Below are 72,089 nucleotides of genomic sequence, written 5' to 3'. Positions count from 1 at the left end.
ATGATATATAAGTTATTATATCAGTTATATCCACCAATATAAATAGGTGTTATATGTCGTACTCATTTATTTAAGTGGATATGTAGGGATATGGAACCTCACTTTTTAAATGGGTAATCATGTTGAGCGCTGCTATTTGAACGGGTTTGTATGTAGGGCTCGTCTATATTTAAGTATATTTAAGTATATTAATTTATTTAACTTCCATAAAAAATAAAAACTGAAAAACTATACTGTCAAATTTACTTGTATTATTTATGCAAAATAATATTTACATTTTAAAATTTTAGTAAAAAGAATTTTCTTATGCAACCAGTAGAAACATAATAACATAAAAACCCAATAAATAAATTAAATAATTATAAAATTAATAATAATAATTACGATAATGTTATGAGTTAATTTAATTTACTTCTAGTCGTTGAAGTGATATAAATATTGTCGTATTGACATAATTTTGCCATTTCTATGTGATGCATTAATGACTCTCGTACCAATAAATCAACAATTTTTCCACACAATTTATTTGCATTAATTAAACAATTAAAAAATTAAAAAAAAAATAAAAAATAATTATTTTGTTAAACAATTTTTTTCACAAATGAATCACGCACTTTTATTGAAACACTTCAGCGCAGAGTCACAGTCACTATTGACCAAAAAAAAGACAAGCAAATAAAATTTTATTTGTTTTGCAGAGAAAATTTTTTTAAAATTTTACTAAAATTATTTTTTAAACAAATAAATCGAAAATGCATTATAGAAATTGTTTGTTGACAATTTGTTTGTTGTTGACAAAAATGCATAAAAATTATTTAACACACGCCGCAAACACTCTGTCAATGACGTATGCAGTACCAGCAAATAAAGGCAATCGCTTCATCATTTACGATCCAAAATCGGGACGGCAAATCGATCCATTGCAGTATCTACCGATTGTATTGGGCAATAAACGAAAACCATCTCAAGCCACTGGAAACATAATAGAACTGCCTCAACTCTGGAATCCCTGTTCCTGCACTGACTTCGTGTGCATGTGCTGTTTGGGTATGCAATTCACTACTGCCTTCAACAATCGCGGTGAGTATGGATTTTGTAGATATTCACATTGAACGATAGAATTATTTTCAATTTCTTCGCAAGTTGCAGTTTGTGTTTCCTTGGAATATAACTCCGCACAACTTGCACTGGAGTTACGCATCAATTATAACAGACGTAACATTGCAACATTTGGTTTCTCAGCACGTAATCCGCCGCCTATGTGTATTCCAGTACTCTTGCCCTTTCCGATTTACACCTGCTTGCGTTTGTACGATATACGTGCCTATGCCGGTAATGTACATGTGTGTCTGTCTTTAGTGCTCAACGCTTTTTGGAACCAACTCTTCGAATTTCATTTCGATTGTGTGCGATTCGGTTTGAATGGCATTGAATTCGTTACGAGTACATCAAATGGAAATATTGATCGGAAAGATATCACCACCACTGTTAATACTCTAAGCTTGGATTTCACTGAAGCAGATTCAGATAGTATTATTTTTACAGATAAGTACAGAGAACCCACAAAAGCTGAGAAACAAAAGCAAGAAGAAGTGTTAGTTCAGAAAGGAGTGAAAAGACGCAGGTTTGGGTGATCGGAGAAGGAAATTTTAGATTTAAGTATATTAATTTTAAGATATTTTTAATTATTTCATACATTAATCATTTAAGAAAATTAAAGTAAAAGTGAAATGAATATAAAATGAAGTTGAGTAACTACTGTTCAATCAACTGAAAGTTTCTGAAATGAAATGCAACTCACATCTAAAAACACAAATTTTAATGCCGTTAACGTAGATATAAAATATGTTGTTTTATTTCATACATGGCACATTCGAAACTTATATGTCGAATACATAAAATAATTTAATTATATAAAGATATAACTTTTGAAATGAAATCGATATTTAAAAACAATTTCCGAATACCAAAGAAATCATCAAATTATAATTAAATGATTTTTATTATCTGAAAGACTTCGACACCATAAATTGTCAAGTATAGTAAGCGATAAAATTATTATCACGTATTTGATTAATAATATTTTAAAAAAAATTACTCAATAGAGATTTGAAGCCTAAATATATATCAGGCAGATATTAGTATAAATTATAATCAATAGGCTAAGTCCTTCATAAACTGTTGCACTTATATTGATGATGATGAATGTTAATAGAATAGTACAAGTAAATACAGATTAAATGTATTTATTTTACTTTATTTGGCTTTAGTTTAGTTAATCATCATCATCAACATCATTAGTGGCGTAACGATCCTAGTTGAATCATGGCCTTCCTTTGAAAATTCCTTCACGTATCTCTGTCGTTTGCTATCATTCTCCAGTTTCTTCTTTCAAGTTTTTGCGCTGTTTGATCCACCTTGTCAATACCGCATAAACTCGGACGCCCTCTTGTCCTTCTTCCTTCTGATGCATATTGAAATATTTTTTTTTGTTGGGTTATCTATGCTCATTTTTTAAGTATATCTAGCCCATTGTAATTGCTTTAGTTTTACTCTCTTGCTTATTGCTCGTTCTCCTAGCTCTTTTTAACAAACGTCATTAAATCTCAGCCGAAAAGTGCTGTCTTCTTCTTTAATTGAACCAAGTATGCGATATCGTTCGAAGATATCTATTATCTTATTTTTATCAGGTTTTTTCGTAGTCCAAGTCTCTGCACCATACATTGAATTTGGAGATATCAACGTTTTACATATGTATTCTTAATTTTGACTTTTTAGTAAGCATATTTAAGTTCAGTTAATTATATTATGCAAATTTTTATCATTCGATTAGGTTAGAAATTGTAAAGTGTGGTTTACCAGCAAACAAATAGACTGATAAGAGGACTATGTAACATAAATGGATATAAAATAAATACCACCGACACTGAAAAATTCAGATAATACAAGAAACACCAATGAGAGAGGGAGAATTTCTGAAACTTTTTCCCTACTCAACTTAGCTCAACTTCATTAAACTGATATAAAAGCCGTTAAAATTATTTGTATCTATCGATTTTAAAGGATTAATCTTCTTAACTGATATTGAAGTAGACTATCTCCTAAAATTTTTAAAAGGACACATACGTCTAAAATAATTTATAGGATTATTAACTACCATTTTGGACTCTAAACTGCTATTGCTGTGGATATTTTAAGTCTATGTGTGGTTTTAGTCAATCAGTTCTACTTATCTATCCACCTACTTTACATTCCAACAACTGTTTGTCCCATTAACCTCATGAAGAATACTAGATATAATCAAAACGTATTGAGACGTTTCAGTGCTTTAGAAATATTTATAAGTATTCAGTGAGTATTCCATTTCTATTAAAATAGAAATAAATTTCTCCCTAAATACCATTTTTACATCACTTTAAAATCATTATCAATTCTTTATTAGTAAAAAAATTACAAGGTGGCATATCTGTACGGTATCCAGACTATAGTCCCATAATACCCTGTATTTCTATTATCTATATTAACCTAAAGATAGTAGTATTTTCACGGTATACAGTCTATAATCCTAAAGTATCCTATAGTCCTATGATCTATAGTACCATGAAGATAACTACAGACTATAGTCATGATATTTCAACTTTATAACATTAAAATATACTTTTTAAAACTAATTTTTTATTATTTTATATTGACCAGTTAGCCCGTTTAAAACTATATAAACAAAATATGATAATTAAAACAAAAAATTTTCATAACTTTACTATATCATATGTAAAAACTATCGAGAGCCGATATCTGAAGCACCACAAAACTCTCAAATAAAATTAATTAAGACCGTGTGCGAGTTCGTGTAAATTGAGTTAAAGTAAACTGAAATTCCCTAGGGTTTTTTTGCACTGCACTTATGCAAATATTTATTTATTGCACTTATTTATTATTTTTGATTAAAAGTTTTTAAATATATTTATTTATTTATAACACATCTTATAAAATTTTCACAATGATAATACCTAATTTACCTAATTTTTATCTAATTTACCCTACTCGAAATTTTGGTAAATACCAACAGTCGCTGCCATACCGACATAATTTACTATTTCCCTCAATTTTATCATCAATTTACTCGAACTCATGTAAATATTTATTTATTTATTGCACTTATTTATTATTTTTGATTGAAAATTTTCAAATAAATTTATTTATTTATTAAACATTTTATAAAATTTTCACAATGGTAACACCTACTTTACCTAATTTTTATCTAATTTACCCTACTTGAATTTCTGGTAAATACTAACATTCGCTGCCATACCGACATAATTCACTATTTCCTTCAATTTACTATCAATTTACTCGAATTCATGTAAATATTTATTTATTTATTGCACTTATTTATTATTTTTGGTTAAAAGTTTCCAAATAAATTTATTTATTTATTAAACATTTTATAAAGCTTTTACAACGGTAACACCTAGTTTACCTTATTTTTATCTAATTTACCCTACTTGAAATTCTGGTAAATACCAACAATCACTGCCATATCGACATAATTCACTATATCCTTCAATTTACTCGAACTATTAGGACAGAAAGATTTAATGATAAGAGCCCTCAGCTATCGCAACAGCTCCATACACAGTCTGCGTTAAGGTTGACATGCAGATTTACCCTTAAACCTGACCTAAGTTATTTATTTGAAGAAATGAATGAAGAAAATTTAAGTTTCACTGCCTCGCTTTGATATTTCAATAATATTTATCTGCATAGTTCGAAAGATCATCATAATTATCTTTAAACAAATATTAATTTGTAAAAACTCTGCGTCTGCATACGAATACTTACCAGACCCTATTTAATTGCAATAGGAAGTCAAAGGCCTCTCAGTGAAAGGAGTGTACTTAAATGTTTTTGGCACATTACGGGCGAAGCCCAAAGCTTTGAACTCACACTTTGCGAACGGCGTGCAATTATGTATTTCGCTCATGACTATTAAACGAAACTTGCGAACTTCGCAAAAGTATCTCAGCTCAGTTTGAGCGCAGCGTCTGTGTTGCTATTATCACAGCTGCTAATTTCGCTGTCGCTGCAAAACTCTGAAGTTTTGCAATTGCGCAATACTGAGTGAACATTGTATTTTCATAGCCCATTTGCCAGATACTCTCGTATCTGAGCTCAGTGCGCTTGTGTACCAGTTTTGCATGTGTACAAGTATTTTTTATAAAAATTTTTGATTTTCGTCTGCGTTTAGCATTTAAATTTGAAGAAAAAAATAAAAAAAATATTTATTGTTTTTTTTTATTTACTTTTGTTGTCGTCGACAAATTTTAAATTCGTTTTGTATCTTGTATCTGCGATCGCCTTGGAGTATATCAACAATTGTTGGTATTACTTTTGTCGTTGCCGCTGCTGCTGCCGTTACCGCTCTTACTGCTGTTACCGCTGTTACTGCCGCTGCTGTTGATGTTGTTGTTGATGTTGCCACTTTAATTGTTTGAATTGCTCATCGCCGCTGCGATTGTTACTGACGTGCCTTTAGTTTGTGTTGTTGTTGTTGTTGTGTTCATTTCATATCGTATCGGTTACGGTCTTAGCCATACATTTTTTTACTGATTTTTTAATTTTGAGTTGTCTTACTTGCAAGCAAAAATTTTTTAATTTTGTTCAGTTGCTTTTCGGTACGTGAACTGATCTGGCGCATTTCAAATAAGCAAAAAATATTTCCAACCAAAACATAAAATCAATTTAAGTCCAGACAAAATTCGAATTTCCTTTTTTCGAACGTGTATCCTTTTTCGAACGTGAAGTCTCTTTCGAACGTGAAGCCTTTTTCGCCGAAATAAAAGTGAGTTGCTGTGTTTCAAAGAATCAAAGACTGTGTTGCATTTTGTGGGATTGAATAATTAATTTTTTTTTTTTTCACTTAAACATAATTTCATGCTTTGGACTGGTAAATGTTGTTAATGACTAATGTTTTTTTCAACAATTATTTTAAAATATTTCGAAAATTGTTACATTACTTTTTAAGTGTTGTACGAGTGTAAAGAAAACGTAATTTTTACTTAACAAAATTAGTAACCTTCAATGTGACCCCGATCTTATCTTTAAATCTTTTGTAACAAATACTCTATTCCGTGTGATAAATTATTTCACAGTCTTTCGGCTTGTGGTCTATAGCAATTGCATAATTAGTGTTGAGTATTTTAAATTAAGTACTATTTTCTTTTAAGTAAATTGAAATTTAGTAATACTTTTAAAAAAATTATTAAAAATTTTTGTTGTTGTTTAGACAAACAATATAGATGTTCCTATAGAGTATATAATATTTAAGTATTTTATATGCTTAACATAATTACAATTTAAGGGTAGTCTTTCTTTATAAAACAAAAATAAATAGGACTATATAACAGATATATATAGTTATACATCAAACGTAATTACAACTTTAAACTAATCTTAATGAAAGAACAATTAATAAGTATCAGAACACAAGGTATTTTTATAAAAAAAAAAATAGTAGTATTATAATAGTAGTAGTAAAATAGTAGTAGTATTTTTAATTCGATGTACAATAAGGAGTAAAACATTGATTCCAATAAGGAATAAAATAAGAATAAAAATAAAACTAAGGAATAGAAAACTGTTCCCTAAGGAATAAAAATAAGTATAAGAATAAGGAATAAGAGAATTGATTCCAAATTAAACATCGGTACTTGAAAAAACAAGAAATTGTTTATAATATTTTTCAAAAATAGTTACCTGTTCTCTTTATTACCGAATGTTTTAGTGCCGAATTTATTATAATATTTTTAATTATTCTAATTATTAATTATTCACATGATTCATAAGCCATTTGAGTTAAAAGAAACTTTAATATAAATCTACTAAATATAAAATGTAAATTAACACGTACTGGTTCCTAAAATAGGTGACCACTATTACTTATTAAAAAATCTTTTAATTGAACAAAAATTTTCTAGTTGAAAACTAGAATATGAGTAATGAGATCATTACCTAAATCTTATATACATGATCTGTCTACAATCAAATTTGACCAAAGCAACTAAGTAATCTTAATCACTTCTTACTGTCCAACAGGACACTATCTAATAGGTGCTAAGAGAATCCAGCAATGACAAGTGCCATACTTGAAAATAACAAAAAGAAAAAATTGTTATCCTATCTGATTAGATAAAAAAGTTTTTTATACCCTTAAATATCTATCGGACATTCCTTATGTAATAGTTTTCATATACAAAAATTCTTACAGTCATTTAGTGCCTTAAAACTTTTTGCCCACAAAGGGCCACTTCAAAGCACCTATGTAAGCCCATTTTCCATAAAATGAGCACCCACTGGCACCTATCTATCTATGAATATTTGAAGTTGAGGATCCGAGTAAAAACAAATTAAAAAGAATAGAGAAAAATTGCAATCCTATCTGATCAGATCAAAGGGTTTAGTATATTGTTGAATATCTATCGGACATTCGTACTGTGTACATTAAAAACAATAGTTTCCGAGTACAGAAATTCCTACAGCCCATAAAGTGTTTTTGTGATATCACAACGTATTTATTTTCACCAAAGATGTTGGTAACAGATATATAAATCACGAAGTGCTTCACTCTTTTGATAAAAATTAAAAACTATTCATCATTCAAAAATTATTTTTTCATTAATAGATACTTAACAAAGTGATTAATTAATTATCATTATTTATACATAAATTGATTAACAGTTTTGCGTTCATGACAAAGTATGTATTTCGAATAGAAAAATTATTTTTTTTTAACTATAAAAATAAATTTAAAATGAAAATAATCCATTGAGCAAAGCATGCCATAGTTTCAGATATATCAAATTCCTATAATCAATTATCTCTATAAATATTTATTAGTTTTAATATAGTAAATTGATTGAACTAAGCATGCAGCAGTATCCATCCATGATCTTTGTATATATCGTAAGCATATAAGTTATATATAAATATTTTAGCCCACATCTCCCAGGTATCGACCCATGCCATATTTCAAAAATAGACTCATATGTTACACTATTTAGCAACTACTAAACTTGCATTTAAACAACTTAAAGTTTTCTCAATATTCGAATAATTCGAACTTTTTGACGTAAATTCGAACCTTTGTATTCATTAAGCGTTCAAGTTATTTGAATAATACCAAGAGCACTGTCAGTTTCATACATATTCATTGAACAGATCATGCGGAATAATATTTTTAAAGAAACTCCTTCAATGAATTACTTTGTTAATTTTTGAATTTGAAATATTATTTTATTATATATATATTATATATTTCCATTATTATAAAATATTATATTATTATTATTATAATAAAAATAATTATATATTTTTATATATATAAATATATATTATATATATTTTTAAATTTTTTTATAATCGTATATAGTCAAAAAAAAAAATGTTAAAAATGCTATTAAAAAATTAAAGAATGCGATCAAACAGATATATTATACATATATGTATATAAATATTTTTATATGCAATAAATAAAAGCATTTGTTATGTTAAATGTAATTATTATATGTATGTTATATGTATATGTATCATATATAAGTATGATATTTAATGATATATTAAATGCTATATATTAAAACAAATATTGTGTTTGAAACTTACCAAGATATTATTAAGCCATTTTAAAAAACGCGTATTATTAAATAAATTCATTACACACATACCCGTTAACCGATTTATAACCGATATATAATCGATATATAACTTATAAAAAACTTATTCGAAATTTAAAATTTAAGAATTTAACACCGGACAACAATTTTTTTATTGCTCTTTTAAATAATAAATTACTTAAATATAACAGAACCGTATATTAATATATTCAATATATATAAGATTAGATATATGCACCAAAAGACATGTTATTACATGTATAATATAAAATATATAACACAATTTAATATAATAAAATAAAGAATATTTAAATTTTATTTTTAAAGAAGAAAAAAACCAGAAAATTCGCCGTTCTGATCCAATAGTTCTACGTGGCTCTTTAGGATCACAATAAGAAAAATCACTATAGCATAAAAAATTATAAATAATTGAAATTTTACTAAATCTACTCAACTTATTAACAATTTAGCCAATAATTTCGTAACTTAATAAAATAACTTTTAAATTTAAAATTTAATTTAATAACTTTCACTTGCATTTTTAATATATAACTATTAACTTTATTTAATGCATTAGACACAATCATTATTAAACGATCACAATTATTAAAAACTAATTATTTTTCAAGAACGCCGAACTTCATAATTTAATACAAACTGAAGACCCGTTGGACCGGCACAAATAATTTTAAATAAATCTTTTCCGATTAGCGCGTAACTTTTGACTAAATTTCTTTATTCTTAATAAATATTCTGCACTTTTTATTAAAATAATATCAACAATAACGGTTTCCAAAGATTACTCCTCACCGAAGCCTTACAGTGGGTCTTCATGGTTGCACATACGCATGATTGTTCGAATTTATTAAGAACTTCATGGCAAATATCAAAACAAAAGCAATCCTTTATTCTTATTTAACATAAAGCTTTCTTTGTTGCTGTTCTAATGAACTTTGCGTAGAGTGCTTTGCCTACAGTGAGAGTAAATTTGTTTTTGATTAATAAAAAAAATGTATGTGTGCATATTGCATGCTAGTTCTATGTGTGCAAAAACAAAATACAAGAACTTATTAAATCGCATTCACTAAGAATGGAACCGTGTTTACAAGCTTTTCCATTGAACTTTTCTTCACCAACCGAAAAATAAATAAAGCTTTTGACACATGTTTTGTTGCACTGCACTGTGGGAAATTTATTTGGTTTAAAAGGATTTTATTGTTGTTGTTTTTTGATAAACAATACTTTAGAATTTATAATTCAATGTTTATTTCACAGTTGACAGAATGAAGTTTGTCAGCTAAATGTCGAACTCCATGCACATATGGAAAGCGATTTGTTAGTAAAGTGATAACATTTTTTTAATCGTTTCAATCAAGACTTTGAATTCAAAGTGTAACAAAGCCATTTTATACACATACGTATATATATATATATTTGTATTTCTCTATGATAGATGTATTAAATATTTTTAAAAATTAATTATTTTTAAATATTATTAATCAAAATAATTTTCTTTTTTTAAAAAATAATTTAATATATACATATAAAGTCTCAAAAAAAAATAACACACCCCATTTGCCACGTCTCTTTTTCAATATTGTTTTCTTTTAAATCGGAAAATGTTTTTTATTAAAACATAAAATTAAACAAATTATTATAAAATTATTAAAAAATTATTAAATTTTAATCAAATCAGAATAAAATCAGAATAAAATTGTTCATTTCGTATATTAACTTTTAGCAAGTTTGAGTATAAGACAGATATTTTTAAATTATACTTTGTCTAATTTTAACACAATATTTGTCTAAATTACTATACATTCTGCACAAGCAAACAACTTAATTATAATAAAATTAGTAAATTTGAATTTAACAGTCAACAATTCACTACTGTCTTAATTCAAAGTTAATCATTATTTCGGTTAATTATTTCTAGTTTAATTTATCATTTAACCGTTATTGATGCTGACTTAATAGGCAGTCAGGAATGCTAAAAAATTATGCATATAAGGAAACATATCATTTCTTCAATCAACTGGTGATACTGAAGATCAACTAACTTGAAAATCTTAAATCGGTTTAAAATTAAAAAACATAGATACATATTCCCAAGAATGCCTTACAGAAACCTACCTAAACTACTACGATAGTATTAATATTAATTGCAATTATATGATAAGTGACATAGTACTTTGCGAAACCCTTTAAATTTAAATAAATTAAGCTTAATTTGATGTTCTTTATTTAGAAAACTTTTTTCTGTGCAAATATTAATTAATTTTTTTAAAACTAATAATAATAATTTTTCAAAAAAGAAACAAAAAACTAAAACTAAAGGGTTAAACAATTAATAATGACAAAATCGCGCTGTCTGAATGGTTATTACTTCAAAAAAAACTTTTTTCTTTTTTATTTCCTCATTTCAATTATTTTTGAAAATGTGGTTTCCTGAAATAATATTTGTCAATCACCGATTTTCGGAATTACTGCCAACGACCCATAAAATATTATATATTTTTTATAGTACTTTTAAATAACTAAAAATAAACATTACAATGCTTTAAGTGCTATTACATCAATTATTTAAATTTTTTTACAACTATGCACTCCATTAAATAATAATATACAAAATAATAAAAAATAAATAAATTATAAAACTTTTTGCAAAAATATTAGTACCGGAAAACAAATTGTATTATTTGTTTTCTTAGCTCTATAATGGGTTTCAGATTGGGACACATTAGACTGTAACGCTGTGTTGGATCTTTACTCGTTTTGCAATAATAATAAAGCAAATTATATGGTCTTTGAATGTTATAAGTTATTGTTTTTTTTTCTTTTAATAAAATATTTTTCCATTTATTGCTAAATTTTATTTATATAAGTTACTTTATACTGTATTTAGACTATTTTACTTAACTTGACTAATATGCAGTAATATTGGCATTTTTTAAATAAAATCTACACAATGATAAAATAAATTTAAAGACAATTAAATTGCTTTAAATTATTGTTTTTTTATTTTTGATTTCATCAAATGTTTTTCAATTTATTTCTTAATTTTTATTTATACAAATTACTTTATACTGTGTTTAGACTATTGTACTTAACTTGACTAAATATGCAGCAATATTTGCCACTCTTCATTTAAAGTCCATAAAATTAGAACATAAATTGAGTTGTGTTTATTTGTTATGTTTTTAAATTCTTTGATAAAATATTTTTAAAGTAATTTACATATTTTATGTTTGGACTGTTATGCTTAACTTGGCAAATATGCAGCATTGCAATTTTTCCAATAAAATCCTTATAAAGATATGCTAAAGTTCGATAAGTCTAAGTGTAAACATAATTTATTTTACTTCTAAAAGATAATTTGCTTTAGCATGAAAATTAATTAATTCAATATCTTTTTAATTTAAACCTATTTTTTAAAAATAATTAATATAAATTAATGTTTGTGATTTTTAGCAGCAAAGCAAACATAATAATTGGTGTAATAATTGATTTTATTTTTTAAATATATTATTTCAAAATTATATAATTATGCATTGGAAATAAAAAACTTTCGAAGTCATAGCTTCCGTTTGCAAAAATTTAATATTTTATCTCATAAAAATCTTTGCGATCTCATAGTTTAATTTAATATTTTATCTCATAAAAGTTTTTACGATATCTCAGTGTCAATGGTTTCCGAAAGTAGAAATTGCATACTTTTTTATACATACATATTTCTTTTTTTGCACATGTAATACATAATTTTTTTATTTAATGATGTATAAAAAAAACATTTAACAAACGTTTAATAACTATTTTAACCCTTTTTGTACTACAAGCAAATTATGAGAAGAATTTATTAATTCGAAAAGAAAAAAATGTATAAATTTCACTTTCAATTGCAACATACGAGACACCTCAAGCGTAATTAAAATTACACCGCAGAGTAAAACGAAAGCATAATTTTAATTAAAATCTTAAAAATATCAGTAATACAAAATTATTTATACATATATATATTTGTATGTATGTATGTGCATATATATTTAAATATTTAACATCACAACAGATAGTTAATGTTAAAAAATTTACATCTCATTGCATCTGTAAGAGTTTTGTGAGAAAATTACTGAGAAAAAAAATATTAAAAAAAAAATATATAAAAAAATACTAAAAAAAAATGCTGAAAAATGGGAAAAAAAATTTTTTAATAAAGAAAATATATTAAGTAAAAGTGAAAATATTGTTAAAACAATAAAAAAATTGTTTATAGTTATAACCACATTAGCAGCTCAGATAACATGATGTATACATAAATTTATATATGGTATTTTTCTTCATATAGAAAAGGTGAACATTTTTAATATTTTTGAACAAGACAACAGATTGTCAAATATGAGCATGGATAGCCACCATAGATGAGTATATTAGACATCAAACAACCACGTATGAGCTGTCAACATTGACATATTTTGGGCATTCACCATTGTAATATGACAGATTAAAAACACATTTTTACTAAATTTCTAAATATTTATAGTTTCTTTTTTTTAGGTTTTTTTTTACATATTTTTTTTATATTTTTTTTATTTTTTTAAAATAAAAATTCCATATGAGAACTCAGTGCAATGGAGCATCATGCAACAATCGCCGCCTGCATTAAGAATGTGACAAATTTAACACAATTTTTACTGCATTTCACACTTCAGTTGTGAGATTTTAACTATGTTCAAGATAGTAGAAAATGATATTATATATATATGAATATATTTATATATCAACGCTACAATCACTTAAACACTTTCAGCCTTGTTTGGCTTTTGAACTCGCTTTTAAAATCGTTCAGAAAAAAAAACTACGTACAGAAATTAATTTTCCAAAAAAACTGAATGACACTTGAGTTGGCGTGATTGACAACCTAGGACAGTTACACTGCTACCTTCTTTTGAAGATTTTTTTTAGTTTAATGTAAAAGTAGAAAATCTTATCATCTCTCTCTAAAAACAAAAAACAAAAACAATTATTTACTATTTATAATTTAATCAATAGATAATTAAAAAACTAAAAAAAATACTGTTTTGGAACGAAAAATATTATGAAATACCGCTAACAAAAGTGCAACGGCATTCGAAATTCGACAAATTCGAAATCGAAGTTAAATTTTAAATATCGATGCTGTTATTGTTGGAATCATTATGAGTAATTTTTATTATTATTAAATTTTTTTTTTTTTTGATAATTTCCATTTTAGCTGTTAGTTTCCGTTAAGAAAAATGCGCGTGGTTGCAATTAAATGTGATGTAATTCTCACACAATCCCAAAAAAAGTAACACGGAATAGTGTAAAAACGGTCAAACCGGCTGCAAAAAAGCGGTTAAAGCACAATAATACAAACAGCACAAACGCCACAAGAGCAAAAGAGCATAAAAGCACAACAACTCGTGCAATCGTGCAACAAAAGTTACGCTTCAGCCATGACATTGAGCCACAAGTTAACCAACGGTTAGCGGCCTAAAAACAAATACAATACAAATCAAACAAAACAAAAAGTAAATAAAACTATACCAATATAAAAAATAAATAAAATAGTTGCAAAACCAGTGAAGCTAATAAAAAAAAAAGCGGTAGCAAAAGTTTTAATAGACTTAAAGCTTTTTTATTGTTGCAGCTGCAAAATCAAAAAAAAAAAAACAAAACAATGGAATCACCATTGTTCGAAATTTTAACTATGGTACATTTCCAACTGCAACACATATGCTCAGCAAGCCAGTATGCATTAGTCCCAATCATGTCCGCATGCGCTACGAACCAACTCATCAACTCCCCAACAATAACAACAATAACAACGTTGCTACTCTTGCTTTCAAACGTCTTCAAGCTCGTTTTTAAATGTTTCTTTAATGTTTTTTTATTGTTAGTTTATTGTTTTTATTGTTTAACTGACGCTCTGACTAGCCAAGCGTCTCACTTTGACTTTATGCCCACAATTTCGTAATATCGTACAATGGCTGGCGCAAAGCGACAAGCGCCCAAACCAACTCAGTTCAGACGAAAGTGAAAGTTTCTTAGTTCGTTTTGGTTTTGATTTTCTTAAAACTTTTTTCCGGCTCGTATAGTCACTTGAAGAGCAAACCAAATGCGCACCAAAAGCACACCAATAGCACACCAAGAGCATATCATCAGGGCAGTGCAGTAATAATGCTCGACTGCACAGAGTTTTGTATGCGAACAGTTTTTAGATATTAAAATTTTAATGCAAAATAGATCGCATATGCATACGTAAAGATAATGTAAACAAAGTGAATATTAAATCAATCGGTCACACCTATCAACAATAGTCATAATAGATAATTTTGCAAGACGTGATTTATGTTTTGATTATATATTTTTTCATTTTTTACTAATTACTATACATGTAAAATGCACACAGACCACTTGAGAGTGCAGTCAGAGGCATTAACATGAATTAAAGATGCAAAGTTTTGTAAGACAATAAAAAGTCTTTGTAATATTGTAATATTGTATTATAAATTTAACATAGTTCGAAATCATGCATTGCCAATTAAGTGGGAAACTCATGTCAATAGACTTTCGAACGAAAAATTCATATAAAGTAGATTTCAGATCATAGTCCATCAACAAGAAAATAAATTTTTTAAATGAATAAACTAATAATTATTGATTTAAGTCAGAGTTATAAGAAATTGTTATTGTATAAAGAGAAAATCACAATACGACCAGGATTACAACTAATATGAACACTGCCTGCCTCCCCTTCATAGATAGAAAGAGGAATTTAATTCAAACCATTTTGAAATATTTTTAAACATTTTGAACTAGATGTAGTGGATTTTTTCAATTTAATATCTTGATATAAAAATATTGAAACCGTTTTTAAAAACACCATTTAATAAGTCTCATCATACATCCCTGACTAAATATACATACATACATTTTTCTAATTTTCAATCAATAAAAAATTGAAGTACCTATATTAAATATAGCGAAATTAATCTCTTCTTCTTATTTGGCACTATAGTCCAGTATGAACGATCTGCCTCCATCTGTCCCTATCTTCTGCTACTCTCTTCTAGTTCAGTACTCCAATCGTTCTTGCATCACCATACACGTTCTCATCCCATGTTGTTCTTAACCTCCCTCTGTGCCTGGTTTTCATCGACTTTGCATTGAATCTGCTGTTCCGACCCCATTCTTATTACATGAGCAGCCCATTGCAACCTTTGCGACTTAATGTATCTCACTATATTTTCGTTTCTAAGCAGTTCTTCAATTTCATTGTTTGTTCGTCTTAAATTAAGTTAAGTTAAGTTAAATTAAATTAAATAAAGAGAAATTAATCATAGAGTATATTAAGTGTAGAGAAAACTCAAAACCTTTTGATTGGAACTGCATTTAGTATGCAAATAGTTTTCTACTTATCAGTCAAGAATGATTAATAGTAATAATGAATAATTTATAAGCTATTAATGCTTGTGAATGTTAGAATTCCAAGCACTTCGTTTAAAATTACATATAAGTTAAATGCAATTTTCTACTTTGAACACTATAAAAAATATTTAATTTTAAATATTTATGCAGTGTCTTCAAAATCGTGTCTCGATAATATTCCAATTAAACTGGCGTCTCAATAAAGCAGAGGTGGCGAACATTTTTATAAAGAAGTACATTTATATTAGAACACGTTTATATATTCAATTTTGGAAAACTATTCTAAAAAGCAGCAACAATCCTTATCTATTTACCCATATATAGATTACGGTATCATTTAATTAACTAATTAGAATAGCGTTCATACCACTGTAATTTTCATATGTGTTACTTATGGCATGAGTGCCATAGTTTAGCCATCGCTAATCTAGATCAACAAAAATCATTTTATCCCAGTTCAATATACATTTAAAGCTACATACTAAGCAATTATTTATTACTCATTTCATTCTCAGTTCATTTACTCGACCAAATGCGCAGCGAGTTTAGTTATATCATCGCAGAATTAACTTCAAACCCGGTTTGATTTATAATTATATCCCACAAATAGTACTCATATTATAAACTTTGTTACAAGATAAATATAGTCTCTACATTCGTTACTTTCGATTTCCTCCCAATCTCTTGCTCTTGCTCCATCCCCTCATAATTATTCCGAATGGCAAAATCCATCTAATAGAATTTTTTCCTTTACATAAGAATTCTTCAATATTTCAAAAACATAGCAGTAAGTTGAGCGACGTTATGGTCGCGAACTGATTATTTTCACAGTGTTAGAACTGTTCGATAGTCTATAGGAAATAAAAATATCAGTTCCAGTTCGGTACTAATTAGGTGAAACTCACTCACTACCATTAAAACTCCAAACAGTTTCAAGTGGTGCCTACTGAATTTTAGTCGCCACTTATGGCAAGCAAGCTCTGCCTCGAATATACTGTAACCCCTTTCATATGGGGATAAACAAGGCATAAGAATCGTCATCGATTTAAAAGGTGCTTCGCACTATTTTGTCGCCCGTTAATATTACCGGAAAGCTACGAAAGCCATTATCTCCAATCAGGTATATGACGATACATCATGAGTGAGTTTATTGTTACGTTCTTATCGTGCTGTCATCCTGGCATTTTCTTGATAGACAGAAAAATCAAGCAGACTAGTTTTACTTAAATATATCTATACTATTGGAATATTACTTAAATAAAATTGTTTACTCTTTCTTTCGAAAAAAGTTTATTGTATATTTTTGGATTTAAAGAGTTTACTAAAATTATTCCAAAGTCGAAAAGAAAATTCTTCTTTCAATTGATGTTTAATAAAAAAAAGCTTTGGTTCCTGAAGAGAAAATAAAACTAATTATAGAAAGAACAGCACTATTTTATCATTTATAGTGCTGTTCTTTCTATAATTATTTTTATTTTCAAATAAATATCAAATTTTTATTTATTATTTATTTAGATATTAATTACAATTGAAGTCCGGATTAAATTTTGTTGCATTGCTGAATTAAAAAAAAATATAACATAGAACTGTTTTAAAAAAATATTTTTTAAATTATATTATATTATAAATTTGTTAATTATTTTTTAATGAAACACAATCGTTAGTGTTTTTATAAAGAAAAATTTTTAAATTCAAATTAACACTAAATGCAATAAATTATTCAAGAAATGTATTCGAATCAACTGTTGCGATACTAATTTTAAAACACTCGAAAAATTTTAATTATTATTATTATTTACATTTTAATGCATATAACTTTTTCTCCATTATCAACTGATGATTTGAATTTTAGTGCAAAAAAAACTTAATCGTATCGTTTATACTTTTGCAACAAAAGTATCTGTATCTTTTCAGCTGCTTTTGCAGCAAAAGTATCTTTTTAGCTGCTTTTGCAGCAAAAGTATCTTTTCAGTTGCTTTTGCTCACTTGGCGGGTCCTCATTTACATTGAATGAATGCAATGAATACGAAAATCTGTGATTCGAGTCGAAACTTTTGAGATTACTTAACCGAAAACTGAATGGAATAAATCAGGCAGTTTAAACCATAACCTATGCCACTAAGTAACGCTTTCGCAATAAATTAACAAGTCTTCGGGGCCTTTTGATTAGCACTTGAATCTTTTTTTTGTGTTTTTTGGTTTCTTTGGGTACTTCAAGTATCTAAATTCGCCGTAAAATATGCTGATTTGCGTAAATTAATTGGCTGCCATTTCACTTTTATTTTCATTTCAACTGTTTATTTTTTTATATTTTCTTATTTTATATCTTTTTCAAATCGTAAATAAAACTAAGACTAACTGATGTAATCGTCTCATTCACTTAAAAAGTTAAAGTTAATGACTTATGAAGATTAATTTTGCTGTAAATGACTTAGGCTTCCCTTTTGCCTTTGGGCGCTTTTGCCTCTACAATCGTATCTCATTTTAATATATGAGATTTATTAATAAATATTAAAGAATAAATTTGTGAGCACTACTGTAAGGTCTTAATTAGCCAATAAAGCCTCATTTATGAAGCTCATAAGCAAAAAACTGTTATGTAATCAAAAAGAAATGGAAATGGAGATAGCTGTTCATCAATGGAGTGTTAAATTTATTTCACTGGTGATATTATAATGGAATCTGGCATTTTATTCAATAAAAATAATAATGCATTTTTGTGAATTTCACTTATTAATAATGGCATTAAATGCTTAATGATGGCATTATTTAATTAATAAATAATATAAATTATTAAAATTATATAAAAGTTTATCTCAGATTAGATTAGATATTCACAATGTATATGTTTTACAAGTTTTTTGACGCTTCTTCAACAATATTGACTCCTTTCTAAACAGAGACTTTATAAAAAAACAGCGATATCAAGCTTGGTCAGCGACAAGCTTGAGCTATTGTGCGTCCCTTTGTATTTAGACATTTAGTATCTCGAAAAATCCAACCAGCTCTTTCGGAAGAAGTTTTCGAAGGTCTTCATCATCTAGTTGGTATACACCAAAAATTTTGTTTCTGCTATGGCCTAGCGTATCACAATTGATGATCAGATTACATATGATGATTACATAAACTCTTCCTCATCACAGCAGAATCTGCAAATATTTGTGTCGGATATACCTATTTTGTGTAGGTGCTTATTAGTGCACTAGGCGGCGTGGCCTATTAGTGTACTAGAGAGTGACTTCAGATGCTTCTTGTTTAGGTTGAGAGCGGTGTTTGCTCTTTTGGCATTAAAATTCAAGAATTTTTATGTATGATATAGGCCTCCTATTCCATTTCAATATTCATTGATACTTTGTTGGAACCATTTTTTGGTCTTCTGTTTTATGTTCATTTTATTGAAGCCAGAGAAGGGAGTTGAGTCCATGAATGGTTCTTTTGCCCCTGTTTTGGCATAAAGAGCCGCCTTTTCGTTACCTTCATGTACGGGTACCGAAATCAGCAATAACACTACAACAAATAATTTGAGCACGGAAAAATGCATCTTTTAAATTCTAATAATTCAAATTAATTCATTTAATTATTTTAGAAAAGCATCATAAATTCTTAAAATTAATATACTAATCATCAATCAATAGATCACACGATACTTTTTTTACGATTTAAATGTACAAGATATCCATTAACAGTGAATACTCATAACTAACTATGACTTGTACATACTAATAGCTACTTCTGACTAATTGCTCTCAAACGAGTCAATACTTTCAAAGTTAATGACTTTGAACTGTAAGATTAGTGGATATCACACGCTGACGTCGTCTTTCTAAGCCACTTATATCAAGCAATTATATCAAGCTTCCACGTAATTTTTTGTTAGCTCTTGAAATTCTTACATTTTGTTTCATGTATGTCAAACTTTGATAATATAATGCACGAAAATACCTTATATTGATTCTTAACTCCATTAACGACCTAAATCAAATAAACTGCTTTAATGAAGGCTGTTCCCATTGCCTGTTCCCATCTGTAAAAATATCATCTATATTGTGTTTGAATACTCCTAACATACCACAAAAAATTTTAATAACGTTAGAGTGTTAAAATATTTCTATTAATAGAATCTAACATTCAAAACTAAAATATTATGGAACTCTAATAGATTTTATATAGATAATAATCTTCTTTATATAATTATACTTTCTGCATTAATAATATATATTTATCTCCAATTACTTGATTCATAATTTTTTTAGGTTATTGTCTAAAAAAAAATTAAAAAAAGTTTGATTATAAATATATATTATTATATATAATTAAAAATTGAATTTATTATATTCAACATTGACTGCTAAATATTTTTATTGCATCCACTTCATTTAACGTCATGCAATTTTTATCGTAAACAATCTGAATAAAATTTTGCAAAACAACACGATAAGTAAGTCTAATTGCCCAAAAATTTTGCTTTTCAAAACCTAATTGCCAAATAGAAAATATTTAACAACTCAAACAACGCTTAAAAACATATAAAACCAAATTTGTTTCGGTTGGTAAACACACCAAGATTTTCCACAAAATGTTTGTTAATGACAATGCCTGCCCAGAAACCAATTAAATTCATATTAAATGTAACCAAGCATTTCTTAATAATTTCCATTTATTAAATTTTCAGTTCAAGCACGCACGCAAGATGTTGACTTTGTGCAAAGTCGCGACGACACTCCTAATGCTACTTCTCCTCAGCACCATCCAAATTCCATATATCACCGCACAATCGAGCTCAGAAACAGTGCAAGGCAAGGGAAAAGCGATTATTTACAAGCCAGCAATTATACGTACCGAATTACGTTTTGGACGCAATTTGGATCCGGAAAAAGTACGCTCAGTTAATGTCAAATCAAATACCGGAGAAGATGTTGAAATACTCGTTGGTAAGGATAGCCAACGCGGGCGTGCTGGAGGTAGTAGCAGTTTCTTTGTTAAAAGTGCAGATGTACGACCATCATCAACTACCGAACGCACACCTCGCAGCCTCAATGATACCGCCAACTTCGAGAAGCAAGCATCTCTGGAAAAATTGCTAAATCTTTCGCATACATCAACGCTGCTGAAGCAGAGTGAATTGGTGCGTCAAGCGAAAGCTTATAATCAGCGCAAAGCAGAAGTTGAACTGCGTCAGCAACAGAAAGCAGAAAGTGCATTGCAAGAAAGTGCAGTCGTTGTCAATAGCGGTAGGGGACGGCACGGAAGAAAATTGAAATACACTACAAATGATTTCCCTGTACAACAACCAATAAATCAAATGTACTTATCACAACCACAATATACGAATGAAATGCAATTTGTACCACAACAAAGTACTGCCACAACACCAGAACTGCAATATCAACCATATTATATACCATTGGAACGCACCAATAACTTTTCATTCCCAAGCGATAGTAAAACTACCGATCTCAGTCAAACACAACAACAGGCACAAGTACCACAAAAACGGAATTGGCAGCCTGCTGATGTTCACGACTTACGCACCCGTCAACTACGTCAAACAGCGGCAGATATGGTGCCATTCCGTTTCCCAGTTGAATATGATTTTCAACCATTATACACTGATGAATCACAAGGTATAGATGATCTTTACAGTTCCAGACAATCTCGTTACTATATTAATACCGGCGAACGCAATAGTAGGCCGCACAATCTCATTACGAAAAATAATTATTTGCCTTCTAAAGCAAAACAAACAAATTATTCACATATCCGCCTACCAGCTGCTGTAGTTGTCAGTACTTCAACAGCTATCGGTAATTCCAATCCACCAGTTCCAAGTCAAACAAATCATAACATTATCACAGCTGCTTCATCGCCTGCTTATGCACAAATAAATAAACATACACAGTATCACGACGAACCAATAACACAATCACATCCATCAAAAAAATGGCAACCACTAAAGCAAACACAATCAACCAGATTGGGTCAACTTTCTAAACCAGTACAATCCACACAGCCATTACGACAAACACAACAAGCTACACGACCCGTCCAATCTGCCATTGTCGATGGTCCTGCAATTACTCTCATTGAAGGTGTACGCGTACCAGATACACCCGAAGATAGAGTGAAAACATGGCGCAATGCCAGAGTGCTAAATAATCAACTGGTGCCATATCCTGACGGCTATACACCACCCAAAGTACAAATTCAAACTTTCGATAGTTGAGTTAAGACTGTGAACAAAACTACATGAGCTGCTAGCCGTTCGACTTCTTCGCCCATTTATAATTTATTATTATATTTTATATTTAGTAACTAACAAGTGAAAAACATTTTTGTTTTTTTGTTATTTATTATTTAATTTATTATTAAATTAAATTTAATTTATTTTTTAAGCATATATATACTAATAATTAAATTATTTAAAAAAACAATTGAGAAAGAAAATTTTTTTCAATAAAAAAAATTGTCAAAAATAATTACGAAATGTTTTGTTATATATGGTATGTATTATAATATAATCAGATCCCAACTTCTTGGCTAGATTAAAAATTTATGTATTATAATAATAAGACATTGTTAATATGTTATCATATGAACATATTAATCTATATATCGCATATCTCAGCGACTATTCCACTCAACATGACGTCATTCTTCTGTTCCATTGTCGAGTTTTGCACATACAAAACTGAGCACTATTGACTTATAAATCTGATTAGATGAATCTGATTGACTGTAAGTCACAAATATACCTATTGATTCTACAGAATCAATAGATTATGTATTCGTAGATTATTATATTCGTAGCTCACATAGGCCTCGTAACCTTATGCTATAAAACGTTAACGCCCATTGATAGTTGAGCAATAGTCATTACGTAGAATATTAACATTTTTAGCAAATCTGTATAGTATTTAACCTTATAGTGTTGAGTCATCTTTAAGTATATTCGCAAAACTAGAACATATCTATGTCGTCTAATTTCAGCCAAGACGTGAATTAGTCGCATTAATGAGTACCTTTACTCATGCAACGGTATCTCACTCTGCTATTTAACTTTCCTTCCTAGAACTTTCACTTTAGAATTGATCTCAACTAGGAGGCATAGCTCTCGTTAGTACCTTTTACTCTATTTTGATGAAGAGTAATCCGTTCATTCTAACATCCCACTTTACAAGTATGGTTTTCGTGATTCCGGTCATAAGATTTATATCTAACAACTTCTGAGTTCACCAGTCTATATTTCTTCACCATTTTTAGGTTATTTGATATTACTGAAAAATATAAATAACTTAGATCTTAGTCTTGACGAAACATACACTTGGGGTCAAAAAACTGATTTGTAATATAACTAAATTCTCTAAACGTTTACATTAGTATACGATATCTTTAAAGGTTAACAATTTCATTTACGTCATATATAGAAAAAATTTTAATATAATTAAATTAGCTAAAATCTTGTTGAGTTTTTAAAAACATATCTATATCAAACCTCAAAAACTAAAATTAAATGTTATGATTACAATTATATAGAGTCCGTTCAAAAAGTATCAGGAAGGAACTGCTATTTGCTTTTTTTCAATTAAAACGGCATTGATTACTCAAAACCAAAATTCAAACTCACAAAATAAGACTTCCAAAAAATAAATTGGAATGAATTGACTAAGCCAGTTAACGTTTATGGACAAGTCTTATGAACAATGAGAAAGCACGAATATTATTATAGATCAACTTTTACTCATCAAATTTAAACCGTAGCTGAAGGATTCTGTTTTTAAAAGTTAAAAACTTACAAGAAAATTAGTTTTCATATAAACAATAATTATTAAAATGTAAATTACTTTGAAAATTAATTTAAATAATTCTTTATTGATCGAAACGGGTCCAACATAAAAAAATGAATCAACTTAGTAAATTTTATATTAAAGTCATCAGTAAACAGCAATCAAATTAAAAGCATATATAATGAAAACCACAATCAAATAAAATGAGAATTATATATCATTAGATACTTACATAATGTTAGAATAATAATATATATATTTAAAATAGATGAGAATTGTTTGTATTTTCATTTTCTGAAAGTATAGTGTATTAAGTATACACAGAAGTATCTAAAATTAAACAAATCTAAATTTAATAATAATTCAAATAAGCGCTTTAATAAAAAGTGGGATAATGGCTACAGCTAAGAACCATTGATTAGACTTATTTGTGGGTTATAGAAAATGAACGTTTCAAATTTTATATTACTGAATTTTTAAATAAAAATTTGTTAATAAAATTTAAAGAAGAAATAAAGAAACTTCTAGTTCAGATAATAAATTTTATAGATTTTATAAATCTATAAAAAATAAAAATCAAATAAATAAAACTAAAAAAAAGAAATTAAAAAAAAAATAAAAATAAAAATGATTATTTTTAATGATTATTTTTTTAATCATAATATTAATATATAATGAAAATTGTATTTTAGTATACAGCAAATATACCTACATTATATTTAACATATGTATGAATTTATATCAAGAACCCAATAACGATCTTACGGTCAACAGCCGCCAAGAAATAATCAGCCTAGCGGTCTTAATATTGGCAAATACGATATAAAATGCCAAAATAATAATAAAAACCGGGCACATAACGTCATTTGTGCTAAGGGCTGACACTTGCAGGATATATTCTCCAATTAGTAATATTAACTCCTTAAATCTCCTTAAACTAATTCAAATGATTTTTAACTTGTATAGCAAAAAATGTATTTTTTTTTTTGTTAAACAAGCGGGTCCATCTAATATAGTCAACCTAGTATCGTTATTCTTAAAAAGTCTATACCACTTAAAACTTTGTGATTTATTTTAAAATTTTACAACAAAAGGAACAATATTAAATTTTAAAAAAAATTTACAAACTTAAGTTATGTAATATATATACGATATCAAAATAAAAACTATTACTAACAAACTTAATATTAATAATTAAATACAAAATTTGTTCTTTGGCAAAAACATAATAATATATATATACATATGTAATCTTAAATCATAAACTGGTTAACAGTTAAAATCTTTATATTGTTTCGTGTTATGTCCACACATTTGGAATACTCAAACTCCAGCTGAACGACTTGTGTAGGAGCCATTTGCATATAGCCATTTCTGGAGAGTTTATACTTTACCACATTTTTGTGTACAATTTCAATATAAACGAAAATTGCTGGTTTCTTTACAATTACTGAGAGACTATAACTATTCATTTTAACATTGTTTACAGAACCTTGACAATATTTACTCGAAATCTCCACCTATAATTGAAATTAAAAAACTTTATTGACTACGTATATTTTAACAGGTTTCTACATACCTCAATTTCAGGATCTGACACACCTACAGCACTGGATATAGCGCTTGGGAAATAATATGCACGAGATAGGACTACACTACCGCGTTGCAAAGTATACTCCACAAAGCAATTATTTTGATTAAATTTATCAGTTAATATAGTGCTAACTGGAATTACTTTATCATGATGAACACCATTTGGTTTCTATATATAAACGAAAGCAAGAAATTTTTTTATAAGAATAATAATAATAACCAAGCTACTAACCAAAGTAACAGACCAATTCATAGAGTTTTTAACATATAACTCCGACCATAGATATATATTTTGAAAAACTTTAAGATCTTTTGTATTAACCTCAAGTTCATCACAAGTTAAAAAAATATTAACCGATTTTGTAGACGAATTGTATAACGCAATTATAGTAATTGAATCCATAAAATCTCTAGCCCAATAATGTAGCAGCTGAGCAGAAAAAAATATTATATTAATAAAAATTTTTTGAAATCAAAAAAGAAGAAAACCTTATAACTGCCATAGAAGTCAATGCTTGACCAAGACGGTGCTACCCATACATCATTCAGCTGCCAATATAGGGCACCCATTGTTCTCACTTCAGTATCTCTCAAACTTCGATAGACTTGTGTTTCAATTTTAGTGGACATTGCTTGTGCAATTTGACTTAAATATATCAAACCCTCAGCATAATTCTCTTCTTCTGGTAACGGTAATGGCAAATGTCGTCGTATCAATGTTGTAATTGGTATCATAGCCAATGGATGATGTTGTCGATGGCTAATTAATTCGATTATATTATCGTTATTGCCCAAAATGCGACTCCATGATTGCATTTGTGGTAAACTTTGAAAACCATACTCAGATGCAAAACGTGGATGTGGATATATATTTGGATCCCAACCATCTTTTAACACATCATAAAAATGTACTAAAAATTTGTAAAAAAATTATAAACATATATAGATTTCCATCAAAATATTTCAACTTACTATCACCATAATGTGTATCTTGTGGATCATCTGACAAATAATTATCCTTAGCACTTATTTTACCATTTGATGGTGATGATATTAATGGCAAAATGCGTGTACTATGTTCTACAATCTTCAGCTCATGATTAATTGTAGCCAAGTAGAGCTCACGGTATTCTGTGTCAAATCGTGACTTCTCCTGCCATGTATGATACCAATTTTGTGCTAAAGCAACTTCATTTTCATTATTTGTGGCAAATACCGCCACGCTAGGATGATGAGCGATCCGTTTAGCATTTTGTATAACTTCAGTTCGTACAGAAGATAAGAAATCGTTGGTTACAGGGTACATAGCACAAGCAAACATCATATCCTGCCAGATTAGTATTCCATATTCATCTGCCAGATTATAAAAGTAATCGGATTCATAAATGCCGCCACCCCAAACACGTAACATATTCATGTGAGCCTCCTTAGCAGAGAATAAGAGGTGCTTAACTTTCAAAATAATATATAATTAGGTTTTAATATATAATTCAAATTAAATTAAATAAAATTTATAATATTTTAAAATAAAATAAAATAAAATAAAATAAAATAAAATAAAATAAAAATAAAAATAAAAATAAACGATAAAATAAAATAAAAATAAATATATTAAAATGAAATAAAATAAATTAAATTGCAATAAAGTATAATTAAAATAAACAAAATAATAACAAAATAATAAAAATAAATAAAATAAAATGAAGTAAAATAAAATAAAATAAAAATGAAATACAAGAAAATATAATAAAATAAATAAAGTATAATAAATTAATTAGAATATGATAAGTGATAAAATTAAATAAAATATAATAAAATATATTAAAAATAAATAAAATAAATTATAATATAAATAAATAAAATAAAATAAAACAAAAAATAAAATAAAAGTTAGATAAAATTAAATAAAATAAAATAAATTACCATAAAATATAAAAAACAAACAATAATAAAAATTAGTCAAATAAAATAAAATAAGTAAAATAAAAAAAAACCAAAAAAAAAAATGAATTAAAATATATAAATGAAATAGAATAATGAAAAATGAATTTAAAGAAATAAGAATAATGTAAAATAAAACAAATCAAAATAAATTAAAAATAAAATATGATAAAATATCATAAAATATAATAAAATAAAATATATTAGATAAAATAAAAATAAATAAATAAAATGAACAAGACATAACACCTCAAAGTAAAATAATATAAAATAAAATAAAAAAATAAATAAGAATAAAAAAAATTAAATAAAATAAAATTATTTAAAATGAAATAGAATAATGTAAAATGAATTAAAATTAATTAGAATAATTTAAAATAAAACAAGAAAATAAAAGAAAATAAAATAATCTTTGTAAGATTAATATAGCAAATCCTTACTTCGCGCTTCATCTCCTGCAAGTTCCGGTAGTATATGTGAGGGTATATAATTTGATCCTTTCATAAACATTTCCATGCCATTAACCTTAAACAGGAAAGTATTTCCATCATCTATAAAAATAATACACTAGAATTAAGATTGTTCAAAATTCTAAGCACAAAATCTTACTTGCAGGCGCTATATCTTCAATCAATTCTATTGTTCGAAAACCAACTCTCACTGTTTTCTGTGATATCGACTTCGAACGTAAGCTAAACTCACTTTTATTCAACCAAGAATTCAATGTGAAGTACAGTGGGTATAATTTATGCACGCCATAACCATTTGGCCACCAGATTGTAACGCTATTCTGAAACCATTATTTATGTTATAGATAATGAAAATGCTTGATCTTGAACTCATTTCCACATAATTACTCACAATTGGTATGGCTTGTTCAAATGCAATTACAGCATTTTGATAGCTAATTGGTTTTGTTTTATAATCATCGATAATGATCGGATTCTCAAGTAATTCTCTATAGCAAAATTTAAAAAAAAAATTTATTTTTTTCTCTGTTTACATAAAACAATATAAACTTACACTGCATAGCAGGTCAGCTCCGCATAAAAGTCTCTTCTACCCGCGGCATCAATAAAGACGCGTACATGCATATTCCAATGTGTATCATTTTTACTAATTGCTACGTCAATGTCACGTATTAGTGCTACCTCATAATGTTCCAAAGTAACACTTTTCCTTTTGTTGCATTGAGGTTAGTTAGTTAGTATACAATATATATGGCAATTCAATAGATATGACACTTACCATATGCCCATCGAAGGTGCAGCTAGACCCCAATCCCAGGCGAAACTCGCTTGCATTTTACGAAGCATATTCATATTGCATTCGCCATGGTAACGCTGATTTGGACATTCCGGTGGCACTGTTATATTATGATCCTTCAGTGCATTCGCTTTAGCAGCAGCTGCAAACACTGGCGATTTGAATTCAATTTCCAAAAAATTTTCCTCAACTAAATAGCGTGTGACGTCATATGAATAACGTACGAACATATTATCAGTACGTCCAATGTAGAAGTGATTCAAGCGTATTTCTGCAATTGTGTCTATACCATGGAAAGTCAAGTTCACAAAACGTACACTTTCCATTTCAGTCCAGTTAACTAAAATTTCAACAAGAATTTAATTTTTCAAACTATTTTAATCACAATAGACAATTAATAGAAATAAAATAAATAATAGAAAATTTGAATAAATTCTCTTTAAGTTTAATTTAAACCACAATAGATCTCCATGTGTTATAATGCCTTTCTATGATATTAGATAAAACTACTAATTGACTTTTTTTTCATAACTCACAAGCAAATGTGTTTTTATACGTCCAATTGTCATATGCTACCCAACGAAGATTCACATCATTATAGGACTTCAATACATCCTCTCCATATAGAGCACTATAGATACCGGTGGGAATTTTTACTTTGGTTTTTGTAACAGCTTTAAATAAAATAGAAAAGAACATTAGATTTAATTATATAAATTAATTCAAAAATACAAAAACAGAACATATTAAAAATATTGAAATAGATTAACATTAATATAACTTCTTAGTAAAAAGTTCCCAAATTGGGATATATGATAGGTGGAATAGTTGCAGTGGCAGGTCATTCTAATACTCAGGATTTTTAATTACTGTTTTACTACGATATTTCTCATAAGAAACTTTAAAAAATAAAAAATTATAGTAACTTAATCCATTCCTTTGAACTTATGTTAGATGAATTTATGTTAAGTTATTTAGGATAGATCTTTCTTCCTTACCGATGAACAGAGTGACAAACTGTGAGAAATATACTTCATTACAAAACCTGTTTCTTCTGAAAGCTGTCGATATCTCAAGCCAAAAAAAATTTTTGAATTATTGAGTTTAGGAAATATTTCCAATAAAACCATGAATGATGGATATTTGGTAATACTGAAAGCAGTTATATCGAGTATCCGTCGCCCGGTTGCATTTAAGACGACAGAGACTGTGACGACTAATGAACTATTAAAGAATTAAAGTTATTATAATAAAAACTGTTTTCATAATTTAAAGACATTAACAGACCTGAATAAATTTTTCACAAAATGGACTCAAATAAAATCCAGGTGTACCAGAAATAAATAAATTATTTAAAACTAAAAAATATTAAATATTTTTAAATTTTTAGTTAAAAAATAATAATTGTTTTTTTAAATACATATGTTCAATCACAATTTTTTTAAATATTAAATACTTATGCTATACACGTGACTACTAATATCATATAATAGTAACATATTTAAAATTTACTTAATTTAAAATTTAAATTGTATATTTGTCTCACAATCTCTTCGTCTAGCTGCGCTATAATGAAAGTGAAGGAATCTAATTTATTTTAATTGTAGAAAAATACAAGTGGCACTCTGCTATTAAAATATGAATATACAAGTATAAAAGTAGCGAAAGTCCCAATAATTAATAATTTAATATTAATGTTTATATATTGTCGTAGATGCGATAATTTAAATATACATAAAATACTTCGTAGTAAACTTAGAAATCGTTTAACCGCTGTATGTAAGAGCAATAAAGTGTTCACTCGCTGAAAAATTGAACGTCATTTGAAGTTCATAAAATTTTGATATTTAAATGAGATAAAATTTAATTTATTTTTTTTTTTTTGTTGATTTACAATATATGATCGACAACTGTTAAAACTACAGTATTCGAAAGTGATCGATGAGCCGTAACAAATTACATTCCTAACAATTTTTTAAAACTCCCATTTATCAAAACTTCTAATTCGTCATAACTCGAATATTATTATTGTTAGAGGATGTGGCACTACGACCGTCGGGTCGATTATGCCCGCTTCCGGGTTTAGAGTAGGTCTCTAATCCCTGTTGCTTCAATAAAAAGTAGTATAGAAGCTACTTTACAGAGTTTTGTTGCCTCTTCCATGAGAATATACATTCCCAGGAGCCTATTTCGTATGTGCATTAGCGCAGAGCATTCTAACAGCATATGTGTGGCCGACTCCTCATTCTCTTCGCAGAATCTATAGTTTGTATCCGTAAGTATACCCAGTCTTGTAAGATGATGTTTTAGTTTACAGTTCGCTGTTAGAATTGCTGTGATGATTCGAAGTTTTTATTTTGATAACTCGAATAACACAAGAATAAAAATTTTGATATAAATACAATTGATCATAATAAATTTAATATATTATAATAAAGGTATTTTATTGTAATAAATACCATACAATTTACTGTATTAAATTTTATTTCTTATAATATATATAACATATTGTAATCAATGTATTAAATTGTAATAAATGCAATTATTGTGATAAATGGAATTTATTATAATAGATGTGATTTATTTTATTATATGTAATTAATTACAATAAATGTAATATATTGTATTAAAGATAATTTATTATAATAAATGTTATATACTGTAATATATCCCTTAACAATAATATATATTGTAATAAATGTAATTTGTTGTAATAATGCAATTTATTTTAATAAATGTTATATTTTGTAATAAATGTAATTTATTGTTATATATATAATTTATTGTAATAAATGTTATTTATTGTAATAAATATAATATATTATTATATATGCAATTCATTGTAATATATTTAAAATATTGCAATAAACCTAATCAAATCTTTTGTAATAAACGAGTTTTATTGTAAAAAATATTATGTATTGTTATATATAAATAAAATAAATCTAATTTTCATAAAAATTGTAAATTATTTTTATATATGGTTCATTGTAATATATTTAACTTATTACAATAAATCTCTTGTAGTAAATGTATTTTATTGTAATAAATATTATTTATTGTTATATATATAGTTTATTGTAATATATGTAATAAACCTTATTTATTGTAAAAAATATAATTTATTGCAATAGATGGAATTTGTTATTATATATAGAGTTTATTATAATAAATCTAATTTTTTGTACAAAATGTAATTTTTTGTAATAGTTGTAATAATATTATTATATATAGAGTTTATTATAATAGATCTAATTTTCATAAAAATTGTAAATTATTGTTATATATGTAGTTTATTGTCTTATATTTAACTTATTTAATTTTTCGTAGTAAATGTATTTTATTGTAATAAATATTATTATTTGTTATATATATAGTTTATTGGAATATATCTAATGAACCTAATTTATTGTAAAAATTATAATTTATTGCAATAGATGGAATTTGTTATTATGTATAGAGTTTATTATAATAAATCTAATATTTTGTATAAAATGTGATTTATTATGATAAATGTTATATTGTTATATATGTAGTTTATTGTAATATATCTAATATATTGTAATAAATCTGAATTATTGTAAGAAATATGATTCAATATAGTGCATATAATTTATCACAATAAATACAATTTATTGTAATATTGTAATAAATACATATTTATTACAATAAATACACATTAATCAAAATAAATGAACAATTACTATACATTGACTTATTTCATGTGAAAACCAAATTATTTTCTGTTGAAAGTGTCTTATTTCATTATATTATTAATATTTACTTAAAAAAATTTTAAATTAAACTCTATTATAAAGGTAGGCGCAAAAGCAGACTAGCAATGACCTGGAGAAGGACAGTTCAGCAGAACACGGGCAAAATCGTTTAACGAGTGGAGAGCAATAGCACAAAATAGAAAACAGTAGAGACTCCTTAAGCTTCTAATGGAGTATGGAAATAATAATAATAATAAAGTTAGGAATAATGCATAAAATACAAATGAACCGTTCACTGTAGAGCTAGTCAAATATTGTATTAGAGATTGTACTGTATTTTAAATTTATTACTAAATCTTAATTTCGTTTTGTTTATCTAGAATAAGATAAGCATATTCACATATGTATATATTTAATCGAAAATCAATCAATCAATTAATTTTGTTATAAAGAATAAATGGCAACTGTTTAATTTTTTTTTTTTGTGCTGAAATTATTTTTTATTTTAAATACTAATCTGTCAAATCCTATCTAAATCCCTCTTTCTTTATTTTATAACTACAACACTTACTATTACTTGATATTATTTAGGTTTAGTTTGACGTCTTGACTTTAGTTGAAAAAATAATTAAAAGTAATAAAAATTAATAAAACTTAAAGGTTAATGCCAATAACAATTGATAAAAAAATACCAAATAATCAAACGCATGGTAATTTTTATAATTGAAAGTTAATTACGTTCCATTGAATAAAATTAAACGTATATAAATATATATTTTTATAAACCGAAATGTTGACATAAAGATAAACATTTGTTCTTTTAGTTGAGTTTGCCAAAAAAAAAAACATAAAATATCACTTATCGTGGTCAGTTAAATGGTTTGAGACTATTTTTTTGTATTCAGCTAATCTTGAACTACACTAAGCAAATTAGAATATATTTCATTTCGAATTTTTATAGTTTGCTATATTACTTAGTAATTTCTAAAGTATAATATATGACGACAGTACTCCAACTAATGTACCGGATTAGGAGAGTTACCCTTTTGCCAATGATGAGATTAACAACTAGATATCGAAGCTTGATAATCTAAGCCATTAGCTATTATTAATAGATTATCTATTATCTGTCTAATCTAATTTATTATTGGTAGATTAATATCTAACTAATATTTTCTATTATTAATAGATTAATATTAATATCTAATCTAATCTATTTTTAATTGACTAAAAATAATATAATAATGTAGGACTTCATAAAGGTCCTGCAAAGCTTAATAATGAACCTTGTTAGATGCGGTACATTATATGTTACTATATACACTATAGCTAACTCAAAAAGTTATTGATGTTGGACACATGCACTATAGTGAAAAAATTCCTTGAAGAAAATAAGAGTTTATATGAAAAATCATTCCTTGTTTATATATTATATCTTTATGTTTATGTGATATAAATTTCAATTAAAGCGAAAAATATGTAGTTAAACCAAGTTTAAAAATCTATATAATAAAAACTAATAATAAAAATAATTAATTTATTTTTTATCATCAAAAATAATGCGTTTCTCAGAAATTCTAAAGATATTTTTTTTTGTTGCATTTGTAAATAAATTATTTCTATTATCACTTATCTAATTATCACTTATCTTATTATCACTTAAGATTTAAACAATTTGGAATGTACTATAAGTGTTTTTAATTAAGAAAAATAAATAAAAAAATTTATTCGATTTATTGAATTTATCTTTAAATAATGCTATTATATAAAAAAAAAATTATTTCGATTTATATATTAAATAGATTATATTACTGAACATTTTTTTTTTGAATTTTTTTTAAAATACTACTATTATATAAAATGAAAACTGAAAACTTTATTGATTAAATTTTTAATTAAATTCTGATATTTTTTAAAAAGGAAAATTTATCAAGTTTTATATCAATTGATACGTAATGAAAATTTTATTTATTAAATTCTTGAATAAACTCTAATAATGCATAAAGAATTCTCTAGTTTAAAAATATTTAATACAATACATATTTAAATTAGTGAATCATCAAGAAATTAAACAAAATATTTTTATGGTACAAATTACTATATAATATATATTATTTATGTAAATTATAAAATATTAATAAAAAAAAAATAACTTTTTATAAGTATTTTAAAAATGAATATTACTAATGGGATAATGACATATATATGAAAATAATAAATTCATAAATATTTTAATATAAATTAACGTTTTATCAGTCAAAACAAAATCTCTCAAATACAATGTTCTAATCTAAATATGATTTAATATATCTTTGTACACTATATACAATACTTTGTTTCTTGATATGGAATTAATTTGTATTGATTACATTCTGTTAAATTTATATTATACTATATTATACTAAAATATACAAAATCCCTCAAATACAATGTTCTAATCTAATTCTAATATAATTTTATATAACTTTATACACTATATGCAATACTTTTTCTCTTGATGTGAAGTTAATTTATAATGATTACATTATATTATAATTATGTTATACTAACTTATACACTATAAACAATACTTTGCCTCTTAATATGGAGTTAAATTATAATTATTAAATTATATTATAATTATATTATACTATAATGTACAAAATCCCTCAAATACAGTGTCCTAATCTAAATATAATTTAATATAACTTTATAAACTATATACAATACTTTGTCTCTTGATATCAATCATAATGACTGAATTATATTATAATTATATTATACTATAATATACTGTATTCATATATTTCTAAAAAAAATTAATTATAATTGTATTTGATCAGTAGTGATATTTTTTGTCATATATTCCGCACCTATATATTTGTTCTAATAAAAAAATAATTATATATTATTTATTTTGAAACTATTTGAATTAATTCAAGTGGAGAGCTAAAAGCAATTTACACAATATTAATTATATGAAAATATTTTATTTGACAAGTTGTTTAAAAATAGTAATTTTATCGTTACTTATAATTGATTTTCCAATTATACGAAATTATGGAATATAAATAACTTAATAATATTAAAAAAAATATATTTCTTTTTTTGAAACTTACATCCATTTTGATTAGTTAAATTCCAGCCTGAAGAAAGTTCCCTGGTGTATACATGTTCGTTGCTTGCAATTTGTATTTGTAAAAATAAGAAAATTAAACCACCGAAGTAGCACCAGTGGATGGCATGTAACTTCATAGAAAACTCCATTTTGATCACTTATCACTTTTTTTTTTAAGAATGAATTACTTTCATAGCCATTACACTTCTTTAAATTTTCTATTGTTTAGTACAAAAATTATCAAAAATAAAAGAAAAAAAATGTACTACTAAAATTCTTCCAGCGACGACACCAACTAAACTTTACCGGCTAAACGCACTGCAGCGACTAAACTATTCGACACCAACGAATAAAATTCTAGCGAACTCAGATAAAAATCCACGTTTAAGAGAAATTTAAATGCGAGTAAATTTTTTGCTAGTTTATAACTAATATATTTTTTTTTTTGTTTATTGATAAATTGTTTATGCTTTATTTTTGCTTCGTACGCTCTTTCATGTTTGCTCTGTTTATTTGTAATTTGCTTGCAATTTGCGGTTATTATGAAGAAGTATTGTATATACAAATCTCCGGATAATATTTCGTTTTGATAAGAAACAGAGAGAGTCTTAACTTTCTTTCATTCAGAAAGTAACAATGGGCACAGAATGAATTTTTTTCAGAGGGAATTTATTTAATTTTTTTTTATTTATTGTTTGCGGGTTCTAATACACTAAATCTACAAACTTCTTTATAACGAGTAAAAATAGTTTATGTTTATATTTTTTAAAACTGTTTTGATTTTTCTCAATGAAAAAAGTAATCGCACATTGTATGAAACACTTCTTCTACATTAAATTATAATAAAGTACTGTTCACACCAACACATGAAACGTATTTGTTGATTTTCAACGAAAAGCGGTGTTCACACCGCCATATGAAACATATTAACTGTTTTTAAATGAAAAGAACTGTTCACACCAACACACAAAACGTATTTACTGATTTAAACGAAAGGTGGTGTTCACACAGACAAAACATCGTACAAACATGAAACGAATAAAATTAATTTGTGTGTATGAGTCTGTTCCCATAGGTGCTTGTATTAAAGTTCTAGTAAAAAGCTATTTAAGTTTTACGACTATCTGTTCTCACATACAAAATCAAATAAAGTTAGAATATTTATGACAACGATTTGAGGTTTCGAACTGCACAAAATTTATTTAAATTTGAATTGAAAATTTCTTACTTTAATTAAAAACAGCTGATTTGCGTATTAAATATCATTTTTGTTATCATGGCACCAAATTTGTCGAAATTCGTCGAAATCGAAATTTGATTAATTGAGTCGAAAAGTGAAGATATTTCTAATTTAATTAATGAATAGGCAAACACAATAAATAAGATATTAAATCGTTTATATGATAATAGCCACCAAAAAAAAAAAATATAGTTGTAGTGAAATATATATATATATATATAGCATATATATAGATATATAGCATATATATATATATATAACATATATATATATATAACATATATATAGCATCAATTTTACTCATCATATAACTACTTTTTCCAGTAGTAAAAAATAGAATCTCTGAACCAACTCTACTGCTATATAAATATTGCTTTAATCCTCAACATTAATACAATTTTAGTAATTAGTGAGTGCCCTAATTTTTAGGAAACATAAACCGAAACTCTCAGGACGACGTCAGATAAAATATTTTCAACTATTTTGTAATTCTTAAAAAAAAAATACATATATTTAATAATACTTTTCACACCATTTTCAATATATTATATCTATTCATAGACATAGTTTTGGGTAATTTTATTAACTAATTAAATCGACGTCAATATCAACTGAAGACGTAATTGGGCTTGCAGTTGTCACAGTTGTATCACTTGGCATGGCTGTAGTAGTTGTAGTAGAAGTTGTTGCACTACCACTTGTGCTAGTGGTACCAGACATAAACTGATTCATAGTCAAAATCTTTATATTCGCCATTGTTATAGTAATGCATTCCGTCTCCTGATATTCTATATGAACCATTTTGGCCGGAACAACTTGTACAAATCCATTATCTGATAAAGTGTAGTTGACAATGCGATGATGTTGCAATTCAATATAAACAAATAGAGCAGGATAATTAACAAGTATAGTCAAACTATAACTGGTTTTTGAGGACGTGCAAGTAGCAGACGAGAGTGTAGCCTAGATAGCAAAGTAATATTGATAACTTTTAATATATTATTTTTAGATATATATAGTACAGTACTTTTATTTCAGGATCAACTAAACCAATTGCTTTAGATACTGTGCTAGGGAAGAACCAAGTGCTAGCTAATATATTACCAGTTTCTGGTTCACTTAAAACAAATTCTAAAAAGCAATTATTCACATTGTATGGCTCTTTAATTATATCATCGATTTGTTTTATATTTTGGGATATTGAATTTGATTCCTACAATAAAACAAAATAATTTTATATAAACTCCATAAATGCTTTACTTAAATGAATTAAACTAGTTTACCAATATAAATTGCCACGTAATATTTTTTTGTAAATATAACTTTGACCATAAAAATGTGTTCATGGTAACATCGTAAACCCTAGCATCTCTTTGTTCTGTCACTTCATCACGCACCAGAGTTATATTCAGCCCTTTGTTCTTGGAATCATATAGCGCAAAAATTGCATATGGTTTCAAAAAATTTTTGGACCAATAATAAAGTATCTAAAGTATAACGTAATTTTGAGTTTTCTTTATTTTTATGGAATATTAACATAATTATTACCTTGAAATTGCCATAGTAATCTATACTAGACCATGTTGGTGCTACCCATACATCATTCAATTGCCAATATATGGCACCCATAGTATGATTATGTGCTCGTTGACTTCGAAAAAGTTCAGTTGCAGTTTTAACAGCCATTGCTTGGGCCACTTGACTGAAATATACGAAGTTCTCAACATCATTTTCCCACTCACTTGGTTTGAATGGTAAATGTCTTGCTATTAACTGCATCATAGGTCCAAAATACTTTGGATCATGTTGGCGATGTTTCATCAGACCCACAACTGTATCACCTGTACCGAGTGTACGATTCCAAGAAGACATTACTGGTAAACTTTGCCAGCCATATTCACTTACGAACCGTGCTCGTGGATATATATCAGGATTACAGCCATCTTTCTCATCCTCGAAGAAATGCACTATAAATATTATAATAACATTTTGTTTTTTGCAAAAAATTACTAATAAAAATACCATCTCCATAATTTATTGTTTGCGGATCTGCTGGTATATCCTTTTTAACTTCTTCAACACCTATTGATGGTGTTGACATCATAGGACCAGGACGTGGACTAAATTTCTGACGGGTTATAACATTTAGCTCATGTTTAATGGTGCCAAGAAAGAGTTTCTTATATTCATCATCAAGACGTTCAGCATCATAACCAAAATCTGTACGATTTCTTGTTAAATACCACTCAATCTCATTATTTGTGACTATAATTGCTAAACTTGGATGATAAGAGATACGTTTAGCATTTTGTACTGCTTCGACTCGCACAGATCTAGTATAAAATTTAATTTTCATTAATTATAAAGTAAATTTAAATATTTTAACTACTCCACAAATTCATCTGTTACAGGATATGTAGCATCACTAAAAGTCATATCTTGCCATACAAGCAAACCGAACTCGTCTGCTGTATTATAAAAAGTGTCAGACTCATATAATCCACCAGCCCATACACGTATCATATTCATGTGAGACTGCTTAGCTGCTTTCAATACATATCTCACTAAAATACAATATATTTGTAAGTAGTTATGTACTTTATTTGTATATGGATATTACTTCTTCGCTCATCCGCTGATAACTCCGGTAAAATATGCACAGGCATATAATTAGCACCTTTCATAAAAATAGGATGACCATTAACTTTGAAGTAAAAAGTACGTCCCCAGACTAAAAAAATTAAATATGTAAAAATATAAATATTATATGCATTTACAATAATTTTAAATCCAATACATAAAAACAGTGGCGCAACCAGGGGAAAAGCGAATAGGGTATATATTCTCCTTAGATTTTCTAGCATAAGTCCCTTCTCTTTGACAAAATCCTAGTTACGCTACTGTATGTAACTATGTATTGAATTTATAGCATAATACCATCTAAATTTTCGACCAATTCAATAGTTCGGAAACCAACATGCAAAACCTTTTTCGATATAGTCTTAGCAAGTCTTTTTGGTCTAGCGTCGGCTATCCAACAGTTCATTGAAAAAAGTAATGGATACAGTTTTTGCGCTCCATAACCATTTGGCCACCAAAGTTCTACTTTCTCCTAGAAAAATGAATATTAAAACGAATTCAATCAAATTATAAAATATGCTTCTATTGTTAAACCTTTGGAATCGGTACTTCAAGTTCCAAAATAGGTGAAACATAGTTCAAATCTTGTCGACTTGTATTTAATGGTTGATCCAGTAATTCTCTACAATAAATTAATATTTTTATTTATTTTTGAAATATTCATAACTATTATTAATATCAACTTACGGCGCATACAACATTAATTCTCCATAAAAATTTTCTTTAACACCAGTACTGAGAAAAACGCGTATATCCATTATCCAATGTGTATCATTTCGATTAATTGCAATATCTACATCACGCATTATAGCCACATCAAAAGCTTCCAAATGTACTGGCTTCCTAATATTACAAAAAAAATCTTTAATATTATTTTTTTAATAATAAGTCTAAATGTCCAAATATTCTACCATATTCCTACTGAGGGTACTGCAGGATTCCATCCACTACCAAAACTAGCCTGCATCTTACGGAGCATATTCCGATGACATTCACTTTTCTCACGTTCATTTGGACACTTTGGTGGCGTGTTGATATTATTTGCCTCCAAGGCTGCTGCGCTATGATTTGCAGCCCATAATGGCGATAAAAACTGTATCTCTAATGTATTTTCCTCTTGCAGATAGGGAATAACATTAAAGGAATAACGCACGAACATATTGTTTGTGGTGCCGATGACTTTGCCATTAAGACGAATATTAGCCACGGTATCAACGCCATGTAAAGTTAAGTTTACACAGCGCACACTTTGATATTCTGACTTGTTTACTAAAAGTAATATTTTATTTTTATATATGTTTTTATTTGTTATAAGAAAAAATTATATTTAATACTTCATACATGAGAATTTATTTGTGAAAGTCCAATTTTCTTTGGCAATCCAACGTAAGTCGACATCGTTTTTTGAGTCCAAGACATCACCATATTGGCTTTTTAAAGCTGTATAAACTCCAACTGGTAATCTTCCCACTACGATTTCTGTAGCTAAAAGTAGAGACCCTTTAGACTACATATAAAGTTTGAAAGATATATATTAAGATATTATATATTATGATTTATACAATAAATTGTATCTTTTTAAGCAGTTATTTCAAAACGTTTTGCTGGAATACAAAACGTACTGTATATACAATTGTTATTCAATTAATATCAAAGATGAATTAATCTTATTATCAATGGTGGACGAATCCAATTTATATACTACTGTCTTTATCAACTAGCGTGCATTACGGATCTCTTGAACTTCTAAGAACCATGTTATATGGAGTGTCATGGGCTCATCAAAATGGCCTCTTTTGGGCTTTGACGAAAATACATGTTATATAGAATGTCAGAGAAATTATAATAATTTGCTTCTAAAAGACACAAATGTCGACATTTATTACTGAATAACACTGCTTTGTCTAAGTAAGGTGGCACGGATAGCCCCGGCTCTCATAACCAAATTTTAATTGACATATTGTTTTTTTTCTTACTCTGAATTTGACCATTTACATTGAAAACAACAAAAAATTTGCTCATGACGAGCCCATGACACTCTATATAACATAGTCCTAATGGAATTTGAAGATAGAAGTAATATGGCGTATTTTTTTTTGAAAATTTTAACGTAGTATACAGTGTCAATAAAGTGTCAATAAACAGAAAAGAAACAACTTTTTACTATTACTTTAATCAAAAAAAAAATTTAGAGCATTTTCGTACAAAATTTTGGCTTAACATGACTTCATAAATTGTTCCGTAAAATACATAATAATGATATAACTGTATCAACTATAAAATAAACTATGGAAAACCGAACTTCATCCACTGACTGTATTTCGGAATCAAAATTACGCAAAGTAAAGACAAACGAAAGCGTCAGATTCTTAAATAAATGTTCTAATATAATCCGGTAAGTCCGGTGGCCCTGTAGTCCGTTTCATGTCAAAAAATAAAATCAAAAAAAATAATATTAAATTCCTTAAATCTAACACCTTATATAAATATTTATATCAAAATTAATGAAACAGCATAATTTATATATAAACAAAAACATAAATAACAATAACAATTTATAAAAATATCTACTATCTCTAATAAAAAATAATTTTTAGTAACAACACTTCTAAACGGTCTAAAATTGAGTGCAGGAACAGGAGACAATCTTCATGTAAAGAAGTGGATTCAGGTTCGTTTTAATAATAATAATTGAAATATAAACCATTACCTTCATTATTAGAATTATACCCTACATAAACTATTATACATCCATATATATTAAAGTTACTATTTTTACTAAAATTTTTTAAACTTATTACTATTTTTTAAGTGGATGAGTTCAATAATGCGATGCGTATCCTTTGTAATCTTCTCAAACAAAAATCTGATGAAAAGATAAAGGAGTTCGAAATACTTCGTCGAATATTTAAAGAGAAAGAAAAACAAGGTATTGATATGTGTTGTGAAAGAGGAGCCTTGGGAATAAAAGAACATCTCTTTTTTTCATCTATTATCAATTTAAAGCATTTACTAGTTATACTAATTCTCCAAGGGTTAAAGGAATAAAACATACGTTTAAGGGACTAAAGCGTTTCAAATAAATTATAGAAATTTAAATAACTATCTTTATAAACGTTTTAACAGAAACTTGAAACCTGTAACAGCAATAAAATTATACTTTTCTCAGTAATAAAGAATTTGTCACAGCAATAACACAAAACATATTTTATTATTTTCTATATATTTGATTGGTTTAATATAGTGGCAGACGATTTTCCACTTTTCTCACACGAAGCCTTAAGATATAAAAAAAACAGTCAATAAATTGATTCCGTTCAATTTAGGTAATTTAACAGATTTTTCGTCCTTACCGATGAACATTCTGACAGACTAACTGTCAAAAATGTATTTCCCTAAAAATCTGTTTCTCCTGGAGGCCAACGCTGATCGTTCACAAAGAAAATGCTGTATAGTTTTCTTTTCCTGTAACTTTTCACAACTTTTACAGTGGGTATTTAAAAGAACACGAAGCTTCTCTACAGCAGTAAGCCTTACGGAATACACCGATCTGGTATTGTTATATGACAACCATGTTAGCCGAGCCGTTATATATGAACCAAGTCTCTCCTATTTACTTATTTATTATTGGCAAAATGAAGAAAGTAGAGGTAAGTACCATTTTTAACAATATCCAGACGAACATAATCTGGTACCCCTCAGGATACATCTAGCGAAACACCAAGGTGCGCCAAGCTGTCTGATTTTTCATTCTGTTCGATGTTTCTATGTCCGAGAACCCAGACGGAAGTGATGTTAGCTGGCCATTTAACTACGTAAATTCTTATATCTATATCTATTCTTATATTAGCCCTAAAATTTATTTTAAATATTGTTTTAATATGTAAACAGATTTAGATATAACAAACTACTAAAAGCAATGTTGAAAAGAGGCGATATAAGAAACTAAGACACTAAGCATTTTTATTTGAAGCCATTGCCTGAACTGTAAATAGATTATATTTAGTTTCAGCCTTAAGGAAATGTAGGTCCATAATATTAAAGGATATCATATTTAAATAATGCACAGAGAACATTTTGTCAAGCACCCAAATAGCTAGATGGATGATTAATATTGAATATCGACATTCTTGATTAGTTTCATATCGTTTTTTGCATAAAAGAAACATGTTTTCCATTTGGTTGGAAAATGTTTGTTTTTATAAACACACTCTAGAGTACAATATCTAAGACGAATGAATCCGGTGAAGGAGGGAAGCATAACATAGATAGCCCTCCCTATCCCTTTGAATGTATAATAAGTATTGCATTACAAAAAACCCCAACATTTCTTTTGGAATATACACTTCCTACTCTCTTTCCTTGGGTACGCCAATTGTACTCTAATTAAGTATTTCTTAAATTAAAAACTGTCACTGCAGTATTTGAATTTTTATATTTCTTAGTAACCATTGGATTTTTCAAAATTAAGAAATTTAAAAATACCATTTTTTTTTGAAATGTATTATAAAAATTTGTTATAGACATTAACAGTAGTAAAAAATAAATCTCTTATAACATGGTTTAGGTCATTATTTTAATAACTATAAAATAATGATTAATCATATCAAATAGTTCAACAAAATTTAACAAAGTTCTTTCAAGCTCTCCAGAATCACTAAACGAAGTCATGGCTAAAAACATTAATAATGAAAAGCTGCTTAATCCAGGAACTGATAAGGAAGTACCAGGTTGTTATCTTTTAATCATATATAATTATTATCGAAAATACTATAATAAAAATAACTCAAGTACATCCTATTCTCTGTTGCTGTAGTTGTAATTGTTATTGTTATTACAATAACGTAATATTGTTGTTATAATAATAAATACTTATATTATTTTTATTACAGTTGAGTGGGTTGTTAGTGCCATTAAATATCTTTGCCGTCTTATAAAACAACATGAGAAAAAGATGAGAGAGTTCCAAACACGTTGTAGACAATTGATCGAAGAAAAAAAACTGGGCATGGATATTAGCTTGGAATTGGCTGTTTTAAATTTGAAAGAGAGACAATTTATTTCAAGTATAATAAATACGAAAGATTTGACAAAGTTTACTGACACTATGGCTTCTCCCACAATGCTTGAGATCAAGAGAATGGCTAGAGACTTACATAATTTAATGGCGTATATTAAATTTTTTAGTGATTAACCAAAATTGAAGTACTGTAAGTAAAACTATCCAAAAAGTCTAATACACAACAATATATCTTTTAATTAAAAATAAAGAAAATCACATATAATATATTATAGTTATTTTTTTCAATGGAAAGTTATGTATTATAGGCACGGTTCATGAGAAGAATATTATTAGCTGTATCTCTTTCTTGACAAAAATAGAAATAATTTACATTTATATAAGTAAAGTCCAAGTTATCAAATGAATTGCTATGTCAACATTAAGGTATTAGTTTTCTTGTTATTTATTCAGTAACTCATTTACATATCTTTTAAATGAATATTGCTATATCATATATATGTGATATGTAATATATGTAAAATATATAATCAAATAAATTAAGAGTTTATGGTGCTCGAAAGAAAACAATTTTTTTAGGAGGAACCGAAGTAGACAAAGCTTGTTGGAGAAGTATGTATATGAATGAAAGCTTCATGGAAAATAATCTAAATATAATATATATAGAACAGTTAATCTAAATAATTTACATTACTCATGCATACTTGTTATAATCCATTACAAAATTTTTTTTTCATTTAAAGTTTAATTTTTTTGCCAGTTAAAATAGTATAAAAGTAATATTCTAGACATATATATTATCCTTAGTTGCCAATGTTTTTATAAATTTATATTTTTTTAGTCGTTTATTAACTAAGAGATATTTCTTTGAAACGAATGTTGTGGATATGTAAACCCACATTTTTTTAATAGGAGAGATTCAATAATTCGAAAAACAAACTATATAAGTATTGATACACATATAGCAGAGTGGAAATCGTATTTAATACCTGTATAGTTATTTCATCAATCCTGTATCAATTTGTAAAAATCATTGAGCTGAATTATTATCACCTCTTAATTATATGATTATATATTCCCCATGTCCATTTTTGAAAACAAAAATGTTCCTATTTAATTTAACATGCTTTTTATTTCAAATTAATAAACAAACCTTGTTCAATATAATTATTATTTGTTATATACCAAAATAAAAACAAAAAATTTTATATATTCATTATGTGCCATTAACTACGTCATCTAATGATAGCAACTTATAGATAACTATATACTCCAAAAACCAAACCATGTAATTAAATTTCCCATTGACAATTAATATGAGATTTACTGACTCTCAATGAAAGTATTGTATTATACACTAAATAATAAAAATAAATACTGATATCTTTGATTGCTTTTAATATCTTATCAGTAACAACTAAATTTAAGTCAATTGCTATCGATCAATGCGCCGTGATCAAGTCTTATCATTACCAGACAAGAAGCGAAACGGAAAGAATTTTTGTAAACACTTTCTCAATATTTATATATTTTAATAATTTATACACTTAAGCTAAATAAACACAATTACATATCATAAATATCTACGGTAAAATAAAATAACAATATAATAGTTAAAAACTGACAGGAAGGAATTCCTTAAATCGGTTATCGACAATAATTTTTAGTGCTATAATTAGTCGCAGTATTTTTATCAAAAAAAAAATTTATGACTAATTGACTACTGTGATAATATTGATTTTATTCGAAATATGGGACAAGATTATAAATTTCACTTTCATATGGCGAACTTCTGTTATTACGTATTTTTCACTTACAACTGCTTTGATTTTTTAAAGACCAATTGCTATATAAATCACGAATTTCATATTCATCACAAGAGATAAATTTATCATAACCAAGAAATAATAAAGGTATAATTGCTATAAAATTATTTAATTTATGCATATTAATCTTTCAACATTCATATTAATAATAAATCAAAATTTTTTCTTATCACATATAATATATGCATATATTCTATTAAATTATGGTTTCTTAGAATTTCACAATCACGCGACTACAAGACCTATCCGGTACGAATTTCAAACAGTAACTAAATAACATTACCACCTGAGATACTAATGTTACTGTTATCAGTCATTTATTAGATATTTTTGAGGTAATTGAGTGATATTGATTATATTATACAGGGTGTTTAATTGCTATAAGTTGTATAAAACATAAATTTATATATACATTTAGGTATATATAAATTTATATATACCTACACATCTTACTAGTTCCTAAAGTGTTCTATAGATTAATATTTCTCCACCTCAAACCCAAGGAAGACCATAATTACTTAATGTGTTTTGCAATAACGTATTCCTATTGTTTCTAAAATATCGTAATAGACCAAAATTATATATTTTACAGACCGGCCCTGCTAATATCGATCACCGGATGTGATCTGCAAACCAACGATTGAGAAACACTATTGTGAGCTATATAATAAGTTCCTCGGGATACGAAAGTATTACTTACACTGTACTCAATAGTAGAACTCAATAAGATATAATTTTCACATTAGTTTATTTTTTTATATATTAATTTTGTCGTTAAGAATACTGTCGTTACTGATAAGAGAGCTAACTTCTTCCAAGAAAGAAAAGCAATACATACGATATTATTTATATACGATTGTATGTAACTTGTAGACAGTTCGAACTGATTAAAAATGAAGATCCATAATTTTCAAACTATGACTTTATTGACTTAACCAAATTAACCAAAAAAAAGAAAATAACACTATCTGGAGATATAAGAAATAACTGGAATGTTATAAACTAGCTTAGAATTCCTATACCTAGAACTTTGATAAAAAATAGACTCTTTTTGGTCTAGTATATTTTAAAGATTTTTCATTACAATAGACCTTTCCGGTAAGGTAATATCACATCTTTAAAAATGTACTTGAAACATTTCTACATTTACAGAATATAGTGACCTAGCTGGAACCAGAAGGGAACGCTTAAATATACTTCGGGACCTTGTTCAATTTTACCTACATAATAAGTTTATGTAAAATTCTTTCAACAATAAATCATTGTCTAAAATTTGGAATCCAATAATTCTAAAATATTTTGAACGGAATTTATTACCATATTATCTAATCTATACATATAAAATTGTGCAAAACTCGTACATCTAAAACCGCAAGTTAAAAAATATGGTATTAATCTTTATTTAGCCTGTATTGATCCATTAATTAACCAAAGTCAGTGTGAATAAAAAATAATTTGTTCAATATAAAACTATTTAAATCAATTATATTGCCGATAATAAATTATTATAATGCATAAACTATTTTTTATATATAATACAGGAAGCGTTTACATTTTATTGACCAACAAATCTACAATATTGTTCTAATGTGAATTAAAAAGAAGCTTATTAGTTTAATTTCTTTCAAGGCATCTTTCAGAGTCACAAACATTTCCGAAACTATTATTAATTCTATTATAGAATATCTATGATTACTAAACATATAATTGCAGACACTACTAACAATTATATATCTTATAGCTTCTAAAATCAGTATTGCTTCTTCCCTTATTTCCATCGCTTATAAAAACCACACTTTATTGATAATTATTATTATTGACATATAAGAAGTCATAAGGTGAAAGACTTCAAACTGATCCTTTTCAAAATTCTTCTCATGACTGGCTGACCATTGATTCTTCTGTTTTTCTTTGCAACTCTCTTCTGAAATTTGCGGTGTGATCAAGAGCTTGTATGAGTTCATATGTACTAAGATCAAGATTTCATGTTTTATAATCTTTTGTTTATCTATTGAAAATATTTTAAAGAATTTAAAAATAAAATAAATTTAATTAAAAAAAATTATATACCAAAACATATACAAATCTTGTAGCATAAATCAGTAAATAATTAAAACAAAACATTGGAAAGAACAAGTTTTTCAAATAAGCAATCATTTAGCGGTCAATATCCTCAATATTTAAATACTGAAGTGTATTTTATTTACATTTTTGTATTATTAAATAGCATTTTAAATTGATTTCTAACGTCCGTTTTGACGAAAAAAACTAAATTCTTAAAATAAACTATTAAAAGTTTTATCGAACAGAAGTGAAATAGCAACAACATTTATTTAAATTATTTTTTTTTATATATTATTTTTAATTAATTGAAAATAAGATAAAGATTCTAAACAGCATTTTTAATTCTTTTTTTGGATTTACTATATATTATTATATATAATATAAATATTTTTGTAACTTACTATACCTTTCGGTCGATGTTGTGAAATTCATTCTACATTTAAAATTTTATTAAGTGCTTTTATATTGTTAATACTAAAAGAGAAAAGTGTACATCACAATTTAATAAAATCTATTGTTTAATACCTTTATAAAAATCCCCTTAGCTAAATTAGATAAATTAAATCTATTGAATTTAATATATTTTTGTTCAAAGCTATAAATCTCGTTCGGTTCAATAAAATACAAATAGTGATATAAGTCACAAGCAAATAAGATGGAAGAATATTCATATATTTTCACTCTATATATGTTAAAAGAATATATATATTTAATAGTAACTTGGTTCTTGTACATATTTAATACTCGTATATCTCGGTACTTGCCAAATTAAAAGATTTTAAATTGGAGTCTAACATGAGGATCAATTTTACGTTTTCTTCAACTAAATCAAATACGGGGAGGTACCGTCGATTTTTTACTTTGAACGAAAAATACTTAATTGAATCCGTTTAGACCTGCTTTATCATATTATAAAATCGGCTAATGAAGACAAACAAAGAGCATTGCCACTATCACCAATGAAAAAATCATATACATATATCTGTATTCAATGTCTACTAAAAATGGACGAAGCACAGGGATGCTAACTTAGGTAATGTTATAATGCCCCAAGAACTTAGAATAAATGCCCTACAGCACAAGTGAATTTATTTAAAATAAACCAAAATTTAAAATTTTTTTTAAATTTTATCCATAAATAAATATATATATATAAGTGTGCTGAACGTAAATAATTGAATATAATACACTTAACTTTAAAACAGATTTATCGAAATTAAAACCGAGTTCTATCCAAAAACTTTAATCTTGCACCGAACCTGGTTTTCATATTATACAATAAAGAAGATACTATTCTATATGTATTTCGTATCGAGTTTCCCTTCAACTTTATATACTCACCATATTTTACCATACATAATATATAAAGACAATGTCCAAATATTTAAAGATTTTATTTAAAAAAATTCTATGTAAGATAGAAGATTATTTTTTTTGGGGATTGACTATTTTAACCCGCAGCTGATTTTAGCGATACGGTCGATAATCTATCATCCTTTTTAACTTTCACTATTAACAAATATTTGGCATGATAACCATTTTTATCGGCAATATATGTATTCACAAGATAATAAATTTTATTATCCTGAAGTATTGGCAAACTGTAATTAATAGTATAATTTCCATTAACCAGTAATTCTTCATTAGTTGTGTCAATATTCTCTAGTGTAGCAATTTCTTTTCTTTGACTTCCTTTTGGTTTAGTGAATCTTAAATACAAATTATTATCATTATAATCATTTCAAGATATATTATAAATTTTTATTATTAATATACCTTAATTCATACAAGGATTTAGTGTCTGCAAATACTACTAAATTTAAATGGTAGATCCATAATACAGTAATTGGCAGTATTATTGTTTGCTGTAAATATTTATCGAAAAAAAATTAATGAACTGGTTTATTCAAAATAAAAAAAATAAAATAATAAATATAATATTAAGAATAAATTGATAAATAAGGAATTAGTTTACATAGTTAATTTTATAAAAATTAAAACATTTTAATGGAATTAATTTTCCAAACTAAATTCTTACTAGACTTCGTATAAAAAATAAGTATTTTTATTTCATAAAAATAATAAATAAATTTATTAAGACGTATTATAAATTTTGGAATTATTTTATTTTTGTATACAAAATACTAAATTGGAATGCAAACTATAGATAAATGCTATATAAAAATATTTTGCAATCAAATATGACAAATCCAGTATCTTTGTTTCTTAGTTATGGTTCCTTAATATAATTAACTTCAAATTTTTAATAAATTCATTTGTTCTTTTATTGAAATATATTGTAAAAAATTTATATCACATATCATTTTTTTAATAATAATATTTATTTATTATTTTAATTCATATGGATGAAATAAACAAATATTTATTAATTCTTCCTTGTAAAGAATAGCTTGAGTGGTTTGTAAAACTTAAATTTATAAAACAATGGAAAAGTATCTCACTTAAACAAATCTGCGACTATAATTTTTTTTTATTTAAATAACACGGTTATATTATATAAATAATACTTTTTTTTAAGTATATTATTCAACGAATTTTGTTAAAATATAGTTTTCATTTAAAAGAAAAAGTTCTGAAAAGAAATAAATTATTTATAGTAAATAAAAAACAACGTTTTAGAAATTATATATTCTCTTTATTAATTAAAGTAATTATTATGTATTATTTAATTTTAATTATAATTACGAATATTTTGTTTATTCGTTTATTTTTGATTTTTACCATATTATTATATTTAATTATCAAAAATATATGCTTTAATCACTAATTAAACAATTCTCAAATAAATTTTATTTTTGTATTGAATAATATTTATCACTATATTAGTTTTATTAATTTTAACTTTTGCATAAAGTTGATTGAACTTGAAATAATTAATTAAAATATTTGCGGTTTTAAAATTAATCTTATTCTGCATTGAATTTGTAGAATAATTCACTAAACATATTAAAATTAATGATTTTTATCATTTTTTATATATTATTAAAGTCTTTCTTAAAATCATTTAAAATTAATAATAATAAAAAACTTTAGAATTTCCAACTTATGTATTAAACCTACTAGTTTCATGTTTATTCCCAAGCTGCTATCTCGAAGACCAAATCAGACTAATCTTATTGTTTTGAATTTTGTTTATCAAATACTGAAGATATTTTTAAAAGATACTTTACTAGTTTGACCACAAATTTAGCGTTTCCAGTAAATTTTTTTTGTAATAAAAATAATTTTTTATTGCTATTCATATCCTATTTTTATATTACATTGTTATTTTTTTACTCAATAATTTTTAAATATTTAATTTCATATCACTTTCTTATTAACCAGATGCAGATTTGAGTGCATTTGGCGACAATCCAAGACCAATGATCTCAACCGGCATAGAAGATAATATATATTTTACTATGTAACCATTTATATCGGCAACATACTCAACAACCAGATTATAATCTCTTTCTGGAGGGAATTTTATATCATTTAGTTTAATTGAATGAGACCCTTTTATGATCAGTTCTCCATTAGGTGTATCTGCATTCGTTGATAATGATATTTCTTTCTTCATATCAAAATCACTATAAAATTTAAATTTGAAATTGTTAAGATGTTCTGCTTAATATATTTAAGACTTATATATAGTAACTTACTTCTGTTTGTATAAAACTTTTACATCTGCTAAAGTACATCCAAAGATACTTATAATCAATGCAATCGTTACATGATAATGAATATTTTTCTGTGTTAACTATTGAATAATAAAATAAGTTTATTATATTTCCAAATATTTTTTTTTCACAAAAAGTTTTATATTTAATAACAACTTACGCGCATTATTACTTTAGGTTTTATTTCCTATCACAGCCTATGCTAGACTAAATTTGCCTTATTTCAATTAATTATAAACTATCCAAAATTTTAGTTTTAAAACAAGTTTAACTAGTTAGAAAGAATATTATCACTATATGTAAACTTAGATATGTAAACTTAGAAATAAAATTTAAATATACAGTGTTTTAGTGTTTCTGCGTAAGCTACGTAGTTTTATTGTCATTTAAAAAATGTACTCATATTAGTATTCCTCTTGAGATAATAACTTCTTGACCTTTCTTAAATGATGTATTGTTTTAAGAGCGTATGAGTTCATTGATTTTAAAATATATTTTAGATATTTTATTTATAATTAAAATAAAATATGAAAATATATAATAAATACATTTCAATATAAGTTATATTCATACTGTCTATATCACCATCCACTTACTTAAATAATATTTAGCTTCAGATATTAACAAAGTATTTAGAAGCGGATAGTTTATTTATTGTTGCACTTATTTAATATGACTTTTTGACTAAAAAATTTAAACAATGAGCTCTCATCACACGGTTCAATTCCTAATACTTTCCCTCTAGAAATTATATACAGATAATTAAATCAATAGATGTTCTACAGACCACTACTAAATTTGAACCGTGGAAGAAAACGTAGAGTTCGATTCGTGAATATTTCACTCCAGAAATTATTTGTGAACAATTTAATCCAATAGATTCTCTCAAAAGCCATTGTCAAATTTAGTATTATGTTAAACGAATTTTAATATATTTGATTTTTTTATTAGAAATGTGTCTTTAATATCAAAAAAAAAATATTAACAGAAAAAAATCATGTAGTAAATAAAAAAGTTATTTAAAAATACATTTTAAAAATTAAATATTTGCTTTTTTATTTAAAATATTTATTAAGATTAATATAATTTTAGATTTAGATTTAGAATTTAATTTATTTCTCTTTTTGCTTTTGTTTCTTAATATATTAATTTATTATAAATGTCAATAAAATATATTTTCATCATTAGTTAAACAATTTTCAAATATATCTTCTTTTTTGTATTAAATAACATTTATCACTGTAATAGTTTTATTATTATTAACTTTTTTAAAATATATTGTAATTGAATTTTTAATTAAAATACTTGTGGTTTTTAAATTAATCGTACTTTACTGTTATTATGTATATTGACTGCAGAGAGTAATTCACTAGAATAATATATTTATAAATACTTATATATATATGTATATATGTTCTTTCATTTTCATACATGATTTATTCTTAAAATTATGGATTTCTACCTTTATAAATTCATCATTTCAAATTTTTACATTCTATTTCAAATATATTAAAAAAATAATATAAAAAAAAACAATATTTCTAGCTTAAGAATTAAACCTACCAGTTTGATATTTATTTCCAAACTACTATCTTGAAGACCAAATCAAACTAATTTTATTGAGGTCTATTTTGTTTATCAAATACTAAAGAAATTTTTAAATCATCGTTTACTCCACTACATATTTTTTTATCATAAAAATTAATTTTACTTATATTTATACCCGACTCATATAATTATTTTTTTTTATTTTGTTCTTATATATTTAGTGTATTTTTTAGTCAATATTTTTAATATTTTTCATTTAATATCACTTAAATTTTAACCAGCAGCTGTTTTAAGTGCATTCGGTGTTAAAGTAATAAAAACCAAGTCGGTAGGCTTAGACGATAATATATATTTCGCTCTGTAGCCATTTTTATCGGCGACATACTCAACAATCAGATTATAATCTCTTTCTGGCAGGAATTTCGCACCATTCAAATTGATTGAATGAGACCCTTTTATGATAAGTTCTCCATCAGGTGTATCTTCATTCGTTGATAATGATATTTCCTTGTTTAAATCATTATCTCTGGAAATTTAAAATTCATAATTGTAAATATAACAGTATATATATAAATATTATTATATATATAAAATATATATATAAGTCTTATACTTACTCTTTTTTATACAGAACTTTTACATCTGCTAAAGTAGTTCCAATAATGCCAATGATAAATCCGATCGTTATCAGAAAATAAATATTTTGCTGTTAATATTAAAATTAGTTTTTTATATTTGCAAATATTTTTTATAAACAAAAATTTTATGTTTAATATTAACTTACTCGCATTATTATTTTGGGTTTTATTTCCTATCACAGCTCATAATAAACTAAATTTGTCTTATTTCCATAATTATGAACTAACCAAAAATTTTATTGTAAAACAGGTTTAACTAGTTAGAATATTATTATTATTACTAAACTTTGATAAAATTTTATAATAATGAGTGTTTTAGTGATTCTGCGTGAGCTTCATAGTTTAATTGCCATTCAAGAAATGTACTTATGTGAACACTGAATTCCTCTTGAGATGATTACTTCCTAGTCTTCTATCAATAATTCATTGGGTAAAGAACAAGTGAGTTAATTGGTTCTAAAATACCTTTTGAATGTGTTAATTATATAAAAGTAACATATTTTTTAATAATAAAAACGTTTCAATAAATAATATTTCGGATCGGATTTTAACACAACATAAAAAAACGAAGAAAACGGATGTGTTTTTCAAATACTTACTCCGTAGTCATCGATCGCTTAATGAATCACTTTGCTGTATACAGCAAAGTCGAAACAGAAGACAACTTCTTCAAAGAGAAAAAGTGGTAAAATAAAGAATTTTTTTAAGTCCAAATATATAATTTTCAGTCAAGTTATTTCGGATACCGCCAAATATTCATTATCAGTAATATTTTTGAAAAATCTTTTAATTTAATTGTAATTTAAAATAATAAATATTAAACTCTGTAACTTGAACCGTAGAATTCATTTCCTAACATTTTCTGTCCAGAAATTATATACAGACAATTTATTACAATAGATTCTTCCAAAGACCACTTTCAAATTTAAGCCGTGAATTGTCGTCGCTTGGCATTTCCTAACACTTACTTCCTAACCAATAAATACTTTTAAACTCTACTGGTTATGTATGCTTGGCTTTACGTTTAGCCCAAAAATTTACTTCATGAAGAACTAAGTTTTTTGTATTTATAATTAGTTATTAATATTATTATTAGTATTGTTATGGGATGTGGCACTGCGACCGTCGGATCTATGTCCCCCTTGTAGGTTTAGAGTAAGTCTCTAAGCCCTGTTACGTTAATAAAAAGTAGAAGCTACTTTACAGAGTTTTATTGTTTCGTATGTGCATTAGCGCGACTCCTCATTTTTTTCGCAGAATCTACAGTTTGCATCCGTAAGTATATCCAGTCTTGTAAGGTGGTGTTTTAGTTTACAGTGCCCTTTTAGAATTCCTGTGGTGATTCTAAGTTTTTCTTTTGATAAGTTCATACAATCCTGGTATCTCTTATTGTTATAGGTACCAATAAGTGATTTGAATTGTTTTAATCCTGGTACATTATGCCAGTAATCCTTTTTATTCTGCTTCTCCTTTATTTTTATGAGAGAAAGGTGCTTACTATGTCCTAGTCCACAAAAAGGTTCCGGCCCCATTATTAATGTAGCTGCTCCTTTCCTGGCTAGTTTGTCAGCGTATTAGTTTCCGCATACGCCAGTATATAGTAAAATTAGTTATATTATTATTATTATATTAATATCTTTTCATTAAACACAGCTTCTAGAAAGAATCGTATAATTCTTTAAAACAAATAAATATGTATGTCTGATAAAATAGATTGTTACTTAAACTTTTTCGGTTTTATTCATAAAATATTATTTAATTAAGTTTTAAATCACACTCTACTATAGTTTTAACCAGCAGCAGATCTAAGTACAACTGCAGCTAAATATGGTGCCGTCTTTATTTTCGTAATTGTATAATTCGCCCTATAACCATTTTTATCGGCAATATAATCTACGTAAAACTTATATTTTGTTCCTGGTGGATGTTTTACTTCATAAAAATTCATCGATTGGGAACCTTTAATGATTAATTCCCCGTTAGGTGTGTCTGCTTTCGTTGATAATAATATTTCTTTATTCACATCATAATCTCTAGAAATTAAAATTTATTATTGTAGAACATTGTTACTAATATTTCTTAATAACATAATAATTGATAACTTACTCTGTTTTGTATAAAACTTTTAAGTCCGCTACAGTTGTTCCAATAATGCATATGATTAATCCAATCGTAAGCAGAAAATAAAAATTTTGCTGTGTTAATTAATAAATAATTCACAAATATAAATTTGAAAATATGTTTTATTTAAAAAAAATTGTATTTAGTGTTAACCTACTCGCATCATAACTTTTAGTTTTATGTCCTACAGTTAAAGGTAGACTAAATTTTTTTTTTCAATAAATTAAGAACTATTGAAAAATTTTAATTTTAAAACAAGTTTAGCAAGTTAGGATATTATCACTAAATTGAGATATGTATATTATAATAAATTTGTAATAAATTTTCTTATATATGCATTATTCATATTATAATATATATTTAAATACAGTAATAACTCTCTTATTGTATGCTTAGATTATCGAACTTAACTCATTTTTGCGTTTATTTCGATAAGAGTACATGCCTTAATTACATTTTCCATATAAACTCCACACAAAATCCATATGTACTTATTATGTATTATATGTGCCCATAACCTTCTTTAAAGTAATTCATTTGATTTAGGTGGCTAATGAGGTTGATTAACCGTATAAAGAACTTTTATGCTTTCTAAAGACTAAATTAAGAAAATTACACCAAAAATGTTAAATGTAGTAGTATGTTTCCACTGCTTACTTAGTAAGTGTAACTTACTAGATTTATAAAATAAATATGTATAAATGTTTTAATATATCAATTATATATTTAATTTTTTATATGATAAATTATTGAGAGAAATTTTTCAAAACAAACGGAAACTCTCTTAACAATTTCAAAAAACTTTCTGACACATAAAAATTCTTTCTCATGGAATAAGTAACTTATGTGAATAGAAACTATAAAATCTTAAAGTTACTTAAGTAATTTGCTAAATAAGCAGTTGAAACATAGTATAACATTACAAATCATATTTCCCAAAAGCGAAGTTATCGAAATTTGACATATTTGAAACCCAAACCAAAATACGAGGGCGGTTTGATAAGTCAGTGACTTTTTCAATTTCCCGCGCAGTTACTCCAAATGCAACAGTGCTGCCGTCAGCTGTAATCTACCAGTGGGCAACTTTTTAATTTTGAGCAAGCTACGTCGTTCGTTGGTATTTGATAGCCGTTCAAAGACAACCTAATAATTTTTACGAGGTTTTTTTTTTACGTGATTTTTCACTTGTCTAGTCACGATGGCCAAAATCCACGAATTGGGATACGAACTGCTACCTCATCCAGCATATTCTCCAGATTTAGCCCCCTGCGACTATTTTCTGTTTCCAAACCTAAAGAAATGGCTGGGCGGTAAGAGATTTGAGTCGAATGAAGAAGTCAAACGCGTATTTTGAGAAAACCTATTATTTGGAGGGAATAAGAAAATTAAAAAAACGCTGGACTAAATGTATCAAGCTAAAAGATGATTATGTAAAAAAAATAAAATGTTTAATTGCCGAAAAAAATTTGTTTTATTCAAAAAGTCACTGACTTATCAAACCGCCCTCGTATAAATAAACAAAACATAAACAGGTTAAAGAAACCACAGCTAAGAATTTTGCAAAATGTTTGTTTTTTTATACAAAAAATATACAAAAATATATGAATGAATTTATTTATTGGATACATGTTTAATGTCATTCAATAGCTGGATATGAACAGAAATAAAATGAACTTCCACAGAACTTTTTGACTCAACTTATACCAATGGAAACGACCAAATCTTAATTTGATTAATATAAGTTGGTTTAGCTGCAGTAGGAGCATAGTATAAGTCTATTTGTTTACTAAATACTACTTGAAAAATTTCTAATATGGCAGTTATGGGTACAAGTTTTGACAAAAAGGAAATATATAGCTACGACTTATATTTATTGTTCGCTAAGTTTGGAAGGTAATACTTGAACATTTTTTAACAAAAAAATTATTGATTCGCATTGAATTAACTAAAATCTAACTTTACTATTAAAGGAACACCTGTGTGAACAGCAATTCTATTCTGTTATTATGCTATGTTTACATTGCAACTAACACCACAAATTTGCAGAAATGTATGCCATTTTTCATATAAAATACATAAAAAATTCGTAAAAAACTATGCCTAATAGGTGTAATGGGTCTAGTCATTGCTGGGTCTAGTATTAAGATGTATATATATATTGCCCCTCTAATAGATAGATCTATCTATTAGATCTATCTATCAAATAGATAGATTTCTATCTATTAGATCTATCTATCAAATAGATAGATTTCTATCTATTATCTACATTCTATCTATTAGATCTATCTATCAAATAGATGGATTTCAGATTTTCATCAGATAATGAAAATTAAGTATTAGCAACTTTGCACGGTTAATAAAGATATTTGTTCATGAGTGTGGCCGTGTAAAAGAGCTTCCACTGTACTTATAGTAAGCATTAATCACTATTTTGTGTATCGTGTATGTTATATTTTATGTACTTGATATATATTGTGTATGCTATATTGTAGCACTTTTATGATAGAGATAAGTTTATATTATTCCTATACTAAGATAATATTTTATATCCTGTTCTTTATTTTGTTGTTTACTTTATGCCGAAACCCTTACTAATTTCGCTTAAAAGAACATTGATGATTAAAAAAATATTTTTTTTCATATTTTCTTAGTACTTATATATTTATTATAGTATGTTTTTCAAATTAAAAAAGAAATTAATTAATAAATAATAGTTTTAATCTTTTAATTTATATATGATGACATATTTAAACAAATCTTTAACTTTATTTATTCTTTTGAATTGTTTGATTTAAATTATTTTTAACATTTCAATAATATTATTAACTAATTCTTATTTAAATTTTTAACATAAATATTTAAACTCATTCATTTTAACCACTTTTAACTAGATCTATTTTTATGTTCCAAATTTGTTATTAATAAAACCTACCGCACAAGTTTGACCACTGTTAAATATATTTATTCCGTTTATTTTTTTTTTGAAAAATGTTATAAAATCAATCAGTTATCATACTCCGTTCTGATGACAAACATTAAAAATATTTTTGTTTACAATTAACATAAATCAAAAATATAAACTATATAAAAGTGTTTTATTTAAGTTCAAATAGCCTTTTAAATAAAATATAAGAAAGATAACAAAAAACACGATAATATAAAACTAGAATAAAACATCAGTTAGCATCAACAAATCCAATAATTTGTACATTGTTTGTGTAATTTGTCAGTGCTTGTTAGTGAGTATTGATATGTATAGAATGCATTTACTTTTCTCCATTCTGTAACCATCTAATATGGATAGTTGCACTTTTAGCTCAAAACGAGAAGTAAAAACGCTGTAAACCGAATATGGTTAAGTTAAAGACAACAGCCAAAGTTATAAAGAGCTTTCCTTATTACCCGATTTAATAACATAATATTGATAAATCTTACTGCTTTTTTGTCACCAAATTTTCTAAAGTTTTATAGGAGTACTATTAAAGCAACTAAAAGTCCAAAGACACACGTTGTAAATTTAAGTGCTTAATTCTACTTATTTAATTTTATATCAAACTGTTAATCACACTTAATGAAAATTTTAACCAGCTGAAGTTTTAAGTACAACCGACGACAAAAATGGAGCCACTTGCAGTCTTGTGATTTTATATTTAGCTCCATAACCATTTTTATCGGCTGAATACTCAACTATTAACTTATATTTTCTTTTCTCTATATCATACAGAACCATCGAATGGGAGCCTTTAATGATTAATTCTCCACTAGGAGTATCTGTACTATCTGTTACTATTGAGATTTCCTGATTTAATCCATAATCTCTGCAATATTTAAATTTTAAATTTGTATAAATATTTTATTTCTTATTAGTTACATTTTTTTATTAATCATAAAACTTACGCCTTTCTGTACAAAACTTTTACATCTGCTTCAATAGTTCCAATAATGCATATAATGAAACTAATTTTTATTAGAAAATTGAAGCTTATTAGGAACATGCTCTCCAGATTTAATCGCTATCGTGGCTGATGAATGACTAAATGTTTATTTTCTTAATTAAACGCAAATTCTTTAAAACTTTACTGTCAAAACGCGTTCAACTAGTTAGAATATTAGCATTCGATTGGTATTAAGATATACGAATGCAGTTTGTCTACTAATACTTTTTAAAATATGTATATGTTTTTAATACAATAATTTATTTTAGAAATAGGTAGGTCAAAAATTGAGATTTTTAATATTAATTATCTTATATATATTATCTCTGTGTTTTATTTGTGAAAATTTCTTATAACCTATTACTTTTATTAACATTTAGAAGGAATGCTAGTATAGTTGATGTATTCTTATGTACTTTCTTATTTTTGTATTTATTACAAATCAGTGTCACTATAAGTATAATATACTTGTTCTATGAATAAATCCTAATAAGTCACTAATAACCATGAAAATTATTATAACCTGAGCATTGAAATTAAAGATGTTTCTTTACTTTCTAATCAATTCTTTATTATATATTCAACACACTAGAAAGCTAAACTATATTCAATTTTTCAGTTAAAAAGAGTTTCCATATCACTTCGTTTAATTATAAAGAATATAACAATTTATGATGTATGTATTTATGATTTAATTAATGTTAGACTTAAACTTCAAGATGTTTCTGTTGTCCTTGCGTTTGTTTGAGGATGTCCTGGAGCAATAACTTTTTAAAATATTTCAGACTTGCTACAAAACTTCATGAATTCTTCACTTTTGAAATTAGCTGCGCTGTCAGACACTATTGTTAATGAGCATTGATATGTGCAGGATGCACTTACATCTCTTTCATTCCGTACCCTTGTAATGTGCTAAGTTTAACTTTTAGTCCATAATGAAGAGTTAAGACAGTTTTGTTAAGAACAACAGCCAGAGTTTTTATTGACATGTTATTTGTACATAATCTTTTTTTTTTTTGTTACTTTAAATTTGTGCTGCTTTTTCTACAACTTTAGAACAGTACTATGAAAGCAACTAAAAGTCCAAAAACATTCATTATAAATTTCATTGCTCAACTATTTCGGTTTATTTAATTTAAATCCAAACAATTAATTCCACTTATATTAAATTTCAACCAGCACCGGTTTTAAGTACATTCTGCGACAAATCTTTGTGCGGTGTAATTTTTGGAGGTGGCGGTGTTGGCTTTTTCAGAAACGATCTTATATTTATGATTTTATATTTAGCTCTGTAACCATTTTTATCGGCTGAATACTCAACTTTTAAATGATATTCTCTCTTTTTTATATCAGGCAGAAACACCGAATAGCGGCCATTAATGATTAATTCTCCATTTGGTGTGTCTGTATTCGTTACTAATGAGATTTCCTGATACATATCGTCATCACTGCAATATTAAAATTTTAATTATTTTCTTTAAAAGAATAAAATTTTAAATATTTCATTTTATTTGTTTCTAATTAGTTATATTTTCATTACTTCTATAACTTACTCATTTCTGTACAAAATTTTTACATCTGCTTGAACAGTTCCAATAATGCATATAATTAAACCAATTGTTATTAGAAAATTGAATTGTAACCACTTCATTTCTCAAGATCTATTTGCTGTCGCATCTTATGATTGACTAAATGTTCATTTTCCTTATAAAACACAAATTCTTTAAAACTTTACTGCCAAAACGCGTTCAACTAGTTAGAATATTAGCACTCGACTATTATTAAGATGAACGAATGCAGTTGTTTTTATTTAATTTTGCAAATTTAAGTTAATTTATAAAAGTCAATAAAAGTTAATTTATTTTACTTCCTGTCCTTCCTTGTATAAAACTTTAACATTTACTACAATTTTTACAATGATGGTATAACTAGTTCAGGCGTCGAAACCATTTACTCGTGTCATATTGTTCAAATTTCTTTTCTAATACATCTAATGATAGAATAAATATTTATTTTTTCAATAAAAAACAAGATTCTCAAAAACTTAATACCAAAACGTGTTTAACTAGTTAAAACATTAACATTAAATTGTATTTAAGACATACATTTAAGATGCAGTTGAATTCACTTGAAAAATAACCAAAAATTTATGATGATTGATCTTAAGTGATATACTTATATATTATATCATCTTGGTTCCATCTTCTATTATATCACACTTCCCACTCATTTCTTTTCTTAACTATCCTAATAAAGTTAATCTATTCTTATTCAACTAAAAAATACCTCTATGGAATAATTGCAAATGGAAAAATTTCCATATTGTATACCGGTAACAATACAGTTGCAATTTGTAATTCAAATGCTCAAAAGTTAAAAAAACCTTTTAAACAAAATATAAAAAAATAACAAAAAAGACAAAAATCTATAACTACAATAAATCAATATCATCAGCAAGAAAAAAAAACCATATCCTCATATTCCAATTCTACGTCATCAAAATAAAAAATGCGTTAATTGGTACATTGTTTATGTAATTTGTGTCGGGGCAAGAAAATCTCATGAACAGAACAGTCACCCTCGTGTGTGGGCTTCAGCTCGGGTGACTAAAGTATATTTTCTTCCAAGAATTTTGACCAAACTTCTGGGATCCAGTAAAAAACCCCGACTGGGATGTCTGCCAGAGGGTTTCAAACTAAGACGCGAACTTAGGGATAGTGGATTATGATTATGAGTTAAATGTCGCGCTTGCGCTTCACACGTTTGTGATATCCGAATTCTTTCAAGTTCATTTCGGTCGTCACATTCTTGTGCAGTATGATTAGATCGGGAATTAGTTTGGTTTGTAGCATTTCAGGTTCTTCTACCTAAATTACTTCGTCTTACAGGAGGCATATCGAATATAAATTGTGTCACATGCACAAAACACGATATAAAAAGAAAACTCAGTAAAATATTAGTATGTATTTAAATTATTTAGACCTCATATATTAATGACAGTATTTAATTATTATATTTGAAATTTGAAATATTTGAAATACTGATGATGTTGCTTAGACAACAGTGAATGTTTATAATGTAATATGAATTTTATTGAATACCAATAATTCGATTTTTTTCTCGTCATAAAAACTATCCTTGGACTTCAACGAAAATTAAAAAAAAAAGAATTGACCAAATTGGTCCAGGCGTCGTTGAGTTATGAGCTTACCAACACATTTTTCGATTCATTTTTATATATAAGATTTGCACTAATTTTTCTAAAACTTTATAACAGTGCTAAGAAAACAAAAAAACACTAAAACTTGTTCCTCAAGCTAACTTGGCTTACTTAATTTTATTTCAAATTATTAATTATACTTATATAAAATTTCAGCCAGCACTGGATTTAAGTGCAGGGATATTCAAATCTCTTCCATCACTTATAGCTGGGAGAGGACCCACAGAATACCCCTGTTGTAAATAATGAACTGTCAAAATACATTCTCCGTCTTCTGCCTCCTTCAGAAACGTGAATTGTGAGCCTTTAATGATTAATTCTCCAATTGGAGTATTTGTATTCGTTGCTAGTGTTATATCGTAAAAATTGCCGTTTTTACATCTGCAATGTTAAAATTTCAAATATTTCATATTATTATTTTTTTATTAGTTATACTTTCATTACTTCTAAAACTTACTCATTTCTGTACAAAATTTTTACATATGCTTGAACAGTTCCAATAATGCATATAGTTAAACTAATTGTTATTAGAAAATTGAATTGTAACCGCTTCATTTCTCTAGATCTATTTGCTGTCGCAGCTTATGATTGACTAAATGTTCATTTTCCTTATAAAATACAAATTCTTTAGAACTTTACTGTCAAAACGCGTTCAACTAGTTAGAATATTAGCACTCGACTATTATTAAGATGCACGAATGCAGTTAATTTCATTTAATTATGCAAATTTAAGTTAATTTATAACAGTTAATAAAAGTTAATTTATTTTAATTTCTGTCCTTTTATGCATAAACTTTAACATTTGCTAGAATTTTTGCAATGGCGGTATAATTAATTCTGTCGTCCTAAACATTTACTCGTGTCCTTTTAGCCAACTTTTTTTTTCTAATGCAGCTAATGATGGATAAAATATTTATTTATTTTATAAAATACAAGAATCTTCAAAACGCGTTCAACTAGTTAAAACATTAACATTAAATTGAATTTAATATATTCATAAATACTAATATTTTAAATAAATATATCTGATGCATTTCAATTAAATCGGTAAATAATCAAAAATTTTGAAATTTGATATTAAGTGACATCATCTTGTCTTTTACTTGTGATCACCCCTTCTCAATCATTTTTTTTCTTAATTATCTTAAATAGAACGAGTAGAGTTAACCGATTTTTAATTATCGAAAGATTCTTCAATTGAATAATTATAAATGTGAGAAATGTGCTTACCATATTGTTTTATTCTTACTAACGATAAATATAGGTCTAATTTTTAACTCAAATACTGTTCTGAACCGAAGTAATACAAGACCAGTCCGGGTTTAAGCAGTACCTTCGCCCTACTCTGGGCACAAATAGGGAGTACATATCTTGTAAAGTACAAGGGAGTACATATCTTTTTGTAAAAAATTAAGATGTAACAGAAGTTTATTATTATTATAAAGCAAAAAGAATTTCCAAGAAGAGTTCCGAGCACAGCACATAGCTATTTATATCCAATATCGCTGAAAGATTTCATAAAACACTGATGATTATAGAAAAAGTAACCTTTGTTACTAGGCAAAGTAACCTTTGTCCTCATAACGGACAGTTTTTTTAATCGTATGCTTCAATAGACGAACAAATTTCGTAGACATAGCTATTTCATTAATTTTTTTCATACAATTATCAATCCAATAACTGGACGCTCTAATAACAGGATGCGGATACTACATTTTATACCATTTTGATCAAATCTTCTCTGATAAACAGACATAAAATATCGAAGAAGTTTTTAAAAAATTTGCAGTTTTCCATAATACAAATTCTATTGGTATTTGTGTAAAAATGGTTAATTTAAGTCACCAATTATCAATTAAATATAATTTATAATTGATAAATTTCTTTGACCAAAATAGCCCAGAAAGTGGGCTTCTTTTTCGCGCATTACCTGACAAGACTCTCGCTCTTAAACCCAAAAAATGCATCGGCAGTTAATTTTCAGAGGAGAGACTTATATTTTTGTTTTGTGCAAACATGGTTGAAAGCATAGAGGTATTATTATTTAATTTAAAAAACAAAGCAATATTATGGACAAAAGTTCAGAAGAAGAATCTAATGAAGAAATGAGTGAAACCATAAAATCGTACGAGAAGTTGGTAAGCCTTCTCATTAACTTCATTCAAGATATATTTACATTTACATTTACATATATATATAAATATATATATATATATATATATATATATATATATATATATATATATATATATATATATATGTATGTATTTATATAAACTGTTAAATTACTCTAAAATCATTTGATTTGGCAACAAAATTTTCCCGATTCCGCGTAAATCTAGATTAATTCCAGATTTACTAATCGAAAGCATCATTATGTGTATTTTTGTCATGGTGGTAATTTTTTATCAAAGAAATTTGTCATTTATCAACCTGTAAGCAAATATATGAGCAACTGTTTGTAGCGTTTTCTGTCTTAACTCTTGTTCAACACTGAAAAATTAAAATTTAAGTGAAATTTTTGTAAATATTTAGTTAATTTATATGCATTAATTGCCTTTTCTTGAACAAAACTTTTAGATCCGCTACAATTTTTCCAATATCGATATAATTAATTCCATTATCTTAAACATTTACTCGTGTCATTTTTGTCAACTTTCTTTCCCATCTTGACTAATGCAAGATTAAATATTTATTTTTTCAATAAAATACAAGATCCTCTAAAGTTAAGTACCAAAACATGTTAAATTAGCTAAAACATTAACATTAATTTGAATGTATGATATACATAAATCTTAGTTTTCTAATAAATGTATCCGATGCATTTGAATTAACTCAACAAATAACCAAAAATTTATGATGGTTGATCTTAAGTGATATACTTATATCTTACATCATTTTCATTCCATCTTCAATTATATCACGCTTCCCTCTCTTTTTTTTCTTAATTATCCAAATAAAGTTAATCTATTTTTATTTAACTAAAAAATACCTCTATGGAATAATTGCAAATAGAAAAATTTCCATATTGTATACTGGTAACAATACAGTTCCAATTTGTAACTTAAATGCTGATCCAAACCGGTAAATACAAGATCAGCTCCCATATTTATGCGCCCTGCACTGCGCATAAATAGGGAGTACATATCTTGTATCATACGATCCTACACGAAATTTATAAAATAACAGAGGTTCATTATTATTATAAAGCAAGGAGAATTTCAGTATTTTGATTTCAGCGCACAGCAACTTGCTATACATATCCATTATCGAGCCATCAAGTAATTTGATTTCGAGATCACCACAGAATTGTAAGCTAGAAGACTTGATGGAATGCTATTTTCGAAATTCTGTTTCTATATGACTTAATTTTTGTTAGTTAGATTTTAAACTGTTTCAACTATATAAAAAATATTAAAAAATATATATTGTGTATTAAACTTATTATTATTACCAAATTTAATTTTTTAAAATTTATTTATTTCAATAAGCATTTCTTTTATTTATTATATATTTTTTTTTATTTATTATTTTTATTTATTATTTTTTGTTTTCGTTCATGTATTTACATTCTTACGTGTAATATTTTGAATTTTTGATTTATTTGGACTTAGGACTTTTTTTTATTATTTAATAAATTCTTGAAATATTTTTAAAAAAATTTAAACACCAAAATTCAAGGAACTCTATATATAAATATATACTTTGAATCTTTACTATTTTTGTCCGGCTTAGAGGTCATGAGATCTAAATGTCATTGTGCCAATTTTAGATATCCAATAAAAAATCTACTAATTAAAACACACCTTACATGTTTGACCAGTAATATTCAAATTCATATTTTTGATTCATTTGTTTAATAAAAAAAATATTTATTGTTTTATAAATATAATATTTAAACAATGTTTTTTTCACACTCTTTATAAATTTTGATTACACACAGATTTTTGTTAACATTAACCAGCAGCAGCTTTAAGTACAGATGGTGGTAAAAATTGTATATCATCTACTAGTGTTAGTGTATAATTTGCTCTATTACCATTTTTATCTGCATTATAATCAACTACTAATTTATATTTCTTTCCTGGTGGTAATTTTCGATCGTTAAAATTTATTATATATTCTCCATTAATGATGAGTTCTCCATTCGGCGTATCTGCATCCGTCGATAACGATATCTGTTTGAAGTCACCATATTCTCTGCAAACAATTTATAAAAATATCAAATTTATATTATAAATTCATTTATATATATTTCAAAAAAAAATTTTCAATAAAATTTATAAAAATTCTATATAATATTTTATTTATTTATATACATTGCAAACATATTTGATAACTTACTCTTTTTTGTGTAAAACTTTTATATCTGCCAATATTGTACCAATTCCGCATAGAATCAGTCCGATTATAGTTAGATTATATAAATTCTGCTATAGTAATTTATTAATTTTAATAAAATTTAATATAAATATAAAATAATTCATTTGTTTATAAAAAGAATTTCATATTTAAGTCGAACTTACTTGTTTCATTGTTTTTAACTCTTTGCCCTATGATGGCTTATAGTAAACTAAATTTGTTTGTTTGTTTGTTTCAATAAAGCATAAACTATACAAAGTTTTAATTTAAAAACACGTTAAACTTGCTAAAATGTTATTACTAATTTGAGATATTTTCATATACTGTCAGCTTTGAGATACACTCATATTTAGTGTATCTTCACCTAATTTTATGAAGGTTACTTTGGTGGACAGATAATAAGTTACCCTAGGCTTCAAGAGAGACAAAGCTTTTTTTGAGCTCTTATTAATTGAAATGCACGCTAAAAACTGTAGATTAATACAAAATAAGATATTTTATTCACAACTTTTGTAGGTTGTAATTAATTTCATTCATAACTTAATCATAACTTGCTCTTTCTATAATCCCAGAAACAATGAAGAAGATCGTTAACCTCTGAGTACGACGATTTAAACAATTAACTTTAGAAACAACTCGATATTGAGTCAAAAATTATAATACTTGTTCTTAAAAAATATTCATTAGAATAATTCACCAAAAACAAATCTCAAACTTAAGAGTAATAAAAGAGATGTCACTCTAAAGAGATTTCGCAACAGCTTGCTTGTGTTCCAAATAAGAATAATGGAACAGAATCATTTTGCTTGTCTTGAATAATCATTAATTTCAATTTTATATCGGAAATATTTCAAACAGATTAAAAAATAATTATTATAAAAATTATATAAAATATAATAATAATGGACTGTATGAAATATAAAAGAGCATTTAAAGTATTTAAAATATAATATAACATGTACCTAAGGTGTGATTCAAGATTCTTACTAAAAGAGTGGTTGTTTAGATTCCATATATATATATATATAGTCTCAAAAATAATTATTTACGAATAATTAAAGACAAGAATTCTCACCAAGACCACTGATGATGGGTATTTGGCAATACTCGAAACAGCTGTATGGTCAGCCAAAAATTCAATTAATTAAAATAATATAAAAAAAAATTTTTGTTGTTGTAGTTCACTACTGTTCGAAAAACCTCTTTATGATATATATATATATAGTTATCTTCTGTAAATTTCTTATTCTACTGTAAATTTTATTAGTAGAAATAAAATATAATAAGTTTTTTAACCGTTTTACTATGAGCAGCCCGTTGATGTGAAAGTTTTTAACATCAATCGACTGGTATCCTACTGGTACCTATATAGAAAATCTTTGATATAGAGACACTACTTAGTGTACTTATCTAAATATAGATATGCTCTATATCAAACAAACAAGTTGGGATTATGTGCAGCTACAATAACTACCAATTGCTTTTTTGTAGATGTTTTCTGACATATAGTATCAGTTATATATATATATATATAAGGTGTTATAAAGTATTTTTTCGGAAAATAGTTCTTCGATATTCTGTCAAATATTTGAAATAAACTAATATTATTATTATTTATAAATTTTTTATTATTATATATTAACTGAGCTTTAATATTATATTATACATATAACTTAGCTTACAGAACACTAAGAGACTATAACTCTTATCAAATGTACATTAATTAATACTATAAATTTTTTCACATTCCTGATAAATATATTTTGATTTCTAAATTATTTCTTTTTCACTCTCACACATATCGTGGACCTTGTCTTCATTAACATTCATTATAACAAACAAATAAAACTTCTCTAAAATTACGCACAAATAATGGTCCGTTGTATTAATAACATAAATTAACGTTGTTCATATGTCTGGTATATGGAGGAGGAAGACCAAATAAGATTTAAAGGCTAAATTGGTCTTCACATAGACAAAGTTGAAAAAGGCACAAGTCCCACATTTAAGTAACAGTGAACTAACATCATTAGAGTATAAAGTTATATACCTTCCGCTCGAAAAGTATCCGGATTTTGTTGTTTGTTAACTACTCCCTAAGTAACAGACCTTTTTTAAAAATTTCTTTTTGTTATGTTGGTACACCCTTTCTTATGGTACATATGGTACAAATTTGAGCGCCATCTGCCAATTTGTTTGTTTACAGTAGCTGTTAATGTGAAACTACCTGAAGTGCATTTAGCGATTTTTACTATGGAAAATTCTTGTAAGCGATTTTTTGTCCAAACACGGTACCACTGTCATCGCTCAGACACCATATTCGCCAGATCTGGATCCGTGCGACTTTTTCCTGTTCCCGAAACTCAAATTTTCCTTTCGTGGTAAGCATTTTGAGTCGATTGAATCGGTAAAAGAAAAGCGTTCACAAAGACCTTAAGATTCCTCTTAGTTAAAGATGACCGAAACATGTGGTTCCGCCTTCACTTTAACCGCCATATTTCCCTCTTGATCTGCATTTAATATAAAATAATTTATTATAACACTTGAACCAATCATTATCACCACAATAAAACTTTTTATAGGAAAGATCAAAACTCATTATATGTTATTACGTCTTATTATAGATTTGATAAGAATTATAATTAATTATTACTAAGAAAAATAAAAAAAAATATTTTTGTTTTTCTAAAATAATTTGTAATATTTTGCCAATGTTAATAAAAATATAAATATTTAATTGCATGCAAAAAATAATATTTTTATTTAAATTAAAAAATATATAAAAAAATTATTAAAAAATGAGTAAAATTATAAAAATATGAGATATTTTTTTTTTTAATCTTTTTCTTTTTTTATATCAAAGTAGTTTCCATCGCTGTGTTCCCATATAGTCGGTAGGTAATCAATTTCAGTTTTTCTTCATTTACCAGTTTTATCTAAAAATACATGCAATAATGATGTACGTTGAAAAGCACGTGCTTCGTACTTAAACCAATAAGTATTCCGAGCAGTTACCATAACTTCAATATAATTTTTACCAATTCCACCGCCAATAATTTTTGCATCATGATCAGTAGAAGTTTGATCCAATTTTATATCAATATGCGATAAAGTGTGTTCGGGTTCAGCAGTGAAAATCAATTTCAATTCAACATTATGTGGCATATGCCACTGATATGAGTTCTCCTTAGTTTCGATTAATTTATCACCTAAGTAAAAACCAAATCTCAGAAACAGATTATTTTATATCTTTACCTAGTATATATACGCACCAATTTTCCGAAAGCCAAAATTGTAATTATATTTTTGTTCTTTCGGATGTGAACCGTGAGGTTCTGTGTTCACTTGAACAGACATATTCCTCTCAGGATCTACATCCGATGGAGTGAAATTCATTATTGCACTTGCACCACTCATAATTAATATCTTTGTTCACTTTTATATGGAAATGATTTTTTTTTTAGATTTACACTTGTTTATTTCTTGAAGTTTCCAAACAAACTGTTATCGTTCATCGATGGTCAAAGTCTTTTATAGCTAACGCATTCTGTTTATCATATTATTTACCAACAATATTTCATAAAAATTTATATTTTTCTTATTGATTAGGCAACTAAATTATTATTTTAATTCTTATCGGGTACCTTGGTGCGCTTGTAAAAACATTACTGCAATTCTTTGACTAATACTTTCAATTATGACTAAACAATCATAATTTGCTGCAATAATATTGCATTATAATGACATCATTTGTAATGAAATGTTGTTCACGGATTGCATATAAAATTATTACTTTATGTAGTGTTGCACCCGTTATTCTAAATTCGTTTAGGATGTACTAATAATAATAATAGTAATATTTAAAAAGCCCTCGTAATTTGATAAGTATTAAAATCCAAGTACGAGTATACACAAATAAATAAATAACCTTCAACTACATATTAAAGAGATAATGCTACTGCAGAAGGTGGTAGAAGAAAATTAAGATAAGTACTGAAAGTAATGAAACCAGTATATATTATAAGACAAAGAATTCAAAACCCGAAGTAAATCATTTTGAAATAGATTGGAAAGATCTTATGAAATACCTAGGGTTAGCTTTTGACAAGACTAGAGAGATAAGGATAAAAACTGACTATGACTAGCAACATAACATTGAATAATTTTAATAATATAATACTTATGTCGAATGTGACTAATAATACTCGCTTTATAAACAATTAATTAAACCCAAACTACTTAATGGTTATATGTCTTATGTCCCCTATAAATAAACTGCAAAC

At 26.5% G+C, this 72,089-nt stretch overlaps 8 protein-coding genes across 8 annotated transcripts; 4 read left to right on the top strand and 4 right to left on the bottom strand.

Annotated features, from left to right (window-relative positions):
- Positions 1 to 842: 842 nt before the first annotated feature.
- LOC119676524 lies at positions 843 to 1,634 on the top strand. Its single transcript, XM_038087762.1, has 2 exons — positions 843 to 1,080; positions 1,150 to 1,634. Exons 1-2 carry the CDS (start codon positions 843 to 845, stop codon positions 1,632 to 1,634), a joined length of 723 nt encoding a protein of 240 aa, XP_037943690.1.
- A 4,050-nt stretch (positions 1,635 to 5,684) lies between these two features.
- On the top strand, positions 5,685 to 22,430 carry LOC119681699. The gene is made up of 2 exons (XM_038094958.1): positions 5,685 to 5,842; positions 20,788 to 22,430. Exon 2 carries the CDS (start codon positions 20,806 to 20,808, stop codon positions 22,336 to 22,338), a length of 1,533 nt encoding a protein of 510 aa, XP_037950886.1. The 5' UTR covers positions 5,685 to 5,842; positions 20,788 to 20,805; the 3' UTR covers positions 22,339 to 22,430.
- Positions 22,431 to 25,117: 2,687 nt separating this feature from the next.
- Positions 25,118 to 35,822, bottom strand: LOC119684228 (beta-mannosidase-like). The gene is made up of 12 exons (XM_038098231.1): positions 35,514 to 35,822; positions 29,236 to 29,373; positions 28,682 to 29,039; positions 28,457 to 28,612; positions 28,295 to 28,391; positions 28,043 to 28,223; positions 27,874 to 27,984; positions 26,465 to 26,944; positions 25,982 to 26,403; positions 25,725 to 25,922; positions 25,479 to 25,661; positions 25,118 to 25,419 (listed from the first exon to the last, which is right to left on the bottom strand). The coding sequence occupies exons 1-12, from the start codon at positions 35,659 to 35,661 to the stop codon at positions 25,153 to 25,155; spliced, it is 2,739 nt and encodes a 912-aa protein (XP_037954159.1). The 5' UTR covers positions 35,662 to 35,822; the 3' UTR covers positions 25,118 to 25,152.
- A 1,465-nt stretch (positions 35,823 to 37,287) lies between these two features.
- Positions 37,288 to 46,467, bottom strand: LOC119682414 (beta-mannosidase-like). The gene is made up of 13 exons (XM_038095850.1): positions 46,230 to 46,467; positions 40,734 to 40,877; positions 40,304 to 40,661; positions 40,080 to 40,235; positions 39,927 to 40,014; positions 39,690 to 39,864; positions 39,373 to 39,483; positions 39,142 to 39,316; positions 38,775 to 39,085; positions 38,301 to 38,719; positions 38,036 to 38,239; positions 37,780 to 37,965; positions 37,288 to 37,715 (listed from the first exon to the last, which is right to left on the bottom strand). Exons 1-13 carry the CDS (start codon positions 46,357 to 46,359, stop codon positions 37,335 to 37,337), a joined length of 2,838 nt encoding a protein of 945 aa, XP_037951778.1. The 5' UTR covers positions 46,360 to 46,467; the 3' UTR covers positions 37,288 to 37,334.
- LOC119682415 lies at positions 41,574 to 42,586 on the top strand. Its single transcript, XM_038095851.1, has 3 exons — positions 41,574 to 41,787; positions 41,990 to 42,063; positions 42,205 to 42,586. The coding sequence occupies exons 1-3, from the start codon at positions 41,681 to 41,683 to the stop codon at positions 42,438 to 42,440; spliced, it is 417 nt and encodes a 138-aa protein (XP_037951779.1). The 5' UTR covers positions 41,574 to 41,680; the 3' UTR covers positions 42,441 to 42,586.
- Positions 43,952 to 44,677, top strand: LOC119682416. Its single transcript, XM_038095852.1, has 2 exons — positions 43,952 to 44,122; positions 44,285 to 44,677. Exons 1-2 carry the CDS (start codon positions 44,062 to 44,064, stop codon positions 44,584 to 44,586), a joined length of 363 nt encoding a protein of 120 aa, XP_037951780.1. The 5' UTR covers positions 43,952 to 44,061; the 3' UTR covers positions 44,587 to 44,677.
- A 7,336-nt stretch (positions 46,468 to 53,803) lies between the features above and the next one.
- On the bottom strand, positions 53,804 to 54,320 carry LOC119676521. Its single transcript, XM_038087761.1, has 3 exons — positions 54,315 to 54,320; positions 54,148 to 54,236; positions 53,804 to 54,056 (listed from the first exon to the last, which is right to left on the bottom strand). Exons 1-3 carry the CDS (start codon positions 54,318 to 54,320, stop codon positions 53,804 to 53,806), a joined length of 348 nt encoding a protein of 115 aa, XP_037943689.1.
- Positions 54,321 to 70,717: 16,397 nt separating this feature from the next.
- LOC119684547 lies at positions 70,718 to 71,326 on the bottom strand. The gene is made up of 2 exons (XM_038098606.1): positions 71,079 to 71,326; positions 70,718 to 71,015 (listed from the first exon to the last, which is right to left on the bottom strand). The coding sequence occupies exons 1-2, from the start codon at positions 71,221 to 71,223 to the stop codon at positions 70,726 to 70,728; spliced, it is 435 nt and encodes a 144-aa protein (XP_037954534.1). The 5' UTR covers positions 71,224 to 71,326; the 3' UTR covers positions 70,718 to 70,725.
- Positions 71,327 to 72,089: the final 763 nt, after the last annotated feature.

This window comes from Teleopsis dalmanni, chromosome 2, assembly GCF_002237135.1.
Source record: "Teleopsis dalmanni isolate 2A chromosome 2, ASM223713v2, whole genome shotgun sequence".
NCBI lineage: Eukaryota > Metazoa > Arthropoda > Insecta > Diptera > Diopsidae > Teleopsis > Teleopsis dalmanni.
This window is presented reverse-complemented; position numbering and strand designations above follow the sequence as displayed.

Bases quoted from the DNA above. Each gene is read 5' to 3' on its own strand.
- LOC119676524 (XM_038087762.1), top strand. From the start codon at position 843: ATGACGTATGCAGTACCAGCAAATAAAGGCAATCGCTTCATCATTTAC. The intron at 1,081-1,149 runs GTGAGTATGGAT...CGCAAGTTGCAG, and splicing joins TACTGCCTTCAACAATCGCG to TTTGTGTTTCCTTGGAATAT.
- LOC119681699 (XM_038094958.1), top strand. From the start codon at position 20,806: ATGTTGACTTTGTGCAAAGTCGCGACGACACTCCTAATGCTACTTCTC.
- LOC119684228 (XM_038098231.1), bottom strand. From the start codon at position 35,661: ATGGAGTTTTCTATGAAGTTACATGCCATCCACTGGTGCTACTTCGGT. The intron at 28,613-28,681 runs GTAAGTGTCATA...ATGCAACAAAAG, and splicing joins GCACCTTCGATGGGCATATG to GAAAAGTGTTACTTTGGAAC. The intron at 27,985-28,042 runs GTAAGATTTTGT...TTATTTTTATAG, and splicing joins TGAAGATATAGCGCCTGCAA to ATGATGGAAATACTTTCCTG.
- LOC119682415 (XM_038095851.1), top strand. From the start codon at position 41,681: ATGGAAAACCGAACTTCATCCACTGACTGTATTTCGGAATCAAAATTA. The intron at 41,788-41,989 runs GTAAGTCCGGTG...AATAATTTTTAG, and splicing joins AAATGTTCTAATATAATCCG to TAACAACACTTCTAAACGGT. The intron at 42,064-42,204 runs GTTCGTTTTAAT...CTATTTTTTAAG, and splicing joins ATGTAAAGAAGTGGATTCAG to TGGATGAGTTCAATAATGCG.
- LOC119682416 (XM_038095852.1), top strand. From the start codon at position 44,062: ATGGCTAAAAACATTAATAATGAAAAGCTGCTTAATCCAGGAACTGAT. The intron at 44,123-44,284 runs GTTGTTATCTTT...TTTTTATTACAG, and splicing joins AACTGATAAGGAAGTACCAG to TTGAGTGGGTTGTTAGTGCC.
- LOC119682414 (XM_038095850.1), bottom strand. From the start codon at position 46,359: ATGCATAAATTAAATAATTTTATAGCAATTATACCTTTATTATTTCTT. The intron at 40,236-40,303 runs GTAGAATATTTG...TTGTAATATTAG, and splicing joins GTACCCTCAGTAGGAATATG to GAAGCCAGTACATTTGGAAG. The intron at 38,720-38,774 runs GTATTTTTATTA...TAATATTTATAG, and splicing joins AACAATAAATTATGGAGATG to TGCATTTCTTCGAGGATGAG.
- LOC119676521 (XM_038087761.1), bottom strand. The intron at 54,057-54,147 runs GTAAGTATAAGA...TTAAATTTCCAG, and splicing joins AAAGTTCTGTATAAAAAAGA to AGATAATGATTTAAACAAGG.
- LOC119684547 (XM_038098606.1), bottom strand. From the start codon at position 71,223: ATGAGTGGTGCAAGTGCAATAATGAATTTCACTCCATCGGATGTAGAT. The intron at 71,016-71,078 runs GTGCGTATATAT...GTTTTTACTTAG, and splicing joins TTTTGGCTTTCGGAAAATTG to GTGATAAATTAATCGAAACT.